The sequence below is a fragment of the Rhinolophus ferrumequinum genome, chromosome 11, assembly GCF_004115265.2.
Source record: "Rhinolophus ferrumequinum isolate MPI-CBG mRhiFer1 chromosome 11, mRhiFer1_v1.p, whole genome shotgun sequence".
In the NCBI taxonomy this organism is placed as follows: domain Eukaryota; kingdom Metazoa; phylum Chordata; class Mammalia; order Chiroptera; family Rhinolophidae; genus Rhinolophus; species Rhinolophus ferrumequinum.
Window position 1 is genome coordinate 65,203,568 of NC_046294.1, and position 72,089 is coordinate 65,275,656.

Sequence of the window (72,089 nt, forward strand, 5' to 3'; positions counted from 1 at the left end):
TAAGCGATTCTTTGCATCAATTCAAATGAGTCTTTACAGTGATGGGGCAGGGACGGAGGTACAAATCTGAATGGGGGGGCAATTGGTGAAAAGGGTACTCTATAATGTTATGAGATTTTTTTCCTTACTCCACTGGTATGTACCATTAAAAAGTCTCAGAAACAATGGTTTAGACTGTGTGTGTGACTGAAAGAAACCAGGATATGGGAAGACAATTTAGTTCATGTACTCTTATCTTCAGGTTGCTGGGCAGATACACCTCTCTGAACATTCAATTGCCTTGGAATTCTAGTACCTTCTGTATGAGGGTTTATGGAGATTGTTCATATGAAACAGAGAGGAACAGGAGCTACCTCTCACTCAATGGAAACAGAAATGTTTCCAAATGGTTTCCAAATGGCCACCAGAAATGTCATAAAGTCAAATTCGATAACATCCGTCCTCTTCATTAACCCTACGTCTGTTTCACAATCCGTAAGTCAGGTTAAAAGGCGTTGTAGATGCAATGCTAGCTGAATGCGCACGGCTGGACTAGGACTTGTGAGAAGTACAGATAGTACTTGATAGAAGTACAGATGCTTCTCGACTTACAATGAGGTCACAACCCAAGAAACCTATCTTATAAGTTGAAAATACCATAAGTCCCAGAAAAATGAAAAAAATAAAAAAATAAAAGAAAATACCATAAGTCGAAAACGCGTTTAATACTACGCTGCAGAGCACCGGTTATTTACACTTGTGGTGGCGTGTCTGACTGGGAGCTGTGGCTTGCCACCACTGCCCAACCCTGTGACAGAGCACCACACTGCACATCACTATCCAGGGGAAAGAGCGAAATTCGAAGTTTCTACTGAATGTGTATCACTTTCAAACCATCGCAAAGTCGAAAACTTCTAAGCCGAACCGTCTTAAGTTGGGGACCATCTGTATTTACCTCATGGTGTTACTTTTGAATGGATTAATATACATGAAGTTTTTCAACAAGGCCTGGTACATTACAAGCACATATAAATGCTTTCTATTATTAATATTTGCAATGGGCATTGAGTATATAACCGTGTGTGCATACTTCAGGATTCTTTGGGTAGTAAGCAACAGAAATCCAGCTCAAACTAGCTTAATAAAATAGCAGGACTTATTGGATTACATAGCTTGCCGGTGGACAGGAGAGGTTACATAACCAAAGGAGGAAGTATCAGAGCTAAGGTCTCACCCAGAAGGGTGAGTCCAGTAGGGGACTCAAGTCTCCTCACTCTGTGCAGCACTGCTTGTCTCTGACTGTCCTTGTGTCTTGGCATCATTCTTTTTTCTGAAGACAGATTTACTTGGTATCAGAGAAGAGGTCTACTGTAGATCAAAAGCCACATTCTTTCATCGCAGAATCCAAGAAAAATGGTTACCCTACCCCCTCCAATTCAGAGAATTTTATGAAGGACTCTGATAGTTGACCTTGAATCACGTGCTCACCGTTGGACTAATGCATGGCTTTGAAGGGACATCATATTCTGTCTGGGTCACATGTCCACCCCACTGAATGGGAGAAATCATCATAAGTGAAAGCCCACCAGGACCATGTGGAGTAGGAAGAGGTCCCCAAAGGAAGGGGACCCCCCTTACCAGAGAGGTGTAAGGAAAGCACATTAGAGAGATTAAAACAATAGCTACCAGAGCTGGCTACAAATAAAACACTGTTCCTGCTTCTAGTAGGAGAAAAACAGGTACAGATAAATTAATCATAATTATCGAGCATCTATACCACGTCAGGTGCTGCAAAGTTGGTGGTACAGGAAGGAGTAAGATACTCTCATTCTCAGCTGCTGGTCTTACAGAAGTATTTTGCTTTCCCCAGAATGTTCCTGAATGCCCTTTGCCCACTCCAATATTTGAAATGCAGTAGATAAACTAGGGCAAAGATATTATGCCAGACTACAAAGGAATAAAATATAAGCACTCATTTTCAATTTGGAAAGGAGCTTGTCTGGGCAGTATTTTTATTATTTTTTTTTTAATTCCTTCATGGGGAAATTGGCTACAGTGGCTGAATGATTAATTGGCATTGCTTTGTCTGAGTGGAGACCACGCTTTTAATTCTGAAGGATTAAGGGGCTTCTTTGGTCACTTCCTCTATTCTTTACTGATCACAAGAGAAGGCAGAGATGCAAAAGTATTTGTCAAACAGAAATGCCAGACATTTATGCCTGCTGTGCTTCTACTTTCTCATTTTAATAATTATTAACAGCTTCGCACTGGTTTTTTAGGGCTGCTATCACAAATGACCACAAACTGCACATCTTAAAACAGAAATGTATCTTCTCACAGTTGTAGAGGACAGTAGTCCAAGGTCAAGGTGTTGCCAGGACTATTCTTTCTCTGAAGGCTCTAGGGAAGGATCCTTTCTTTCTTCTGCCTAGTTTATGGTGATTGCTGGCAATCCTTGGTGTTCCTGGGCTAGTAGATATATCACTCCAACCTCTGCTTTCTTTTTCCTTGTGTCTGTTTGTTTCTTTTCCTCTTCTTATAAGGACACCAGTCATATTGGATTAGGGATCTCTCTGATGACTTCACCCTAATTTGATGACATCTGCAAAGACCTTGTGTCCAAATAAGGTCACATTTCACAAGTACCAAGGGTAAGGACTTCAACATATCTTTCTGGGGGAGACATAAACTCATGACAAACCTGATCTCATTTACAAAATGTTCAAAGTGACTTACAAAAATAAATGAAACTGGGATTTCCCAAGCCTCTCACCAACTTGAAAGTATGAAGAATGTCATATCCACTCCAGCCTTAATCTGTTAATTATAGTGGCGATCTCTCTCTACCTGTTTATGGGGAACCTCAGTGCCTTTTGAAAATCACACCAAAAAATAACAAACTCAGGAGCTCCTTAGGAGAGATTCTCCCACTGGGAGGAAAGACCAGATTCACACTTTTGTGCCTTTGCTTACATGGGGCCACACCTCACCACCTCTGTGGCTGGTGACACCCTGAGCATACTCTCTGCTAGTAGGCTCACTGCATTTCCATGGCAACGCTGCACTGTGGTTTGTGGCCGTGGAAGGGACTTAGGCCCTTGCTCTCCATCTGGTTGCACTTTGTCACCATACTGCCTCGTTTTACAAAGTTTGTCCTGAGCCAACCCCTGCAGCCTGAGGTCCTAAGCATTTGTGCAGAGGCTCACATCTGGGCTAGGACCACTCCTTCTGTGGGCATCATTTCTGATTGTCTCCTCACGCACCAGAGCACACAGCTCCCCTGCCTTCATTTCCCTGTTCTCCTTCCAAACACACAAAAAAGCAAACACTCTTCCTATTAATTCATGAAACTAGATCCCAGAAGAGCCCAGAACAAATTCATAAAATCCTTAGCAAACAACCAAACTTTGAATCTTGATTTGGCTTCACCCCAAAAACAGGAGCCCAAAAGCATCTGCTTTATACACAAATCCAACTCCACAAAATTGATTTAAAAAATCTGAGAAAGGAAGAAATAAATGTAGAACTGAAATAAAAGGCCAGAAGAAAAAGATTATATATAGAAGCACATTGTAAATCACATTGTAGTGGCCAAAGAATCAGCAATAAGATTCAGAGTCTTCAAACAAAACAAAACCAGTAGTTCAGGAGGAACAAGATTTGCTCTGGTACTGTGGTCTGACATTTCTATTTCAGTTAACTTTATGTTTTCAGTTTGCTGCTTTGTCACATCAAACCCATTTCCCTTTCCTCCTGGGCACAAAGCTAGACTATCAGGTGTCGCCATGTGACTAGGCTCTGGCCACCGAAATATGGCCAGAAGTGATGTGTGTAATTTCTTGGCAGAAGCAGATAAGAAGCAGAGGTACCTTTCTCATAGTCTCTGTCCCCATCTACGAGTTGAATGGGAAAAAGTCTGACCTCCATGAGGAGAGTAGAACCACAGAATGGAAAGAGCCTGGGTTCCTGTAGGTTTATGTGAAAGGCTGCTGGGCCATGCCACCCAGACCAGACTGTGCCACAGAGACAGGTAACCCTGTATTGTGTTAAGCCACTGAGACTGCAGGGTTTAGCTATTACAGCATCTAGTGTCCTTAAGTAAAATAGATGGGATAACCCTGGCCTTCTTTGTGTTGAACTCCTCTTCCACCCACTTTCCCTGAGGCACCAACAAACGTTCCAAAATATCAATTGCAACCTCTCCCAGCACAATAGAAAATATTCTACCAGGGGAGGTCTCGCAGTCACATCGATGAATTCTGAACTTTCTTATGATGTTTGTTTCTCCTGGATCTCTATACCTTCAGGCTAATACGACTTTACTCTTTCCAACCTGATAACTATTCATTCTTCTTAACAGAAGAAACTGAACTGAGGCTGGATTTGGAAAGTTCTGCATTCTCTCTGGCAACACTGCAACATCAGAGAGTCGTTTCCTTTGATGACAAAACACAAAGCGTGTATTCTTTCTCCTGCTGAGTGACAAAGCAAAGCTGCCCACATGGCACACTGTCCAGAACAGCAGGTCTTCACAGTCTTCTCAGAAGAGCCAGGCAGAATGGAGAGGAGAAAGAGCTGACCCCAGCCCGTCGTCTTTCACAGAGCAAGGTAAGCATTAGCCTGACATGACGTTCCCAGGCATGCTGATATGGCTGATGGAGTCCCTGTGTCATACCATTAGTACTCTGAATGACTCAGGCATTATTGTTTTCTGGTAGGTCATTTTGACATAAAATTCTCATGATGAATGGCTTTGCGAAACTCACTGGGCAAAATGTTCATTTCCTGAGCTGAGACTGCAATTAGCAGCCAATCAGTGAAGCCAATCACTTAGCACTTCCACATTACAACTTTAAGAGTATGAAGTCTCTTGGTCACTGGTCACTTGCTAAGACACAGAAGAAGCACTGGTCTGGAAGTCACATGACCTATTACTGATGCAACAATAGCCACCACTTATGGGGCACTTGTGTGTTTCAGATCATTCTGGGCACCTTTTCTGTGTCATCTCAAACATCTCCTTTCAAATAGGCTATAATTTGCATATCTACAAATTTTGTAGATATCGTCATTTCGCAGATAATTTCATAAACATTCCCATTTTACAAATAAAGAGAATAAGGTTCTGTCTACAGTATGCTCCACTGTATGCTAGTCCCTCCTGGAGATAGGACTCTGATTTTGAGGAGTTTAAAGTCTCTTTAAGAAAGTGAGACTTTCTAGAAGTAATTTGAGAATCATAAAAGGTAGCATACAAAGCTAGGTGAGTCTATTTGCTTCTCCAAGCTTGATGGAGCCTGAAGGTCATGGCTAGAGTGAGTGGGGGTGAGAGTCATGGCCAACCTGAAAGGTAAGGCTAGGATTACAGGGTAAAATCAGCTCAGTTACCAGATATTGGGATGGATAAACCCCAACAGCTGAATGGGAGTATGGCCAGCATTGAGGTGAGGGTGGAGAGACACAGTGGACATCAGCTGGGAGAGAGGAGATGGGTACTCAGGCGGAAGCTCAGGATCGCCTGTTCGTATTCTGTTGGGCAACTGGCCCAGGGACGCCCTCAGGTCAGTGACTCTTAACCTTGCCTGCACCTAAAAGATGCTGGGGGGAGCTTTTAAAAAATACTGATGTCTGGTCACTATCCCTCAAGATTCTGATTTAGTGGGTTTGATTTAATGGGGTTGGGTCTGGGTGTTGGGATTTTTCAGAGCTGCCTTGATGATTCCAATATGAAGTCAAGACTGAGAACCTCTGCCTTAGAGGTGCCACCACTCACCTGCCTGATCATTTATCTGTGTCTTTAATGGGCTTCCACATTCACTGGTTGTTAGTTCTATTCTGATACTTATAGGGGCTTTCCTGAGAAGGAAAGTATTAAAGAACCCTGGAGTTAGAAAGGGCAGGCTCCCTGGAACTGGTCGGACTCCTGTTAGACCTTGAAGGACTGATGTTTCTCTCGGGACAGGAGGGGCTGTATAGTAATAGAACCAAGGAGTTGGGCTGCCCACAGGCTCTCTGCCAGGTGAAATCCTGCCTTCACCTAAGGGAGTAGAGATGAAGCCGCGAAGAAGCTGATGAAACATTTCACAGTTTGGCTGGGTTTTGCCTTGCAAGCACGTGGTCCTTTAGGGTCTTGCCTTCTGATCAACCTCACAATTTCCATCTGCAGATTTAAAAAACCTTTATGGAGCCCCTTCTGTGTTGCAGGCACTGTGCTGGGGGCTTTGTCATGTTATCTCACATGATGTATAGGGCTTTTGCTTTTTTCTTTTTTACAATGCCTTATCCTTACCTCTTCAGTTTTTAGAGATTCCATATAAACATCTTAATCAGCTGGATTGTGGAAGATGGATTAGCTTTACTGTTTGGGGCTTCCAAGAATAGCTAATAATAATAAAATAATAATAATAATTAATAACAATAATTAATGATATATTAATTATATTATTAATTATTGTTATCATCATCATCTTCATCATCATTTATTGAGCACTTACTATATCCCAGGCATGGGGCAAACATTTTAGATTTTTGCCATCCCAATTCATTCCCATAACAACCCTAGAGCTGTATCATTCCCCTTTTAAAGATAAGGAAATAGATGTTTCGAGACTTTAAGTAAATGTCTAAAGGTCCTTTAAAAGTCTTTGCAGGACTAATGTTCAGATCTGTTTGGGTCCAATCTGACTGTTCTGATACCCTAGGACTGTGGTTCTCCTCCACCTTAGGGGCATATCAGAATATTTATGGCACTTTTTAAAAATAAACTTTTTATTTGGAATAATTTTTGATTTTCAGAAAAGATACAAAGACAGTAGAGTGTTCAAGTCAGATTATGTTGAGTGTTAAAATATAGATATGAAAAATCTGATATAAAGAAATAAATGGTTCCTTCAATCCATGTTTGTTGAGAGGGGTATTAAAGATGGCTTCACCGACATTTGTGCTACGTTCTAAAGGATGAGTAGTGTTCCAGCGACAAAGTAGAAGACAGGAAACGTGTTCAGGCACCAGCAACCTCATAAACAAAAGCACAGCTGCCTGCGAGCTCATTAGCATGTTTGGGCAAGAATGAACTCCAAGGTGGGTCCAAGGTATGAATTCATGGTAGAAAGTGGTGGAAAAGGTAGATTGGGGTCAGAAAAAGAACCCTGAAATATTTTTTGAATAACCTGATCAGATGTGTCCATTAGGATGAATAGTTTGGGCTACAGACGGAATGGATTAGAGATTGGCTGGATTGTGGTTCTTCAAACCCCACATGTCCAATACTGAATGAATTCTCCATCCTTCTTCAGCATTTCTCCAGGTAGTTAAGGCTTACCTGTCGTAGCCACTCAATCTCCAGGTCTATTGATTTTACCCCCTTCTCTCCACTGCCCCGCCATCACCGTAATTGAGGCTCTCATTTCTTTTCTGAGTATTGCGTTAGCCTCCCACGTATTCCCTTGCTCACAGTGTACTCTTTTAATTCACCTTCTTCATTATTGGTAATATTTCCAGCATGCAGAACTGATTTATGCAACTCCTGCGCTCAAAATTCTTCAGTAGCTGTCTTTACCCATAAAATAAAACTTGAAACTCTTCGGCATTGCTTCTAGGACATTTCATGATAGGATGGATTCCCTACACCCCACTTCTTGCCACCTATTTTAGCATTTCATGCTTTAGCAACATGGAACCACTTGTGGGTCCCCCAAACACCAAGTCTTCTTAGGCCCCTGTGTCTTGGCAGGTGCCATCTCCTCTGCTTTGGGCACCATGTATCCACTTGCAAACTCTTGCTCATCCTTCAAGGCTCAGCCTAAAGGGCACCTCTTCAGTGAAGCCTTCCCTGATCCCTCAAGGTAGCCTCAGGTGTGCCTGTATCTTGGACTTCTGCTGCATTTTGTACCTACCTACATCATTAAGGTAATCTTCTTGTTTGTTTATTTTCCCACATGTTGGTCTTCTTCCCTTATCATGTGCCTATCATGATGCCTGGCACAACTTAGATGCTTGAGAAACAGATATAAGGCAAAGGATGGGACAAAAGGAAAATGGAATGAAATAGGGCAGGGATGGAGGGAGGGAGGGAAGAATGGAAGGAAGGACCAGAAGGAAAGGAGGGAGGGAAGGTAAGAGGAAGAAGATGGAGATAAGCCTGAAGGTGGTGAGAGTAGAGAATGCTGGTTTGGCCGGCTGACCTCCATTTTCTCCATGCAAAAGAAAAAGTCTGAAGGGCCCTGCTGGGCTCCATTCCACCCGAGACTGGATTTCAGAAGTAGAAGTGATAATAGATACAGAATTTGAAGTGCAGTTCTGTAAAACAAATAAAGAGAAAGCACATAGGCAGAAAAGAATGTATAATTTCTGGATTTTAAATCATGACACGAATATCAGTGGCGGTGGATCATCTATGTGAAAATAAAAAAGAAACTGCTTCATGAAGAAAATGAGGCTTTTAAAGCAATCTGTTGCTTGAGAAAGCAGTAACATCTCTATGTTTTGAATAGCAAGTTTAATGAGCCAAGTTTTTTCTTGGAGCACCAATGTAAGAGACTGAAAGTATAATTGAATTTCCAAGCAGATTTTGGAGAGAAAAAAAAAATCTTAAAGGCAGGCCTGAGTGAAATGCTGGCAGACCAAGATTTAGATGGAACACCCTAGAAAGATGAAGATGGTTATGGTTCCTTCTGTGCCACCCCAGGATAATTCTACAGAAGCAGAATGTTCTCTTGTATATTCTGTCAGAATTTTTCAAGTTTCTGTAGCGTTAACATTTATATAGGTAAATGAGGAGCAGAACCCAGGGGCCCTTTTCCCCACAATACCACACATGACGTGGAGTCTTGAAAAGGCCCATGGGAAGATTCTTCTGTTGAACTGCCTTCTCTACTTTGGGATCCCTTCAGGCAGCCTGTTCTCCCCATGTCTCCATTTCTTTGATTTCTCTGGAAACAAGTACTCTGGAGCTGTGGTTCCTGCCTTACATTTTAAAATATCCCCAAGAATTTATCCTGCCCAGAATGGCTATTCAGTCTCTGAGACATGGGAAATCCAAATTGGCACTAAGGCTACTAGTGCTGGTGGGTTCTCAGGCCCTGTGAGAGCTTCTTCCTAATCTTTTCAGACCAAGGCCCAGCCCTGCCCCAACCCACCCAGGTTGTCCCCTCTAAAGAAGGAAGGCAGGTTTCTGGCTGACTTAAATAGTCATCCTTTCATCTCCAGGTGTCTCAAAATGGCCAGCAATCGTCCTCCCTGGCAGGGTGGTTGTTTTCCCCTCAGCTTTGGCCAGGTTCTCTCTGTCCTGTAGGTTTCCCTGCAGCACATCAGATAGATGTTCACGTTGGCTTTACGTGTAAATGAAGCCTTCATCCCTTGCTGTTTTCCCTCCCATACCGCCGATGGATGAATAGGACAGATTTACCCAGGAGATCTCTCCTCACCTCTTTGAAGGCAACTGAAAACTGAATCGCCAAAGGGAAAAATGGCCAGACTCTATTAAAACGGAACTCTGACCCGCAACCTGTAGCAACCAGCCTAGGAAGCCAAACCACAGTCTGCATCAGCCAGTCCGTGAAATCAAACCACAACCTCTGTAGTAACAGGTCCCAAATGGTCAGAACTTATCAATAACTTACAGCTGCCCTACGTTTGTCCTCACTTCCAACTTAGGATCAACCAGAGAAAGTTAAGCATGTTCCCCTACCCAATCACATAGGGTGCTCTGCTTCTAGTTACCCCACCTACAGCTTCCCCGCGCCAACAGCAACCGATTGAGGGCTCCATTGTTCCTACAAACAGGCAAAAAGAATATACGGTGATAGAAATAAGAAAGTGGTTGGTGGGACTCTGTGGGTGTGTGAAGGTGGTAGTGATGAGGTAAATTAACTGGAAAGGGTTATCAGGACAGTGTCTAGATGGTGCATCCAGTTGTCAAAACTTGTTGACTTAATTCTTTAAGATCCATGCACTTTACTGTAATAAAATTATACCTTGTATCAGGAAGCCGCTAGGACCCTGTACCATGCCCTCCAGGGGAGAGTGGGCGGGACCTAGGGACTCACTGGTAACAGACATGGCAGACGTGATGGGTTGTCACTTCTGAGATTAGGTGTCAAAAAGACTGTGGTTTTTGAGATATTCTCTTGTCCTCTTGCTATCGCTTGCTCATTCTGGGTGAGAACCGTTGCTGTGATGTGAGCTTACTCTATGGGGAGCCCATATGGCAAGGAACTGATGCTTCTGACCCAGAGCCAGTAAGGACCCAAGGCCTGGCAACAGCCAATGAACTTGAAAGATGATCCTCCCCCATTCAAGTCCTGAGGTGAGACTACAGCCCCTGCTAATATATTGATCGCAGCCTTGTGAGAGATCCTGAACCACCCAGCTAAGCCGTGTCTAGATTCCTGGTCCACACAAACCATGAGATCACAAATACCTACTGTTTCATACTGCTAACTTTTGAGGTAATTTTTTATGCAGCAATAGATAATGAACACACAGATGGAATTGGTTCAGATCCATTTTTTTAAACACGAGTTAAAAAGAAAGTGAAGCACAGTATCCCTAGTACATGCTTCTGTTCTTCTCGTAGTCAGAGGATCTGCTCTGCCCATTGTGATTTACTCAGTTGCCCACTCCAACTCTTTCCCTGGAACGCCTTCTTCCAGAATAGCAGTTTTGCAATACAAAAGTAAGTGGGATATACAGACATATTCACAGAAGACCGTCTCCAAGGCGCCGGTTGAGAGACTCACCACATTCTGTTACAGGGAATTCAAACATCCTGACACCCCGAAAGGCTCACGGAGGGAGGGAAGTTGGAAGAGGGGCTGTCTCTTCCCTCAGATGGATGGCCTTTATCCTAGAATCTTCCCTCACGTCTTGCCCTCCCTTAGCAGGTGAGGGCGGGGAGAGCTGCAGCCTGCATGGCCAGGGTCATCTTTGCAGGAGGGATAGTGAAGAGAGTGTGCACTTTGGAAGCACATGGATTCACCTGTATGAGCTTGGGTGAGACTGAGTGCATTGAAGGAGTTCAGGAGATGCTACCCCACAATGTGCCACTTTGGTATATGAATTATTTTAAGCTGAAGGCACTTGAAAAACAGCAAATGCCGAGAGACTTTCTCTGAACTCCCCTCATCTGCCCAAAGACAGATCCTCTAAAAGGAACTCAATTGTCATAAATTCCTCCCCTGGGGTTTCATCACCCAGAGAAGACTGACTCTTATCAGAGGAGAGAAGACTAGAAGTCAACACCACACAGGCATACTTTGTCACAAACTATAATCTGTCTCATCTATTCTTCTAAGAGCCCATTCATCTTCCCTAAAACTATTTACTTTCTCCTAAGTTTGCCTACACCTGCCTCCCCTATTAAAATGGCATATAAGCTCTCAAATCTCACCCCTTTTGAAGGTATTCACTTTTGTATGTGTGATGCCCCTGTACATGGAATATTAAAAATGAATAAATGTGTATGCCTGTTCTCTGGTTACTATGCCTTTGTCAGTTTATCTCATAGACATATTAGGAGAGTAGAGGGGATGTCTTTCTTCCCCAACAGCAACATGACTGCTTTTGAGCCTTGGGAACCTCATCTATGAAATTAAGATAACTCCTACCTTGAAGAACTATTATAAGAATTAGAGATATGCACCAACCTGGACGAATCACAAATGCCTTATGCTAAGGGAAAGCAGCCAGATTCAAAAGGCTACATTATTGTAATGATGAGCAGGGAAAAGAAAAGGGAGGGACACACTAGAGAGGGGCTAATTAATTTATTTAACAATATCTAATCAATTTATTTAGCAATCTGCAATAGCAAAAGACAAAGGAATGTGCTAATGATGGACTAATAATGGAATGGGTTAATGATAGAAATTAAAGGTGGCGAAGACTAAACTATATACATGGATAACAATGTCATTTCAAAGGAATGCACATACATACAGGTTTAAGAGATCCCAACATATGTTTACTATTGATCAAAAATCACTTGGCTAAATACACCAATAACATTAATCAGGACTATCTAAAAGCAGTAATAAACTCTATAGGATAGCAATTATTATAGTAAATGCCAAAAGCTCACCAAATCGTAGGAAAAACAACAGTGGGAGGATCAGGAATCAACACCTTGCCAGGTCTGCAGCTGGGAAAGCTGAGGCATCTCCCACTGCTGCTTGCTAGTTCCCAAGAATGTTACTGCTGTTGCAGTTGTTGTTGTTGCTGGAAGTTAAGGCGTCTCCTGATATTGTAAGCTGTAAGCTGCATACAAGTTTTCAAGATGCAAACAAATCCTCAAGAATGCTAACTGTGGGGAACAACACTGGAGAGGCCGGGAACCAGCCAGACCTCACCAGGTCAGTGGCTGGAAGACAGGACAGCCCCTGGTGTTGTCAGCTGCACGTTGCTAGAAGTTTCCAAAATGTTAGAATGATGAAAAATCACCAATGACAAAAGACGAAATCTTTTTTCATTGCCAACTGAGATCTGTCTTATATATTTTCTCAGATGTACCTTAGAGCCAAGCTTCTTGTTCCTGCCTCCCCCCTAGGGAATGGCCAGTTCCGGGAGGGTCCAGCAGCTACTGTGACAAAAATATTGCTTATCTGGCTGAAGGGCCAGTTCATTCCAAACAACAACAACACTTACTGTTCTCGCCTGGGACCATCGGCCCAAGGCCTTCCAAAGCCCAGTAACGTGCCTGTCATGTCACTCTCATATAACTTAGTTACTTCTCCACCTCATCTGCTGATGTGGGCAAAACAGACAGAATGCAACATCCTCCTATATCTCCTGCTGGGAACGAGACCAGGGAGAAATTTTCTCAACCCCAAGCTAACGAATACCTCATGTGCAGTCTCTCATGTGAGGGAATAAAAACAAACTTCAATCTGACCATCCACCTCTCATGGGGGAGACTAACATCGCCCCACGTGAGGGAAGTAGACAAACAGACAAAAAAAGCTAACATCAGCCAAATGAAGGCAAATTTTCTTAACATCTTCCCTACAATTCGGCCTCAAAATGAGCATTCATTGGTAACAGGTCATCATTGCCACTTGTAGTATATACTCAAGTAGCATTCCAGTACAACTGATAAAACTGCCAACAACATGAATAATTTATAGTTCAAGGTTAAAGCTTCAGTATCTAACAAAGCCCGGGAACAACCTAATAATTGTCTTTCAAAGTGCTATAGGCCTTGGCGGCCTCTAGCAACTTTTTGCTCCAAAAACCATAATAAACAGTTAAGAAACACCATCTATGCCTAGCCAAGAATTTTTTTACGTTTCTTTTTCCCGCTCGCCATTACAATTATATATGACGTTTGCAAAGGACAAAACTAAAAGGACAGAAAACAGGTCAGTGAATGCCAGAGGCCCTGGCAGGAGGGTGGACAACAAGGGGCACGAGAGAATTGGGGGGTGGGTATGGAACTGTTATACATCTTAATTACGTGATGACTGCAAGACAGTCAGTGTCAAAATTCACCAAACTGTAGATACAAATGATGAACTTGACTGCGTGTAAGTTATACCTCAATAAACTTGGTTTGAAAAATACTGGCAGAAGTAAAAGGCACGACACAAAAATGCTCTCATTCTAGCCTACCTAATAGTCTCACAGGCTTAGGTCGCACCTCTGAGCTTGCTGAGGTTAGTCCAGGTGCCATATAAGTAAAGTCTGCCTGTCACACACTTCCCTCCCAGCCTCTAAAATTGCCTGCCGACTTCTCCCTATCTTGGGGGATTTGGCAGTTTCGGGTACCCAGACAAGAAGGCAGGGCAGTGTATGACCTAGAACAGTATTAAGGCCACGCAGAACCAGCCTGACCATCTACTCTGATTGAAACAGAGATAGCATCCTGTCCTGTTTTTCAGGATCCCATCAGGTAAAAAGGGAACAATGAGAGTCAGCCATTTTCATCGGTAATAGCGTTTATGGAAATTAATATATATGTGTATAAATATATATGTATTTACTCCAAATATAATGTTGACACAACCATAAAGCACTGGCTACAAATCAGATGTATATGTTATATGTAACCTGTTGTAACCTGCTGAGAAAGTGATGAATTTCCCCTCCCTTATACCAGGGAAATAAAAAGCTGGAATTGTGAGTTTTTAATCAAACCAGCAAATGAGAAATAAACAGAATATGCCAATGGTGCTTGTTAATCTCCTCAAAGTTTCCACAGGGATGGTCCCAGCCAGAGGCCTTCATTTCTATGGAAACCAAGAAAGGCAGTTTGGATAAAAGGAAATGAAACCAGGGCAAGGAAAAGATTGAATGCATTCTGAGCAAGACTGAATTCCAAGTTTGGTCAGCCAAGGCAGTTTGAAGCTTTGGAGGCGAAGCCTTGAGTTTCCCAGCACTGACAAAGGCCTTTTGCAGCCTGCGGGGGAGGGGGGATCCCAAGGTCATGAACCTTTTTAAGCCTCAGTTCTGCCAAGGAAATCCAGCAGAGGCTTGTGTGTGTGTATGCGTGTGTGTGTGTGGGGGGGGGGGGGGGTGGCCAAAAGCGCTGGCGAGAGAAAAGAAAAAAGGAAGTAGTTCTTAAGACCCCATAATTTGGATGGCATCCCTCTTCTGAATCAAATAAAATTCAAATTATTAATGCCCGATGGAAATGTTCCTGATGCATGATCTGCTCAGATCACTCATGTCCGTAGTCTCTCTCACCAGGAGAAAATACTCTTTGGAATAAGTACAGGGTGTTAGAGAATCCAGATAAGCAATAGAAACAATCCATACGTTCATTTCTAATAATCGAGTTCTTCCTTGCCATCCCTTGACCTGAGATTCCTGAAGCAGGCTCATGCATAATTTATAAACCAAAGAAAGCCCTGCACTTGCCTCCACTGTAACACGGGTCACAGTACAGCAACAGGCTGCTTGCTTGTCTCCACCACCAGATTCCTCACTACAAGTCAGGGTGCATGTAATTCACGACTGTATTAACAGAACCAGCTCAGTGCCCAGCCCTTATAACAACTACTGCAACAGGAGCAGCTAACCTTTTGGTAATAACAAGTAATACACGTTGCCCTTGGAATGTGCCAGGTATGCTTTAAATTCTTTACATGCATCTACTTCTAAATTCTCTCTGTTGACTAATATAAAATAATACCGAATGTCAACTATAATTTGAAAAATAGTGGGGAAAAAATTCTCTATGTTGATATTATACCCATTTTATAGATGAGAAAACTGAAGCACAGAGAGTTCAAGATGCTTTCCCAAGGTCAGTGCTAGTCATGGTACGGCTGGCTGTCTGCTCCAGACCTGCTGTTCTTGCTGCTGTAACAATATGCTCAGGAAAGTTCTGTTGAATGAATGGCTCGCCGAGGACCCATCCTTGTCTTCTTCTCTCTGACTCTTTCCCCACCTATGGTTTTTACTATCTTCTGAGTTTCAGCTCCTACATCTCTGCAAGTGATTCCTAGAACTGTATCTACAGCCCTGATTGCTCTCCTAAGTGCCAATTTCCACTTGAGAGAAAGCTATCCCTGCCTTCCATGTGTTTATGGTTTAGTCAAGAGACACACAGATAAGCAAGATGAAATCATTCATCCTACGCTACCACCTTACCTTCTCTCCTTCTTTTTCTTTATATACACACATACACACACACACAACACACCAGAAGTCCATATCCTCCTGTTTTCTCCTCTGCAGGATATAACTGACCAGACCAGGATGTCTTGCTTCCCTCTCTCCTTGTCTATAGACCTAAAGGCCCTCTAAAATTCCTGAATTAAAAATGAAATCAGATTTGCAGAACAATTCCATAAGGGAGACAGATGAGCAAAGCCATGGCTTTAATTTCCTCTGCCACGTGGGATGCTGTCTTAATTCAAAATTGTTAATGTCTTATGGTTTTTAAAAAATGACAGCAAGTCAATCACAGGACCCACAGGCTAAAGTGGCAGACATTTCCAAATAAGATTCACATTATTAATGCCTGACAGAAATGATCCTGATGCCTGAACCATCTCATGTCACTCTTCTCCGTCGTCTCTCTCACCGAAAGAAAATACTCGTTGGAAAAAGTACAGGGTGTTAGAGAAACCATAGAAGCAATAGAAACATTCCATACATTCATCCTGACAATCGACTTCTTCCCCAACGTCCCTTGACGTGTAGATTTCTGAGGTAGGCTCATCCATAACTTGTAAATCGTAAGCCCAAACTACCAAAACTCAGATTAATTTGTTGGTGACTGGCCTCTACCTTTTTCTGAAAGGAGAAGAAAAAGGCTTCTATTCCATGTGGCAAATATTAATTGCAAGTCCACACCACATGCCGTAAACAGTGCCAGGCGTGGGGGCACAAAAAGGAAAGATGTTTTCCCGTGTGCATATAGTTTAGTCAAGGAGACACACACAAACAAATAATGGTAAAGCAGAGAGAAAAGCCATACACGTTAACAGTAAGAAACAAAGCAAAGAAACAATTCTGATTTGGGGAATGCATGGAGTCAGGCGAGGATTAGGATCTTTGAAGGGTTAGGGTCTCTTAAACTGGGACCTCAGAAATGAGTACCCATCTCCTGTGATCCAACCAATCCCCTGTGATCATCCAATTGAAAATGTTTACCCATTTGAAGGGTTGGGAATTACATCATATGGCTGTTTTAATTTTTATTTATCTGATTATTAACTAGGGGGGAATCAACATCTTTTCATCTGATTTTATAGCCATTTGGTTTTCCTCTGTGGATTGCCCAATTATTTTTCCATTGATTTTTAATATATTTTTTAAATGATTGATTTGAAAGAGTTTGCTAGTAACTATACTGCAAAAATTTCTAAGTCAGTCTTTCAATTCCCTTTTGTTTATAGCACTCTATGCCATAGAGAAGTTTCAACTGTGATATAGTCAGATATAGCAATCCTTTCCTTGATGGCAGATACCTTCTGTGTCTAATAAAAAACTCGATCTCTAATCTGAAGGTATAAAGATAGTCATTTACATGATTTTTTTAAAGCTTTAAAGTTTTGATTTTCACATTATTTATCTAGTGTTTATTTCGTGTATGGTGTGAGATAGGAATTAATGTTGTTTTTAGTCATATAGTCTTATTTACTAAACAATCCATCCTTTTCTCACCTACTGTTATACCATCTCCATCATATGCCAGGGTCCCACCAAAGTGTAGGTCTACCTCTGGGCTATTTTCTTCCATTAGTTTGTTTATTTCTACATCATTGTTCCTTTCTTAAACATTGTTTTAAGTGTTATAGCCATCAAACTGACAAGATATAAAAATACTAACTGTGGCAATTGTATAGAACATTGGAAATTCTCATACAGTGCTAGTACGGATATAAATTAATACAATCACTTTGGAGAACAATTTGACATTAGTATGTATGAGATTTTTCCTTTTTATAGCTGAGAAGTATTCCATGGTATAAATATACCACCATTTGTTAATGGATTTATCTTTGGATGTTCATTTGGTTTGTTTCCAGCTCTTTGCTATTATGAATAAAACTGCTCTGAGAATAACTTTGTTGGCATAACTTTTTATTTCTGTGGGTAACTAGAGGTAGAATCAGTCAGTCCATGGTAAGTATATGTTTATTATAAGAAACTCCCAAACTGTTTTCCAAAGTGATGGCACTATTTTAAATCCCAAAAAGTAATTATGAGACTTCCAGTTTCTCTACATGCTTGACAAAACTTGATATTGTGACTCTTTAATTTTAGCCAGTCTAGTGTGACGTGGTAACTCATTACGGTTTTAATTTGCATTTATTTGATGACTGCTATTGTGTATATTTTCACGTGCTTCTTAGACATTCATATATTTATTTTGGTGCAGTATCTATTCAAATATTTTGCCAATATCTTACTGGGTTGCTTATCTTCTTACTCTTGAGTTGTAAGAATTATATATATAATCGGGATTCAAGTCCGTTTTTAGATACATGCATTATGGATATTTTTTCTCAGGATATTTGTTTTCTTTTCTCAACAGTATCTTTCAGAAAGCAGAAGTTTTTATTTTGACAAAGTCCAGTTTATCAACTTTTTCTTTTATGATCTGCCTATCAAGAAATTTTTGCTTACCACAAGGCTGTAAATATTTTCTCCTGTTTACTTCTGGCGTATGAAATGAGCTTTTACATTTAGGTCCATGATTCATTTCCAGGTAATTTTTATGTATGTTACGAGATGAGGTTCAGAACTCATTTTTTTCCGTAAGTATAATCAGTTGACCATATGTGTGAGGGCTCATTGGACTCCATTCTGTTCTGTCATCTATATTTGTGATCTTGTACCACAACTACAGTGTCTTGATTATTGTCATTTTAGAGCAAGACTTGAAGTTAGTGTAAGTCCTCTCTTCCAACTTTTTTTCCCCAATGATTTTTGTTATTCTAGGTCCTCTGCACTTCCAAATAAATGTTTGCAACAGCTTATCAAGATCTATAAAAAGTCCTTGAGGATTTCTCTTGGGGTTGCATGGATTCTATAGACCTATAAATCAATTTGAGGGCAATCCATGAACATGCTACATCTCTTTGGTTAGGTCTTTTTCAGTTTCTCTCAGCAATCTTCGAAATGAAATGTGTCCCCCAAAAGCTGAGTAGAATGAATGAAAATAGGTACATATACAGATATACCAGTGTAAGTTTCACTAAGGATAAATACTCATAAAAGCTGCCATAAAGAAAAATACAGTATACATAAAGTAGGTCAACTACAACGGAGCAAACATTAAATCAACTGCAGACATTGCATCATCAATATTGGAAGCTAGAATATATTCTAGCAATATCTCTCCAAGGTACTGAGAAAATGTAACCTGTGACCCTACATCCAGTGGCACGGCTGTCCCAAGGGATGGTTGCAGAGAGGCAGAGTATTTGTGTCCTTCCATATAGACAGAAGGTATAATGTCTGACCACACAGAGGATAGGCCAGCTGCACACCCAGTCAAAGTGCAAACTCGCTTCCTTCACGTCTACCTGAAGGCACACAGCTGCAGCTGCTCCACCCGGGTCAGGTGAGTATTCCATTCAAGAAGCTCTATTTGGGGTTTTTTGGATTGAACCCTCTTCCCTGCTCTGGGTTCTTTCCTGCCAGCCCACTGGAGCAAGAATTGACTATGACTCTAGCATGTTCCAGAACGTTTATTCTGAGACAAGGTGAACCCAAGGTCAATCTCCCAAAGTTAGTCTCCCAGGCGTACCTGCCCTCCAGCAGATCCATACCTGAGCCCCCTTGAAGCCAGTTCCTGCTCCAGTCAGTCACCATGGGGACGAAATTCATTTCAGAACTGCAGGGACTTGAAGAGTTAATCTCCCACAATCTTTCTGGAAAATAATAATAATAATAACTTGGTAAATTACTTGGAAATTGGAAAATGAAGCTAAAAACAAAGATTTTTTAAAAAATGAATGGAAGGGTCTACAAAAAAATAGAATTATTCCAAGGTTATAATGAAAAGACATATTAGATGACAGTTGTACAGGAAGTTTATAAGACAATTGTCCCAAATTAGAATTTGAAGCCAAAGACCTCCAAGATGACTATCTCGAAGAAAAGAATGTATTTCAATCAACAAATCATATTTAAAACCTGGAAGTATCTAGTAATTTAATAAGAAAGTCGCTTGTTTCCCTCAACAAGAAAAAATGAAAGAATTAGAAATTCCAGGAAAAGCAAACAAACAACTGTGAGAAAATCCCAGTACAAAGATGACACAAACCAAAATGACATGACTTTGAGCAATGGGGAAACGCATGAGGAGAACTCGTTTGATCTGTGTGCTTGAACTACACAGGGTTAGTTACACATGATTTCATGAGTATTTGGTTCTGCAGTAAGTAAAAAATACGTAACTATAATATAATATTAGTGGTGACATTTTATTTTTTAGAATCAATCTGTAGATAAAACAAGAAGTAAAATTAGAAATGGTTAAAAGTACTTCCCTTTAGGAGTTTAGATTGGTTGATGGGGCAATAGAGTTTGAGACTAGTTTTTCATTTACCTTAATTTGTACTGCTTTGAACTTCTCCAAGTATAAGGGTTATTTTTAATAACAATTAAAAAAACAAACCCAATGTTGCTGTTTTCAACCAGCAGGATCAGGCTGGCTTATGCTAAGCCTAAATGACATGAAATGGAGATTCTATTTAGAACTCAGAGCCACGAAGAATCTGGTCACCGAGGCAGAAAAACCACTGGAGGACCACACCTGGCCTCAGTTGTGCTCTGTTGTGTGTCTGTTCTGCTGCCTGCTCCCTGGCAAGCTCTGCTCTCATCCTTAGAGCTGACACACTCAAGTAATGCTTTCTATTTCCACCCTGTGTCTGTCCTAGACACAGGTCGGTGTCCCAGCTCCTGGGTACTGAAGAAACACGGAGAGAAAATGCATTGTACGCAACTGTCTGAATTGGAACTATAGTGAGTCCGGAAAAAGGAACCACTTCCACTGGCCCAAGTTTTCAGAACTCCCCTTCTAGACCCTTCTTGGTGGTAACAGCTGTCAAGTCCTATGAATTCTAGGATTGCGATCAGTCCTGTGCCCTGCAAAACTCGGACACGAGGAACCATGGACCATTGATGGCCTTCTCTCTGCAGGGCAGGAAGAAATCTGTTTCCTTCCACCCTCAGCTTCGTGGGAGTTGGTGTAATGGCCATTAGATTCAGAAACAGTCACCTAGGCTGCAATTCCAAACTTACCATTTTCTAGCTGCACAGTCTGGGAAAGTTTCTCAATCTCTCTGAGCCTCAATTTTAAAAACTGACAACTTGAGAATATTAACTACCTCCTTGAGTGGTTATGAGAATTAAATGAAATAATGTGCATAATGTGCCTAATTCACAATCTGGCACATTGTACAGACACTCACTCATCTTTGTTCTCTATTGCCTAGACATAGCTAGGGTTGAATGAAAGTATTCTTGCCTTCTGAAGGGGAAGCAGGATATGGCACCCTAAAACATGCCACTTCAGCATATGGATTGTTGTGAATTAAAGTGACTTGAAAAACAGCTGGTGCAAGAAGGACACTCTGACCCTCATAAGAAAGGAGGAAGTAAATCTCCCATGTGAAAGTCACCCTCCCCGGACCAGGCGGAAGACAGACATCCTTATTACTAGAGATAGGGAACTTAGGGCCCAGAATGCTATATAAAGAAACCTTGTTATTTCCTCACTAACTTACTACCCCAAGCCTGTACTTCTTTGTCTTGCGATTCTTCACAAATTTATTGTTTCTTTGTCTAAAAGGTATAAAAACTGCATGCTTGGGTCACTTTTTTGAATCTGATATTTTTAATGGGGCTCCTGTATATATGAAATTAAATTAGTTTTTCTCCTGTGAGTCTATCTTATGTCAATTTAATTATTAGACCAGCTGAAGAACCTAGAAGGGAAGAAGAAGGGAAAAGTTTTCCTTCCCTACACTTCATCTCCCAGTAGAAAGTTTTCTGGGACTGGAGGATCTGGTGTCTCCTGCAGCCCACAGACGGGCCCACAGCCTCTTGTCACTCACTACCTGTGCTTGGTGAGGTATGGTTTTCAGGCAGATTCTCCCTTCATTCTGTTTCCATGGCAAGCATGCTGCAAGCAGTGGCAGTCTCTGGCTCCCATCGCACCCACCTGAGTTGCTCGGCTCCTGGGTCCCTGACTTTGTGCAGGGGATGTCGCTGTACATCCAATGCCCACTAAGTTGGGGTTAAGGTTCAGTCTCAGTCCAGCACCTGGACTAGCTCCCCAACCTTGCTTTATGCACCAACCCTGCAGAGCTTGTACATCAAAATCTCAATTCCAGCTGTACCCTCTCTACTCTTTCCCTTTAGCAACTAGAGAAACTCCCTTATGTGACAGCAAATAAGTCTGCAGGGCCATTCTAGCCACTTGTTGAAGCGCACCATCCCAGATTCAGAAAGGTCTGGGCTCCAGATATAGCAAAGGCCCTAGGAAGCCTGCTTTTTCCTCTTTTCTTCTCTGCTGTTGTTTTTCTATTCTTTAGAGTTCTTCCTTCCACTAAATAAAATATTAAGCTGTCAAAACTGTCAGAATTGGGAATGTAATAAAAATTTTTTTTACAACAATCAGGGGAGTACTCAGTGAAGAAGAGGCTGGTAAATTTTGGTGAGAGAGTGTATGGTGTTTTGCATACCGACCTACAGTACATTCCCCAGCTTGGCCAGTGGCCGCAGTGATGGCAGCTCGTTTTAGATGGTACAGCTTGCTAGTGACAGAGGGAGAAATTCAGACCTCGTTACCAAAGAATTTTGGTTGTACCTTTTGACCCGTCTGGTGGCTTCCTGAGGGATTGGCTCTGAGGCTTGCCTTTGTTTTACACCCCCTTAGAATTCTCTCAGGGGTGGAACGGCCTACAGGGCAGCATGTGTCACAAAAGTATTTAAAGACATTCTATTACTAACTTCCACCTGGGACAAGGGATGGAGAATAGGACAAACAGCAGACAAACCAAAAGTCCTCGGAAGGAGGAGACTGAGGAGGAAGATACATAAAGAAATAAAGACTTCGGTGGGCTCCCGGGTAGAACAGGGTATCTGGAGGGCCATGCGCATGCCCGAGTCTGAATGCATGCTCAGGAAAGACCTAAGGTGATCCTACGTTTGCACCTCTGGCTGATCTTTGAGCTCCATGAAACAGGAGGTGAGGGTTAAAACAGAGCTGTATGTTGTCTGACTAAGCATTGAAGCGCTCCAGTTCAGAAACAATTTGCAAAGACTGAAAATACTGCCATATATATATATATTTGGCTCCAGACATTTAAGGAAATATCTCTCGTGTCACTGGCTGACCACTGAGATGATGAAAGAGCGACATGCATGATCACACATGACAAGAAATACAGTCTTTACAAAATCATTTTAAAAAGTCACTAAACAAATGGATGACAGCAGCCCACAGGTAACATCAAATCATGGGGTAAAAGGACACTAGACAGTGACTTAAAACCATATAAAGAAATAAAGAATACCAAAAAAAAAAAAAGATAGAAAAGAAAAAGAATACCAGTAAAGATAACTACATAGGTAAATATGAAAAACAGTATTATTATATTTTTGGTTTGTAAGTCCTTGTTGTTTTCCTATATGATTTAAAATACAAGTGCATAAAACAATAATTGTAAATGTATGTGTACAGGCACATAATATATAAAGATATAATTTGTGACAAGAACAACATAAAGATGGGTGTGGTACTTATAGGACCACAGGTTTTGTATGCTATTAAAATTACGTTTGTATCAATTCAAACTAGGTTCTTTGAAATTTAGAATATTAATTGTAATCCCCAGGGTAACCACGAAGAAAATTGCTTAAAAATATACAATAAAGAAATGAGAAGATAATCAAAATGGTGCACAAGAAAAAAAAAAGGCTCATTCTGTCTCATTCTGCCAAAAGATGCAAGAATTGCCTTTCGTTAGAAACTGACATGTAGCCTACGGGCAAAATGAGGTTCCTCTAAACAGAAATTCAACCCACATAACACTTTTAGCAAAAATTTAATATAAATAAATGTGAAGCATTATCTAAGGAATATAATGACCCAGGAGCTTCATATGGTCTGAGCACCTTTTCTACCATTGCTGCTGTAAAACTGACACCTTGTGCCAGGTAGCAGGCCAGTACTTTCCTACGTATGATCAGCAAAACTCTCACACTGTGATGTTGATGGATTTAACATACACAAGGGCTCCTGTGGTCAAATATGTTTAGAAATGCTGGGTTCAATGGAATTCAAGAAATGTCTTTACCGCAGGACTCCTCAGAGTCTATAGCACATTGAGCATTGTACGCTGAGTCCTCAGGAGGTGGGGATAACATGCACATTTCCCAAACTTTTTGGTCATGGAAAGAATCTGTCATTTTGAAGAGTGAAGCGTTAGAGAAAATTCTCTAGAGAATGCTGCTGAAAAAAGTTAAGCATAATAAGGAGGTTTTCTATACCCCACTTTCTTCATGACCATAGTTGTGGTGATAGCATTTGGGTTGCTGTGTGTAACCTAAGTAACATACTTGGCTCAATACTTTCCAGATTTTATTGTAAGATTTAGGTGTCGAGGAAAACGCAATAGAGCTTCCCTGCACCCCTGTTTGATGTAAAACAGGGGAACACAAACATCAAAGCTAAATAGACCTAGACCCAAATCCTTGTTCACACTACTCAGCACTGATTATGGACTTCAGTTAAGTTCTACAAAATAACCTTCATAGCACCATCTAGATGAGTGTCTGACTGAATAACAGGGGATGATAACCTAGACCAGTTATCATATAAAAACTGACCATCACAGTCCACTCTTGTCAACTTGGCATCCATACACATCTTAAACCATTCTTAATCTCCAAGTAAAGAACAAAGTCATACTTCCACATGATACCGGTATCACGATCCTGTATACAACCGAAAATAGGCTAATTCGTTCCCCAGAAGAAGATACAAAATCTGGGGTAATATTCACTTTTCTTCTTTGATATCCTGCAACTTACATACAGTGATATAAAATTAACTATCACTATTACATCTCATGGTAGACGACTAGGAGATAAGACCTTAAGCAACATATTTAACTACCCTGAGTTCATCTGTAAAAAGGGCTTATAATACCTATGAGGGTATTTGCTCATTCACTCAGCATTTATTTATATCAATCATTATAAGCTATGTAGAGTACAGTATTGAACTAGACACAATCTTTGCTCTTAACTAGTAGAGAAGGCAGTGAGATGAGGTCTCTCAGGAGTTTGGTCCAGGGCCTGGAACAGAGTAATGCTTGAGAAACTTTAGTTGACTTCACCTTCCTTCTGGAATGAAGAAGGCACAGCTTTCTGAATAACCACAGTCATTGCCTGTATCTCCTTATTCTACCCAAAGGGACTATTCATCCTGCATTAGAAAGAGCCCAGAAAACTTTTCCAGATCTAAAGAAACTACCATTCAGGGAACTTGGAATAAATAGAGCACTACCACATTTCTGTGGATGGGTGCCATGATTTGTGTTTAATGACAATAGATTAAAATGACTCAATGGTTCCTCTTAAGCCCCAGTATCCATGGCTACCAGAAAATCTGCTGGCTTGGATCAAAACAGAATCATCAACTCAAGTGTGAGGAGACACTTAGCGAGTTAAACTCTTGTTTTATAAACTGGACTCACTGAACCATTAGTATTTCCCAGAGAATTAAGTCTTCAGTAAACATAAAACATTCAAGAGCTTCACATAACGAATGTTATATCATAGTGGCTTATAACAGAGGTCACTGAAGAATCACAAAATTCACACTTTTCTAGAAATGGCAACTGCTTCATCATTACATTACCAAAAGTAATTTACCCACAGACTCTTGGAAAATTGATTTCCCCCCTCTATTCATTTGTAGGCATAAGGAGTCAAATATTCACCACCTTAAAACTATTTACTTTCCATTGCTTTCTCTCTATAATAAAACGTTATGAACCTTCAAAACCCTTCTGTGTGTTTTCTCAGACATTTTCAATGTAAGACAAAAACATAAAGACTGAAACAAGCCTAGAAAGGTGGATATTTTTTACTTTAGTCTAGGAAATATAAACAGATCCAATTTCATTCTTTAAACTTGAAATCGTGTACGTGTCTAAGAGAAAAACAATTCAGCCACCACATGTGCCACGCATCATGATTAATAGGATGTGGAGTCAGAAAGATGAGCAAAACAAGACCCTTCAAGCATAGTTCATCTAGCAACTAGTGAGAGGTGAATGAAGGACAGAAAACCAATTTTCTTTTTTTTTTTTAAAGTGGAAATCTACAAGCCTGCACATCACATGTGCAAAACACTTATACCTGTGACCATACACAAAAGCTGTGAGGTTTCCCAGAATTTTTCCTGGTATGCTTCTTAGTAAAAATGAATCATAGGAGAGACTTTTTCGTATCAAAAAAAAAAGATCACTGTTCACTTAAAGCCTACTGAGAGTCTGCCACGTTCTAGGTGCTGAATCTGTGCAACTGACAGTCTCTACTTGTCCACAAGCTTCATTCAACCCAGTAGGAAACACTTAGGGCAGCAGGCAACTCCCAGATAGTGTCGCTTCATGATAGAGGTAATCCAAGGGCTACGAGAGCACCAGGAAGGACACCTAACCGAGACTTGAGCCTTCTTGAATGTGACTGCTCCAAACTGAGACTTGGCAAATAAAGCATCTGCTAAAGGAAGGTACTACGAGTGCTGAGGATCGGGCAGAGGCCCCAGTTGAAAGAGAAAAGCATGTTGAAAGGTTTGGAGCAAGAGTGATCACAGAATGTTGAAAGTGTTAAAGACAGTTCAGGTTCCCTGGAGTTTGGGACCCTTTCTCTCACTAGGAAGGAGAGGATTATGGTTACAATTCTCAGGTGGGGCGAGCCTATAAGCAGGCATTCCTAAAATAACAGGTGGTAAGTGCCATGACAGCAGCAAGCGTAAGACCCCAAGAGAGTATTTCACCAATCCTTGTGGGACAAGGCAAGCAAGCTTCCCTGAGGATGAAGCCATCCATTCTGTGAACTGAAGGATAAAGGAGGAGTAACCAGCCACAGAGGATGAGCTAGGAGAGAATAGCCCGCAGAGGAGCCAAGTAAGAGAGCCAGGCAATTACAGACGTCAGGGGTAAGGAGTGTCTGCAGTGTATCGGAGAGAAAGGACAACAGATTGGGATGGAAAAGTAAATAGGGACCAGATGATACAGGGTCCATGTGCATTGGTAAGGATTTGGGATTTATCTTAAGTCTAGAAAGCTCTTAAACATAGAAGTATCATAACCATCTTTACCTTTTAAAAGATCATTCTGAAAGAAAAAAAAACCCTGCAGACAAATGTTGAACTCTGGTTGATGATACGCATGCTTGAATTAATTAGGAGGAAATAGGCTGATGTCTGTGATTTACTTTAAAATGCATGAAAAATGAGAAGCTTGATGGATGACTAGAGGGCTGATGGTTGGCTAGAGGTGTGACAAAGAAAACATAGTGAAATGGTAATGGTAAAATCTAAGTGGGGGTGTCTGGAGGTTCGTTGTAAAATTCTCTCCACTTTCCTTATGTTTGAAATATTTCATAGTAAAATACTGGGAAATTAGATCCTTCTGGCTGCTGCTTGGACAAAACTTTGGGAAAGGGCAAAGGATCCAGGTAGGAGGTTGTTGCAGGAACTGAGGCAAGAGATGATCAGGCCCAGACAGCAGGGGGAGAAACAGGGATAAAAGAATTGGAATTCACGAGGTGTTTAAAAAGTTAAATCAACTGCTGTGGCGATGGGATGGATAAAGGGGGAAGAAGAGGTGGGAATGAACAAGACCCTGTTTCCCTTGACCTTGCTACAAACCAATTCTGAGTAGAGACAAGGATGGTCCGTAGAGTTGGGGGTGAGAAGAATGACTCATAAGACCCACTAAGGACTCTGTGTCACCAATGTCTCCTCCAGCTGGACTTTGACTTCAGATTCTCACCAGATTTCTGGCACTAGTTCTCTGCTTTTTCAGTCTGTTCTCGAACTCAGTGGGCTTTGGCATCCTGGGCAACCATGTGTGCAGGGGGCGAGGGAGAGGGTCACTACTGCCCAGCATGGGCTGTGGTCCCACACCAGAGGGGCTGGGCTGCTCCTTCCGCCGCTCTACCCACCTCCCCTTCCTCCAGAACTTTCTGAATGCTGCTGTCGCTCTGCTCTCAGCAAGTTAAGTGTTGTTTTGTTTGCTTGTTTTTTAAGAAGAAAACTGTTCGGGATGAGCAACTTCAAATAGCCCCATCCACAGCCAGCCTTGATTTATCAGCTTTCAGTCAGAAAACAGATTTCTCGGCAAGACCCAATCACAATAAGGCACAAATGAGTTTTCCTCAAAGGCCGCACACTGCCGCCCTGGGGAGACCTCAGCCATCATATTCCCTTCCTCCCACCCTCCCTGCCACCTGCGCTGGCTGTAATTTTAGCTCATTTCCTACAGCTTTGTCCTAGACATTAGCAAGTCCCTCACCCTCTCCCCTGCATGTGAAAGACATTTACCAGAGGACCTGTTTTCCTTTTCAGTAATTACTTCTGGACTTCATTTCTGTATTCTTGTCCTGGACACTTCCACAACCGTCTGAAACTTAATGTTAAACCCTAATGTTTTGTCGTGCTGGGGACCCTGCTCGCTGCGCCATTTGTCGTGCAAGGCAGCCTGCGGGGCTTCTAGTCCCGCTCCCCACATAAGGACGCAGGATGTGGTGAGGCCAAAAAGGAACACCCACGGAGCCATAGGTAGGGGAGTCACACCACTATGGTCTCACTGGCGGCTCGAGCCACACGACCGGCAACTTGCTGTCCGCTTTTCTGCCTGCCAACCGACCGACCAGCAATCACAGCCATGGCAGTTATATCAGTGACTAATGGCTCACTGGTTACAGCTGATGGACAATTAGCCACAGCTGACGGCATCTACTACCCGAGCCAGCACCTTTCACATGAGGCTGAGAGCCTGGAAACTGCTCTCTGGGACTCTGTCCCCATACTCTCTTACCTTGTCAAGGCTTAGAGCTTCCTCAGTACAGTTGTTCCTTGAACAGCATGGGTTTGCACTGCCTGGGTCCACTTCTCCGATTTTTTTCAATAAACACAGTAACCCTTCCCATCTGGGGTTCTGCATCCATGGATTCAACCAACCAGAGATCGCAAACAGGATTTTTGAATTCCCAACTGCAGATTTCCAAACACAGATGGAAAACCGTTTTCCATCCGCAGTGGGTTGAATCTGAGAATGTGACGGGCTGATCGTAGGTAAGCTTTGGAGGAGTCAAAAGTTATATGTAGATTCTGGACTGGGTAAGGAGGGTGGTGTTTTGGACTGGGTAAGGAGCTCCCTTAATTATCCCCTGCAATGTTATCCAAGGGTCAGCTGTATTTGTGAGGACTTGAGCAGGACATGCACACCTGCTTCTCTCCTGCCGAATGGATGCTCACGGGAAGAGAACCACTTGGTATCGGATCCTAAAATGGAGACTCCTAACTCTGTTTAGGGCAGGAACATGGGAGGCTGGGCTGGTAACCATCACTGTTCCCAAATAAAGCCAACATATGTTTCCCAACATGCAATCTGATTATGGCATTTGGCTTTTAATTAATTAATTTATTTATTTATTTATATTTATTTTTTAAGACTTCACTTGAGACCCAGACAGCACCTTCCTTTTCCATCCTGGAGGTCTCCCCTTCACCTGCATCAGATCTGGAGTCGTGTTTACCTGAGTTCAGATTCTAGCTCTGCACTCCCCAGCTGAGCCTGCTTTCCCACAGTTAAAATAGGGAAGGCATTCACTCTAAGGGTCATTGCAAGGAGTGAGCCGGATCATACACAGTAAAGTCATCATAGGTTCTTGGAAACAGTGACTTTAAGAAAAACAACTTATAATAAAAATCAATTTTACCTCAGGCTAATTGATATAAACAAGACTTACGTTCCTACAGTATCTCATCAACATTATAATGAAACAACGTTGAATGAAACGTTATTCGATAACCGGCTGTATTTCAGAGACAACGGGCCCTGCACGCTAAGGGAGGCCGTTACACAGGTTGCTGAGGGAATTTTTTGGTTTTTGTTTGTTTTGTCTTTGGTTGTACATTTAAATTCTTGGGTCCCCAAGGCCCCACTTTATCTCTGCATCTCTGTGCTGCTAGGTCTGCTCTCCAGCAGGAAACTTAGCTCCTGGGGGCTGAGACAGGTCACTGGGATGAAGCCAGGTGGTTCATCCCAGGTAATATGCTGATGAAGGGGCAGCAGAACTGAGGAACAGGGCACAGAGAGAGAAAGGCCTCGGAGGATAAAAGGATAGGAATGAAACCATTAAGACTTAACTCTGCTGGGCGCGATGCCAAGTCATCTTCATGAACTTTCTCTTTCATTTCCCCCCCCAACAATCCCATTATAATAGGATAGCCCCCTTTACAGATAAGAAAACTGACAGAGAGTTTAAGTCATTTTCTCAAGGGCTTCTAGCTGACAAGTAGCAGAGCTGAGACTGGAACTCAAGAGCTGACTAAAGGGCCCAGGATCTCACCCATTATGGGGTCTCTTTCTCAGAAAAAGCGAAACCCTTTCTCAGAAACCCTCCAGCTCCAGCCACAGGAGGTCCCTATACTTGGGTAAGATGGACGCCATTTAACTGGAGCCACCTGGAGTTCTGCATTTGCACCTGGACCTAGTAGGCCCTGGAGTGGGTAATAAACGGGCAGGAGTGTGGACATCTCTGCAGCCTCACAATCTCTGGAGGTGGGAGGGAGAGACTCCTGTTTTGAAAGTAAGTATGAAGAAAACACTAGAAGGGGCAGCATCCTTCCTGTTTTACCTGATATACTTGGTTCTTTAAAGGATACTCTCTGTGTCTGTGTTTGAAACTGGTGCTGGGAAGAGAGGGCAGCCTTAGATTTGGGCTCTGAAGGTGCTGGGGTCTCCACCCTCAGATGTCTGAGTCTCTAAACTTGGGCTAAGCCAGAGGTTTTCAGTTTCACTGTGATGGGTCCACAGCCGGTTCCTGCAAGGCCGGAGGGACTGGGAGAGCCATGGGCTCCTGGGTGGGAAAAGGCTGAGGGAGCCCTGTTTCCTAAAGTGTTGGGCCCTTGAGACGAGGTGTTCTGTCATTCCCACCCCCCCTTTGGTCTCCCTTTCCACTACCTCCTGTTACCAGAACTACCCAGAACAGAGTTAGAAACATAGTGCTCGACAAACATCAAAAGAAAAGCCAGCCTCCTCGTTCCTGTAACAAAAATCACCTTTGGCTGTGGAAGGCTCTCACATCTGACTCTTGCCCGGGCATGCTCCTGGCTCCGAGATGGCAGCGGGGCTGATGGTGCTTGGCTGTGTAGCCTCGTGCTCAGGCTGGGTCTCAGAGGGGTTGACACTATGAGAGGCACAACCTCTCACAGAAGGAACAGCGGAGGGAAGCAGCTGCCTGAGGACCCCTCAGAGGGGCTAGAGTTAGGGTTGGCATTTGAGGAGCTAAGGATTGCATTTGTCACACTATGCAGTCCCACCATGCCCTTTGCCCCGTGTAGAATCTGGTTATTGAGCCTTTGTTCAGTTACGCACCCAGGATCAAAGCTCTGAGTGTCACTGAATTAGAAGGGCTGCCTCTGAGCAGAGAAGGGCCAGGAAAAGTTCCCCCAGGGAAGGTTGGTACCATTCTACCCCAACCCTCACCTTAGCACTGGTTTCTTCTCCTCCCTGGGCTTTACTTGCTGTGTCTGTACAGTCGTTGGAGGTGGGTGTCAGACCTCTAAGGTCTATTCCACCTGCCCTGACATTTGGTGATGCTGCCTCAGACAGAGCATCATGGTCACTGGGGGGAGGCTTGAAGCCCACAATCACTCCTTGGGATAGCGGAGGGAGTGGAGTAGGGTGTCCTCTCTGTCACATGAGCAGGTGGGTCTCCTCTCTGCAGTCGGCCATGGAATGGTGGTGGCAGCTCCTGTTAGGGCTCGGGACAGTCACGCCCATCTGGGCTGGGGACGAGCTGCTCAGTGTCTGCATGAGGGCCAAGCACCACAAGCGAGAGCCCAGCCCGGAAGACCAGCTCTACGAGGAGGTATAGAGGCCAGACTGGTCCAGGGGTGGGAGGGGGGCTGTTTGGGCCGATCAGGGAAGGGACACAAACGCCAAGGTGGTTTCTGAAGGCTCATCGACCCTGACTCGTTTGGATCCTTAGGTTGGGATTTGGGTAAAGCCCACTGGAGGGACACTATGACCTTTGGAGACCATAATTGCGGAGGGATTCAAAGTTCCCATCTGAGCTGCCCGGCCACTCGGGGAGCAGGGGCAAGTGGTGATCCCAGAGGCTCTTTGTTGGTTCCGCATAGATTCAAACGAACAAGGTCCTCCTTCTCTAGCCTGCCTACCAATAGGCCTTGGGGACACATATGACTTCAGTGACTCCTTCCCAAGCTCCTGAAAGCAAATGACAAGGTTGTGGGAGAAAGAACAGAGCTGGTGTCTACCTGGCATTTACTGAGCCTTTCTCAGCTACCTCTCATCCAAGGCAACCCCAAATACCCTTGGGTCTCCTGGGGTTCCTCTGCTGCCCTTCAGGAGACACTGGAAGTCATGTTTCTAAGGGACTGTAGCAGGGAAGTCAGTGTGCAGTTGCCCTTTGGGTGTGAATATTGACAAATTATCAGCATTCTTTCTATACAGGGTGTGCTGGTCTAAAGACATTGTACTTGCCCAGGTCCTCTTCTAGGGGACATTTTAACCTTTCTGCCGTAGACACTCATCAACCTCTGCCTGTTACCCTATAAGGCCCCATGCCTTTTGCTTCTTCTTCCACCCTCAGTGCATGCCCTGGAAGGACAATGCCTGCTGCACGTTCAACACAAGCTGGGAAGCTCACCTGGATGTATCCCTGCTCTACAGCTTCAGCCTGCTTCACTGTGGATTGATGATGCCGGACTGTCAGAAGCACTTCATCCAGGCTGTCTGCTTCTACGAGTGCTCCCCGAACCTGGGACCTTGGATCCAGCAGGTGGTAAGATTGAGCTGGGAGGCAGGAGGCCCGTCTGTGCAATAATGCCCTGTTACTAAGAGCCTGAGCTCCAGGATACGAGCAGGAACAGGCAATGCTCTCCTATGGACAAGTACGGAGTCAGAAGCCGCTGTTGGGGAAGGGAATGGAGAGGAGGCTGCTTCTGGAGAATGGTCCGGGGCATGGAGGGGTGACTGGTCAGATGAGAACAGTAGCATGAGAGACTATTTGAATCCCATCTTCTGTAGAAGCTGTGTAGCCTGGGACAAACTAGCCTCATTGTTCTTATTGGTAAAACAATCCTTAGAGACTTCATAATAGAATATGTTCATGTGATACCTGGTACAAGTCCCATTGTAGCTCCTGACAGTCTTCAAATTTCTGCTCTCCGTTTCTTATCTCTGGTTATGCGTGCACCCAGGTGGGCCTGAGGGGGCAGGAAGAGCGAATTTTGGATGCACCACTATGCCGGGAGGACTGTGAGCAGTGGTGGGCAGACTGCCACACATCCTACACTTGCCAATCTAACTGGCATGGCAGCTGGGACTGGAGTCGGGGTGAGCGGTACTTGACAGAGCCTGGGGAGAAGTGGGGCCTGGGAGGCCCCCCAGTGCCAGCCCCCTAAGCTCCCCCCAGGCAAATGATGGGGACGTGAGGGTGGGAGTAGCAGGAGTAAGTTACCCATGCCTTAATCTTTCACAGGGAAGAGCCGCTGTCCCGCAAGAGCCCCCTGTCACCCTTTCCCCCATTACTTCCCTACCCCGGCTGACCTGTGTGAGAAGATCTGGAGCAACTCGTTCAAGGCGAGCCCTGAGCGTAGGGACAGCGGGCGGTGTCTGCAGAAGTGGTTTGAGCCTGCTCAGGGCAACCCCAACGTGGCCGTGGCCCGCCTCTTTGCTCGCTCTGCCCCGTCCCGGGGACTCTCCTGTATTCTCATGGCCTTCTCTCTCTCCCTGCCATTCCTTTCCTGAGAGCCCCTTCTTCTCCCACACACACGCCTGCAGTCCCCCAGCTGTGAGCCAGGCAGGGCCATGGCAGCCTCCTTCCTCAGTCCCTTCCTTAAAAGGAGCAGCCAGACTGAGGGGTAGGGTGACATTGAGGCTGCAGGACCTGGTGTCTGAGCCTTGCACATTTGGTTCTCGAACTCCTCTGCTGTTCTGCTCTGCCTTTCCCTGCCTGGGAGGCAGGGAGTTGCCAAGGTCGTCCACCCCGTCCTGCCTTCAGGCCCTTCTCATCCAGCACATGCCCACCTCTTCCCTGGCAGAGCTGATGCTGACAGCCCTGGCCTCCTGTTCCATGATGGTGCCTCCACTAACACAGCAGTGGACCTTTCCTCCGTGTGACCCACTCTGTCCTAGCTCTGAGGTCAGGGAGTCAGGCTGCACAAAGAGGGAGCTGGTCTGTCTGCTGCACTGAAGTCGCAAAGTTGGTTGTTACTCTCCTAATAATGATGAACTTTTTAACACATACCAGCCCCTCTTGTTACATCCTTACAACACCTCTCTGGTAGAAGTACTTTCAACATCCTCCTGTTTTTTGGGGGCTGTACAAAAGACCCAAAACCGGTGTAAAGATGGGGCCACCCAGACCTTTGGCTCTCTACGTTGGATACCAAGATTGAAGCAGCTACCTGAACTGCTTTCAGCTTTCCCTGTTACAGATAGGGCACTCGAGTTCTAAAACCAACAAAGAACATCCTTCCAAGTGAGGTGCTCAGAGTTTGGAGTACAGGACAGAAGAATGCAGCAGTGACGACAAAGCCCTTCACTACAAGTCTGTGAGAACAAGGGGAGGGGATTCTGAGAAGGCCTCGCAAAGTGGGTGAGGTGTGAGCCCTGCTGAAGAGGGGTCATTTTATTGGGAACAGAAAGAAAATGCTACTCTAAACCAGCTGAGTTCCCCAAGGCATGAACTATAGGAAGCAGGACCTTTCATTGCTCTTAACTTAACAAATTGTGGCTTCAAAAATACATACAGGTAAAATTTCTTAAGAATTGAGGACTGTTATGAAATATCGGAGGGTATGTGCTTGGTAATAAAGCTGAGAGTTGAATGAGTTTCTTTTAGTATTCTTAGGTATAAATAGTTAAAAATAGTCAAAGTAGGGTTAAAATGGACACACACAAAACATCTCTGGGAGCCCTACTAAATGTTACTAGTTATTGATCACGTACTCTGTGCCCGGGACTCTGCCACGCTCCTAACATATGTTAGTTCATTTGAGCCTCACAAAAGCCTTGAGAGGTCCTCTTGTACCCCCATTTTTAAAACTAGGACAGGAGCATATGTAGGTTTGAAACCAGGTAAGTCTGACCCATGGTCCCAGCACATACAGCTTACACGGAACAGTCTGGGAAGTCATTGTTTGGGGCCGGAGCGATGCAGGGAGTGGAGGGAGAGGAGGCTGACTCCTGGCTTATGGTCAGAGAAGGCAGACCGAGCTCTCTCCCTGTGTGTGGTTGGGAGGGGTGATGTATTTTAAGTAGTGCCGTGAAACGGTCAGGTTTGCAGTTCAATTATTTTAATCAGAGTGGTCCATGCATGTGGCTAAAACACAGGGGTCAAAAGATGTCTAACAGAGCAACAGAGGCCTCGCCAGCCAACCCCTGGGCCCCAGGGTCCCTCCCCAGTGGCACCCAGGTCTGCATTTAGCTATGAAATAGTTGCACAATGTGGTTTATCTTTTCTGCCACACATTCAGATGATTTTTTTTCCTCTCTCTGTTCTGTTAGAATTTCTCAACTTAATCTTCCAATCTTTTTCATTTTGGCAATCTACTTTTAATTTTCAGGAGAATTTTTATTTTTTTTCCCCTTGTTGTCCTTCACAGCCTGCTGTTTTCAGTTTTATGCATGTAATATCTTCACACATCTCATTGAAGATCTCATCAGACTTTTTTTTCAAGCTTGTTTCTAGTCTCTGAATGACCTGTTTCTTCCAAGGTCAACCTGTTCTGTTTATCTTTCCGCTGCTGTTTTTTTCTGTCTCTGGTGACTCTGGCTGAGTGTGCACATTTACCAGCGAGGACTGGCTTGACTTTTCTAGCCCGCGGCTATAGGGGTTTTCCAGGGTTGTACATGTGGGTCTTCTCTCCCCTGACTAGCAAAGCGGGTAAAGAGCTCTGGGTACATGTGGAGGGCTTGTGGACTACAAGATTTTGGAGTGTGGAAATAAATGAAGACCCCAACCAAATGAGAACAAGCAAAGTCTATTTATTCAGAGATTCCCTAACAAGGGAGGCAGCCACCATTACTTGTGTTTTGGCAGAGACTCAAAGGCAGGCAGAGTAAGGGGGAAGCTTCTTGTTTTTTTTTGTTTTTTTTTTTTTAGGCTGTTGGTACAGGGAAGCTGTAGGTGGGCTAGCTAGAAGTGGAGCACCCTATGTGAGGCACATATTTGGCTTTCTCTGGTTGGTCCTCAGTTGGAAACAGGGATTAAAATTTAGGGAAGCTGTCAGTTATTAATCAAGTCCTGGATGTTTGGGGTTAATTGTGAGAGCGTTATTGTTTGGCTTCCTGAGCTGATCTAACTTCCTATAAGTCTGACTTACAGAGAGTAGGTGGCTTTCTGGACTGATTACTACAGATCATGGGTTAGAACTCTATTTTATGTACATCTGACCATTGTCCATTTGTATATACAGTCTCTCAAGACTGAGTTGGCTACTGCTATATTGAAGTGTAGACCCCTCAGAGGCTAGAAAAGAATGGTTCTCTCTGGGGTGCCAACATCACGTATTTTACCACATGTGAAACTTCAGCACTATCCAGAATTTTAATTTTTTATCAAGGACCTCTTCCAAACTCCCCCAACCCAGGGTAAAACTGGGGTTGCCTGAGCTCTAAATTTGGGCAGAGGACACAGAGGACAAGCATGCGTAGACTTTCTCTGGTCTAACTTCCCATAAGTCTGACTTGTAAATAGTAGGTGGCTTTCTGGCTTGATTACTACAGATAATGGGTTAGAACTCTATTTTATGTACATCTGACCATTGTCCATTTGTATACACAGTCTCTCAAGACTGAGCTGCCTGCCAACTCTGAGCCCAGAACCGCTCAGAGGTTCTGTACAGCAGGTCAGCTCCTTTTTCCACTGCAGCTGCCTCCTCCACTTTTTCTGGCCGCCTCTGTTCCCTTTGGTGTGCTTTTATATGCTTTCCATCTTCTAAATATTTTTTGAAATCTCTTGTTCACTAGTGGTTTCCTTCCACATTCTTTTAGTAAAGGAAGACTTAGAAATAAACATTTTAGTGGAATCTCAGTTATGATATCTTCTGTAACCAGCAGCTACAGATTCAAAAAACAAAAAACCAAAAAACTCATTGTTTAAAGAGTAAATTAAAAGGGGACCAAACTGAAGACAGAAAGGCTGAGGACAATGTATAGGACGAATTTGCAGGAGGGGAATGAAATGGAAATCCAGGTGACAGAAACCTAATTGTGAGTAATGCCCTGGGAGGAATTGAGTCAGGCTACAGGAAAGACAGCGGACTAGCAAGGAGGCAGATTCAGGAACTATTAGGAAGATAGAACCCATAGAAATGTGGACCATACTTCTGTATACAATGCCACAAATACAGTAAGTCCTCATCATTGATGGGTTTTGGAAACTGGAACTTTAAGCAAAATGATGTTTAATGAAACCAATTTCACCCTAGGCTAATTGTTACCGTTTTTCCCCAAAAATAAGACGTAGCCGGACAATCAGTTCTAATGCATCTTTTGGAGAAAAATTAATATAAGGCCCACTATTATGTTATATTATAGACCCAGTCTTATATTACAGTAAAATAAGACTGGGTCTTATATTAATTTTTCTCCAAAAGACGCATTAGAGCTGATGGTCCAACTAGGTCTTATTTGGTATACATGTAAATAAGAGGTAAGTCCCTACGCCACACTTCTGGTCATAAAGACCAAAAACACTTATGATATTAAATACTGAAAAAAATGTGAGCTCTGCATACATTGAAGAAAGATCTATATAAAACCAAGTAAGATCATTATTTTCCAACCCCTTATTCCAGTTCGGGTTGTGGATAAGCCTGTGCTGAGCCTGGCTCAGCAATCCAGGGCGAAAGGTGGAACCAAATCGGCACAGGACTTCCTTCCATCACAGGTCCGCTCACACTCACACTCACTCACACTGGGACAATGTAGACACACAGGTTCACCTCACAGGCACATCTTTGGGATGTGGGAGGACACCAGAGTCCTCGGAGAAAACCCACACGGACATGTGGAGACCGTGCAAACTCCATACAGTCGCCCTGGCAGGAATTGCTTCTTTTTTTCTCATCGACATGATAACGAAACGTTGAACAAAACAACATTATTTGAAGACCTGCTGCAGGTATAAGATAAAGCGTAGGGGAGAGTCCTATCACGAAGGAAACAACAACCTTGGATAGTGTAGGGAAGATGTTGAGAAAATTTGCCTTCATTGGCTGATGTGAGCTTTTGTCTATTAGTTTTTGTTCCTTTGTTTCCCCACGTGAGAAACTGCATGTGGGGTTCCCTCCTGTGAGAGGCTTCACGTGAGGTATTGGTTAGCTTAGGGTTAAGAAAATTTCTCCCTCATCTCGTTCCCAGCCTGAGAGATATAGGAGGATGTTGCGTTCTGTCTGTTTCGCCCACATCAGCAGATGAGGTGGAGAAGTAACTAAGTTATATCAGAATGACGTGACAGGCACGTTGCCGGGCTTTAGAAGGCCTTGGGCTGATGGTCCCAGGTGAGAACAGCAGGTGTTGTTTGTCTGAATCAACTGGCCCTTCAGCTGGATAAGCAATATTCTTATCACAGTAACTGCTGGACCCTCCCGGAACTGGCCATTCTGGGGGGTGGGGGGGAGGCGGGGTGGGGGGAGGCAGGAACAAGAAGCTTGGCTCTAAGGTACGTCTGAGAAAATATATAAAACAGAGCTCAGTTGGCAGTGAAAAATTTCATCTTTTGTTATGGTGATTCTTCATCATTCTAACATTTTGGAAACTTCTAGCACTATGCAGCTTACAATACCAGGAGATGCCCTGACTTCCAGCCAGGAACCTGGTGAGGTCTGGCTGTTTCCCCGAGCTCTCCAGTGTTGTTTCCCACGGTTAGAGTTCTTAAGAACTTGTTAGCATTTTGGAAATTTGTATGCAGCTTGCAGCTTATAGCATCAGGGAACGCCCTAACTTCTGGCAACAACAACAGCAGCAACTGCAGCAGCATTCTGGGGAACTAGCAAGCAGCAGTGGGAGATGCCTGAGTTTCTCTCAGCTGCAGGCCTGGCAAGGTTTTGATTCTTGACTGTTCCAGTATTGTTTTTCCTACAGTTTGGTGAGCTTCTTTGGCATATTTTAGTCTTAACCACATTTACTTTCTATCATTAGCATATTCTATTAATTGCCTTTGTGTTTTGCTATTGCATATTGTTAAATAAATTGATTCGATATTAAATTGATTAGATATTGCTAAATAAATTCATTAGTCCCACTCTAGCCTGTCCTCCTCTTTCTTTCCCCGCTCGCCATTGCAGATAGCTCAACTCTGATGCTCCCATTTGTAAGAGATACTTCCCTCAGCCAGAGGATACTAGATCATCGGTGAGACGAGAGATGGCAGAGAACATTTCTTCTACTGAATGCAATCCAGTCACTTTTCCACTATTGGAACATCAAACCCTATTCAAGTCCTTCCTCAGAGAATGCTGGAAGTCCTGGTAGCAGGTGAAATACAAAAAAAAAAAAGAAAAAGAAAAAAAGAAAAAATATCACTCTCTTGTATGTATCCCCTGCTTTATGACCCCTTTCTGAGTCACGTTCCTCAGTAAGACCCCTTACCTGAGGACAGAAGCCACTGCAGCCTGACATTCATGCAGAGGATCCTGTTCCCAGACCACCTCTGCTGCCTGAAAAAGGAGTGCTGAGTGCTGAGTACTCTTCGCAGTCATTCTTCACCACGTCCCTGCCTACTCCTTTCCCCATTCCATTCCCACTGACCCCCTCTGCAAAAAAGACTGCTTCCTTAGGTACTTCCCACTGTCCTATTGCTTTTATTGTGGGGGGACCCAGTTTGGGAGATTATTCCGGTGTCCAGGGCTGGTGTCTTTCACACTGAATCATATTCCCCAGCTCCAGCCCTTGGGAGAGTATCCAGTCTCTTCTTGTATCTCATGGGGGCAATATTCCTGCCAACAAAATCAATCACCCATTTTTTGTTTTCCATCCTTCTCTCTGTTATGCTCACATCCATCCTCAGATTTATCCTTCTGCAAAATCAGAAACCACTTTCAGTAGTGCTTTTTTTTTTTATTTTATTTTTTTAGTAGTGCTTTTACCACAAATGAACCAAATAGAAAAATCTGGACGAAGAGAGAGGACCTCCCAGGGAGGTGATGAGAGGCTTGGAGATGCTGGTGGGATGTCAGCATAGAGATGTGCGTCAAATAACTGACTTGGGGTATGTGAAAGAGGTCAGGGCTAAAGACAAGAATTTTGGAATCACTTTCCTGGAAGTGTTATATGGAACTATGGAACTAATGAGTTCTCTAAGAAAAATGTAAAGAGAAAAATGGAAAGCTAGTGGAGAATCTCTAACTTACCTACAGTTAGGAAGTGACAGGGAAAATGGAGTTAGTGAAGAGACAGAGAAGCAGAAGCTAGGGTAGAAGAGAAAAGAAAAGAACTGTATCTCAGAAGGACAATGTCAAATTCTGAGTTGCCATCCATATATTAATTAATTCACAAGTAACTATGGAGTTCTTACTCTGTGCTAGACATCATGCTGGTCCTGGGGACTGAAGAACTGAATGAACAATGAACAATGACTAGAGTGTACATAAAAAAATGGAATCCACTCCATAACCTGTTACAACCAGCCCAGGGATCCAACCTACTAGCTCCGGTAACCAGACCAAGAAGTCAAACTATTATCTGTAACAACCAGTCCAGGAAGGTAAATAACTCCTCTAACAATCACCACCAAATGCCCAGGACTTAATTAATTACTGACAGCTTCTCTGTTGTTGGCCCCTGTTTCCAACTTAGGCCCAACTGGAGAAAGCCAAATATGCATCTCTAGCCAATCTCACACAATATCTCATTTCTAGTTAGCCCACCTACCATGTCCTCATGCTAACAGCCGCAGATCAGGGCATACCTGAAGCGTTCTCTTTTTTCCATTCTTCTGTTTGCCTTTGAGTCTGCCAAAATTTAAGTGATGGTAGCTGATTCTCTTGCAAGTTCTGAATAAATAGCCTTTGCTTGTTCTCATTGGATTAGTCTCATTTATTTCCACAGATATAATAATGAGTGCAGCAAACATGGTCCCTGTCCTCAGGGAGCTTATATAGTAATAAGGGATACAGTAAAAATATGAGTAAACGATAAAACTTAGCTACGAATGAGACAATTGTTAGGAGGAAAACATACAAGGGACTCAGAGAGGATTTGAGGAGGTGGCTAATGTAGATGAGACACATACTTGAAAGAAGTTGTCAGCTTGAGGGACCATTTTAAGAATTGGGGGACATGTTTATGCATAAGTGGAAAATGCCAGTAGAGGTCAAATTAAAAGAGGGCAGAAAAGCTGAAGGGATAAGTTCAAGGCCGGTGGGTGATCTAGGGTATGAACACAAAGATTGACCTTGGCAATGAGGTAGGGTACTTTTTCCGTTGAGACAGGAGGAAAAGAGAGAAAATGTGAAAAGTTATTTCAAAATTAAAATGCTTCAAATAGAAACCATTAACTCAATTACATTAGGACTTGGCCATCTGCTGGGAGTTTGGGAGCTCAAACCACTGGGCTAGTGGGCGCATTCTGGCCCAAGTGTCGGACCTGGGCAGCTGCTCCTCACGCCTGGCTTTCCAAATGCACAGCCCAGGCAGCTTGCCAGTCCTATGCCACATGGTTAGTGTAAACTTTCCGGGGGTCAAAATCCACCCAAGGGTGAGATGCAAAGAACTGAGACAGGATTATTTTCAGGGTCAGGACATTTTATGAATAGAGAGGCTAAGAGTTGGCACCAGTGATGAAAAAGCAAACATTTTAAATTCATCTTGGCCTTTTCTGAGCTCTGCATCTGTCTACAGAGACAAGCCCTGGCTCCCAATCTCGGAACAGCCCCTGACTGTGAAGCTGCTAGCATCAGGCCCTCTGACTCCAGCTTCACAGAGGAAACACTTAGAACTTGCCAGTCTCTGATTACTTTGATTCAAAGGTAAGAGTTGGAAGGAAGGAGTTTTGGAAGGTAGGGTGGATAGTGGTGCCTTAGCATATAGCTCCAGGAAGGCAGATCACAGACGGGAACAGAGATGGGGCCCATTTCTCACCAATGGCTAAGTTTAGATTTATCCTCTGCAGACATAAGTCAAATGTGGTTTTTTTCCTTTTGCCTCCAGGAGCATCGAAATAGCCAGAGCAAGCACTATATGTTGCTATGTTTTCATTATTAAGTAAGAGGTATAACATCACCCAGTTCTTAACCCATTTTCTAGTCTTGGTTCCTCTGGGGAGGCTCACAGGTGAAGTAAAAAGATTTATCTTGCACATGACAGTAATTTTTAAAAAAATAATTGGAAAATTGATGATGTGTGAAAGTAATGAGCAAGATGGAAAAGATGGCTGACTATTTTCATAATTTTGGTGAGAAGAGCTTTCTTAAGTCAGTAGTTATAAAGTAAAAGATTAACAGATTTACTATTATTTTTAAAAAGCAAGCAAGAAAGGAAAGGGAGAGGGATTTTTTAAAACACTGTAAACAAAGTTAAAAGACAAATGGAAAATAAGAGGAAATATTTACAATATGTCTATGTAGTTGTTAATATTCTTAATACACACGATTTAAAAAAAATCAATATTAAAAATATGACTGCCCACTTGAAGTATTAACAAAGGATGTGTATAGATAATTCACATTTAGAACAAAATCTAAACTCCTCATTATGGCCTTATAGTTTCAATTTATCTGTCACTGCCTATCTCTCTGACCTCAGCTCCTAAGATTTTTCTCTCCTGCTTACTATTCTCTAGCCATATGGGATTTCTTCTAGTCCTCAAATGACTAAGCTCATTCCTGCCTTAGAACATTAGCATTTGCTGTTTCCTATTCTTGTGATGTTTTTGTCCCTTATCTTTTCATGCTTAGCTCTTTCTCATAATTTGGGTGTTATTTCAAATAGTACATCTTCAGAGACCTTCCGCAATTACCCACTGTGGAAAAGTCCTAATCCCAAGTCATATTCCATGAGATCCTTTTGTCTTATTTTTTTATGACTTATATTACCATCTGAAATTGCCTGTGTGTGTGTGTGTGTGTGTGTGTATGTGCACGCACACACATGCACATGCACACCCATGCTCTATTTCCTCCCACTCCCATTAGAAAGCAAGTTCATGAGGGGCAAGCCTCATTTATTGCTTTATCCGCAGCACACAGGACATGTCCTGGTGCATAGCAGGAGCTCAAATGACTAAATGAATGAATAAAGAAAATTGAGAAAATATGATCTATAAATATGAACAAAGGTTTGATTCCATGAGCAGTCAAAGAAATGGAAATCAAAACAATGAGAACTTTTTTAACCAATTAGATTGTCAATGATTAAAAAGAAGATGATATTGTCTTTTGGTGATGTAAATTGGTCAACACTTTGTGGAAGGTAAATTGGTAAAATGTATCAAAATTTAAAATTTTCAAATCTTTTGAGCTCACAATTCTATTTCTGTGAAAAGTCCTAAGAAAATGTCACTTTTACTTCAGAGCAAAATGATAAACTCAGATCCTTTGTTAAAGAGAAAAATTTTAAAGGAGCCAGAGGAAAAAGAGATTCAGTATATTCAGAGGAACAAAATCATGGATGACAGCATATTTCTCATAGGAAACAATGCAAGTGAGATGGTAGTGGAACATCTTTTAAATATTGAAAGAAAACTCAACCTTTAATTGTATACCCGGACAAAGTATCTGTGTGGGGCTGAATTGTGGCCTCCCAACCATAATTTATATGTTGAAGTTCTAACTTTCAACAGTTCAGAATATGAATGTATTTGCAGATATGGCTTTTAAGAGGTAATTAAGGTAAAATGAGGTCATATGGTGGGCCCTAATCCAATATGATTGGTGTCCTTACAATAAGAAGAGATTAGGACACAGGCGTAGTCCAAGGAATGACCATGTTAGGACATAGAGAGAAGGCGGCCATCTACAAGCCAACAGGAGAGGACTCGGAGAAACCAACCTTCCAACACCTTGATCTGGGACTTCTAGCCTCCATAGCTGAGGGAAAATGAATTTCTGTTGTTTAAGATACTCAGTCTGTGGTATTTTGCTATGGCAGCCCTAGAAAACTAAAACAATATCTTTAAAAAATGAACACAAAATAAAGACTTTTAGATATGCAAAGTCTGAAAGAATTCATCACTAGCAGACCAGCACAATAAGAAATGCTAAACAGGCAGAAGGAAAATGATAGGTTGAAATGTGGATCTATACAAAAGAATACGAAATATTGGAAATATTAACTACATGAGTACATATGCAAGAGCTTTAAAAATTATTTAAATGTCCTTAAAAGATAATTGACTGTTTAAACAAAATAATAACAGTACAGTGTGGGGTTTATAATATATGTAAAAGTAATATGTATGACAACAATAGTATAAAGGCTGGGAGGAGAAATGGAAGTATATTATTGTAAAGTTCTTACACCATATGTGAAGTGGTATAATATGACTTGCAGGTAGATTGTTATAAGTTAAATTTGTTGTTATAAGTTAAATATATATATATATATATATATATATATATATATATATATAATGTAAACACTAAAACAGCCACTAAAATAGCACAAAAATAGTTATAGCTAATTACATAGGAGATAAAAATGGAATAATTAAAAACATAATAATCCAAAAGAAGGCATAAAAAGTGGGAAAAAGGAACAAAGTGCAGATGGAACAAATAGAAAACACTTAGAAAGATGATAGATTTAGATCTCACTATATCATTAATCAAACTAAATATAAATGATCATACACACCAATCAAAAGACAAGAGATTGTCAGCTTTGATTAAAAAAAAAACCGACCCAACTATGTCCTAGCTATAAGAAATGTACTTTAAATGTAAGTGCACAAATGGGTTAAAAGGAGAAGAAAGAGATATGCCATGTAACACTAAGCAAAAGAAATCTGGATTGGCTATATTAATATCAGACAAAGTAGATTTCAGAACAAAGAATATTACCAGAGACAAAGAGGTTCATTTCATGATGATAAAGTGTAATTCATCAGGAGGACATAACAATCCTAAATACTTATGTACCAAAAATAACAGGGCTTTAAATACATTAAGCAAAAACTGATAGAACTGCAAGGAGAAGCAGACAATTCATAATCTTAGACAGAGATGTCAATACCCTGCCTCAATAATTGGTACAACATGAAAACAGAAAATCAGTAAGGACATAAAAGACTTAACACAATCAACCAACTTGACCTAATTGGTATTTCTAGAACACTTCACTTCAGGAACAGAAAAATATATTCTTTTCAAGTGGACACAAACTATTTATTAATATAGACCATATTCTGGGCCACAAGTCAAATCTCAATGTACTTAAAAGGATTCAAGTCATACCAGGTTTATTCTTAGACCACAATAGAATTAAATTGAAAACCAATAGCAAAAAAGATCTCTGGAAAATTCCCAAATATGTACTTTTAAGTAAGGGACCAAAGAAAAAATCAAAAGGGAAATTAGACATTATTTTAAACTGAATGAAAATAAAAACACAATATATCAAAAGTTCATGAGATGCTACTAAAGCAGAATCTGGGGAATATTCATAACACCAAATGTTTATATTAGCAAAGTCTCAAATCAGTGACTTCAGCTTCCACTTTAAATAGTTGTTCTTTTTTAAAGATCAAATGAACCCAAAGTAAGCAGAAGAAAGGAAGTAATAAAGATCAGAGAAAAGATCAATGAAATAGAAAACAGATAGCAAAGAAAATCATAAAATTAAATGCAAGCTCTTTTAAATGATCAATAAAGTTGATAACTCTCTAGCGAGACTGATCAGGAAAACAAATTAAGAAGATACAAATTGCCAGTATCATGAGTGAGAGATGTAACACCACTCTATATTATACAGATATTAAAAAGATAATAAAGAAATTTTATAAACACCCTTAATGCCAATAAATTCAACAACTTAAATGAAATGGAAAAATTCCTTTAAAAACAAAAACTGCCAAAACTCAAGAAGAAATAGATCATCTAAATAGCCCTATATCAAAGAAATAAATCTGCGGTTAAAAAACATTCCCACAAAGAAAACTCTAGATCTAAATGGTTTTCACTGAAGAATTACACCAAACATTTAAAGAACAAATAATACCAACTCTACATAAACTCTTTCAGAAACTTGAGGAAGGAATATTTTCAAGCATATCCATTTTAAATTTAACAATATATCATGCATAATTTTAATCAGTCCCCCTTCATTAACACATAATATGTACCAAAAATCATTACCTGGGGTTAACAGAGCTCTGAAAGAAATAACAAAGAAAAGCTGATTTTGATAAAGGAGAAAGAAGTGGAAATAGATCCTGAGCACAACTAGATTCTGCTACAAAGAAGGAGAGAAGAGAATGCTTGCAAGGGAGAGCCTCTCTCTCTCCAGAGGCTCTCAACAACTCAGTAGCAAGAAACATTTTACGTGTTTCATTGAGCCTGTACTAATATATCCAGAGCACTACTGGAGGAAGGATGGTATCCAATAGTTGTGTTTCACTCTATATTATAGTCTATTACCGTTTACCAAGAATCTCCCATATGCTTGGTTCTGTGCTGGAAATTTCCAAATGCAGTATTTCTTTTTATCCTTACACCCACCCTCTGATTTAGGAAACCCATCAACTACAGTGCACCCCTGCGCAGGCTCTAAGTTTTTTTCACCAGCCAGGAGAGGCAGGAGATGGGATAAGGGAAGGCAAAGAAACCATGAGAAGATTCAGATCAGATGCTCTCATTGATGTAATCCATATGGCAGGCCGCTCCTTTTTCTCTCCCACAAATTACGTCTCTAATCACCTTCCAGGAAGGGAGAAACAGAAAGAGAGGGGAATCCATCTTCCCATATCTCCACCTGGGCCATCATTCTAAGGGCATATCTTCATCACTTTGTGGTGTGTAATGAAGTTGTTTCCTCAGCTTAGTGGATGAGCTCTGGCGATCACTCCATTCCTGTTTTCCTACAGTTACTTTGTTGGGTTCTGATGAGTTAAGCCAACGTGTACTGGCAAAAGCCACATGCGGTTTGAGAGGAATGATGAAAAAAACCAATTGTCTTGCCTGTGATCCAGCTCTGGTTCTTTGAGTGATGAATGAAAGCCTTATTGACTGGATCTTCAAGACATGCCATTTCCTAACTCCTTTCCTTCTCTTTTCTTCTCATAGTCCTCTCTCTTTTGAGTCTCAAATACCCCTGTCTGAGCTCCCTACCCCTTCAGGATAACCAATACCTAATACCTTGTGGGACATTACAATCCCACAGTTGCAGGCTTTTGACGACTGTAATTGGCTTTATCTGGTTTAGCAGAATTGTCAGATGAACTTGAATATTATGACCTTCTGGCTCTGCTAGGCACTAAGGGAATGGGGAGAGGGAGCTTTGAAATAGTTAAATGCTGAGAGGATAGAATAGTGCAGGAAGGATGAGTTTTCCACTCTGAACTGTAGCTGGTTTGGGTTTTGGTTTTTTTTTTGTTTTGTTTTTTGGCACCTCCAAAAGTATCTGAAATGGAACATATTTTACCACCATAAGGAGTCATTTTCTTTTTCAGACTTTCCTATCCCCAATACGGAAAATTAGACAAATACAAATTCCTTCTTTTGGCCTGTTTCTTGGAAAACGGTAACCCATGCTATAGATAGATGCCATTCCTTTCAACTCTGGTTACAATCCAGAGCTTTTTCTCACTGTCTGGCCGTGCGGGCTTCATTACTTCATTCTCAACCCATGTTTCTCCTTTGAGCACTGGAGTGGGGAAGAAAGGGGAGTTTTATTTCATTCCACCAACACTCTCCATCCAGTTTTGGATAAATTAACGGCTCCAGTCAACAAGCAATTAATCACAAGGTAACCCACAGTGAATTCTGACATATAGAATGGAGACGAGGGAGAACCCAACTGGTTATTAGCCACCTGGGTTATTGCTCCTACTGTTTCTGCAGCACAATACATGTAAGTGGAGCAAGAAGGTGCTATAGAAATGAACAAAGACCACCCAAGTGAAAACAGAGACTACTTAGAGCTTGCTATAACAAGGGTATCAGCCACCAGCAATTGCCATTTGGCAGAATCAAAGGCAAGCAGGGAATAGGAAAGCTTTGTAATAATAATAATAATAATAATAATAATAATAATAGCATGGGGATAGTTTCAGGTATGCTCTGATTGGAGTTTGTTGGTATGGGGAAGCTGGAAGCCAGATAACTGAAATGGAACACCTTAGGCAATTGATTTGGGGGAGCATACCGTGTTTCCCCGAAAATAAGACCTAGCCGGACAATCAATATAAATATTGATTAATATAAGACCGAGTATCATATCATATCATATCATATCATATCATATCATATCATATCATATTATATAAAGCCCAGTCTTATAGTAAAATAAGACCTGGTCATATATTAATTTTTGCTCCAAAAGATGCATTAGAGCTGATTGTCCAACTAGGTCTTATTTTCGGGGAAACACGGTATTTGGCTTTTTATGCTTAGTCCTAAATTGAAAGTAGGGGTAAAAAAATAAGGAAGATGGAAGTCACTGACCAAGTCCTGACCTTTCTGGGACAATTGCTGCAGGGGTTCTAGTTTAGCGTGCTCGACTGTTTGCTGCAGAGTTCTGTTGTGATATGTAGTCTGGCCGTTGTCTGTGTGTGTATTCAGTCTCTCCGTGCTTAACCACCATGCTTGGTCTGCCCTTCCTGCAGCTACTCTAGCCCTTTTCATTATCATAGAATCTTCTGCATCATTCTACCAAGTCCACCCCTTCCCTGTTCCTGTCACAAATACAGCTCCCATCCCATAGTAAACCCAATGGGAGACTTCTGCTATTACGCTGCTTGAGGGTTTCTTATCTCCTTTCCACAGTATTCTAGAACTCCTTGGGATTCAGAAAACTCCTTTGCTTCTCCAACCATCCTAACATCTTGGCACCTACCACACTAATTTACAATTAACCTATGCAACCCGAAACAATATCCTATCGGAAGAGCCATCAAACACTGCCGATAAGAAGAAATAGCGATGTAACAAATGAAGGTAATTACATAAAAAACCATTCAGAGCTGTTTGGCCTTGGGCAAAACGTGACCCACCCTACCTACAAAGTCACTTGTTAGAATACAGAGCATAGTGGAGAGTAAGCCTATTCTAAATCATTTGTCTGTTTTGTTTTCTTTTTAGGGCAGTATAAACCTACTGTGTGGGGAAATAAGTTTCTGTAAAGATTAACTCTCACCCTCCACAACACCAATCCACATCAGTGAATGCACTATTGTCCCCGTCTTGTGATGAGATTACCAAGTCTGGGAGCTGGTTGAAGGTTACATTTCTTAAGCGGCAGTGCCTGGATGCAAACCATTCTAACTTCAAAAAGGACACAATGAGCCCGAGCACCCTGAACTCTTCTCCCTTCAGTGCTGTGCATTCCTGGGACGCATGACTATATTTAACAGTCATTTGTGCACCTCACTCAGTGCTTTAGACATTGCCAATTTTCAGTAAGTATTTAGAATTCTAGACCTGTGGAAACCTTGCAAATAGTAGAAAATTCACCTAACAGGGACTCAGAGAAATAGGAGCTTGTTTTGCTCACACGACAGTGTTTTGCTCAGATGGAGGCAGGTGGCTGGCAGAGTGAGAAGTGATTCAGAAGCCAGAGTTGGAAGTGCCTCCTCAGTCCTATAGAAAATTGGTGATTCGCTTGGAATATCCATCTACTGAACTCCTAGTCAATCTTCCAAACCCAACCGTGCTATAATTAAGAATTTGTCTCACTAGAACATTATTTTGTGCACCTGAAACTAATAAAAAAGTTAAAAAGAAAAAAAAAAGAATTGGTCTCATCTTTGTCCAGGATTCCCGGCATGGAGCTCCTAAAGGCCTTGGAATTTCCTGAGTGCTAGTAATGTCTTTGTTATGCTAATACGGTGACTCAGGGTGGGCCCTCAGATGAGGCCAATCACCAGAAAGTCCAAATACATAATTAGAAGGTTGGAGCTCTGGGCCAGCCTGACCTCCTCCAGGGATTTCAACCACATGCCTGTATAATGAAACCTCTATAAAAACTCCAGACACTGAGGCTCAGTACGGCCTTATGGTTGGTGAACACATCAGTATGCCAGAAGGGTGATATACCTTGACTCCATACCTCATCCTATGTGTATCCATTATAATAAAACTGTAATCATAAGTACAGTGCCTTCCTGAGTTCTGTGAGCTCAGAGAATTTTCCCCCCTGAGAGAGTTGTGGGAACCCCTGAATTTGTAGCCAGTGAAAAGTGCAGGTGGCCTGCGGGCCCTAGAACTTGTGGCTGACATCTGAAGTGAGAATAGTCTTACAGAGGATGTGTGCCCGAAACCTGTGGGGTCTCCACTAACTTTGGGTAGTTAGTGCTGGAACTGAATCACAGTACTATCCAGTTGGTGTTAGATAAGTTGGGGTGGAAATGGAAAACTACTCAGATTCACTTCCTCTTGGATGCCTTTCCCTCTACAAATAGAATAAATCCTCTTTCTTCTGTGCTACCTTAAAATATTTATCAGACTATATAGTGATATATTTATATACTTTTTAATCTCCTCTAACTAGATTATTAGCTCCTAGAAGAAAAAGATTCTGTCTTATCAATTTTACATGTGTTCCCACAGTGCTTGGCAAAAATAGGTGCTTAGTCCATATTTAATGAACTAAAGGATAAAAGGGTGTGGGGACAGAGCCCCAAAAAGCAGTTTCCAGGCTCTCGGCCTCACATAGAAAGGTGCTGGCTCAGGTAGTAAATGGCCATTGACTGTGATCAAATGGCCAGCAGCTGTGGCTAGTTGGCCGTCAGCTGTAACCAGTGAGCCATTAGCCATGAATATAACTGCCGTGGCTAGGCTAGCAGAAAAGGAAAAAGGGGGAGCTAGCAAGAAGATGGTGGCTGAGTCTGCAAGCGGCGCAGTGAGGGTTGAGAATTGTGTTGCTCCTGGTTCCTGTGTCTCCAACCCAGCCGCCAGCGAGAGTATAGTGGTGTGACTCCCCTACCTATGGCTCCGTGGGTGTTCCTTTTTGGCCTAGCCATATCCTGCGTTCTTGTGTGGGGAGCGGGACCGGATACCCCACCTGACACCCCGCACGACACATGGCGTAGTCGGCAGGATCCCCTGCACTACAAAGGATGAATGTGTAACCCCTTTATTCAGTGCTCCCATCTCTCTGCCCTTGGTTTCCACCTCATTCCTTCATTCTGCTTCACCCTTTCTTGCACAGACCAGGATAATTGCTCCATTCATGTGCCACTCTACCACAGCTGTTCTTTGCTTTCTGCTGAAGAATACAGGCTGCCTGCTGCACAGGAGTTTAATATATTTTCTAATTTTTTTTTAATTAAATTTATTGGGGAGACATTGGTTAGTAAAGTTATATAGGTTTCAAGTGTACATTTCCATAATACATCATTTATATATTGCATTGTGTGCTCACCACCTAGAGTCAGTTCTCCTTCCATCACCGTACATTGATCCCCTTTACCGTCTTCTACCACTAGCCTCCCTCTTTACCCTCTGGTAACCACTAAACTGTTGTGCGCACAGGAGTTTAATTTGTCTGCATCTCTGAGTCCTGTACCCTAATGAGAAATGACTGCTAGGGCATGACTAGCTGGAAAGCAGAATGAGTTCACAGGTTCTGATCATCTCTCAGGAACTGTTCCCTGCTCAATTTTTCCTGATGCTCCCTGCCCCACCCCTAAAGTGGAATGACACTGTTTATAATGAAATCAGGTACCATAAGAAGTAAAAGCCACCACTGAACCATCTGAGGCACAATAAGAAATAATTAAATAATTAGTTCCTAATCATGCAGAGACCGTGTCACTCCATCTTTGTTGTTCTTCTGCTCACTTGCTGTTTTAGATTTGGCACATGTCCCTCCATGAGGTTCAGAGTCTCCTCAACCCATGTCACCATGGGTTGATATGAAAGCAGAGCACGAAACTAGATATTCCTCAGTCACGTCCAAATCCTGTCTGGATGTTTCTACCTTCAGTCCCTTCAAGGTTTGGGGAGAGAAGAATGTGTTGGAAGTATATTCATTCTGTCTCTCTCTCTCTCCCTTCCATCTTCCCAGCACCATAGGTGTTTTTTTCTTCCTTGTTCTAGGTGGAAGGAGCTCCCTTTGATGTCATATTTTTCCTTCTTCCTGGCCCTGTGGACATCTTCTAGGTGGTGTTTATATCCCTTTCTCTGAGGCAATAAGTCTCATGGCCTAATCTTAATGTCTTAAGCACTATTGGGGATGGGGTGGGCATCTTTAAAATGAGAAACACAGTAGCATTTGTAAACTATTATCTGTGTTACACAGACAATTAACTAACATTATTCCTAATTACTCTGTACTAAGTACTTGAGAGAAGTGTAACTAAAAGGTAAGACATAACTTCTTCCCGCAGGCAGCAAACAAGTCAATGGGCGAGACAGCTAAGCAAAGAAACAATTATAATACAAAGAGCTTCATGAAGGAAGATCGGGGTTCTGAGCTTTCACAGAAGAGGGGCTCCAAACCCAGATTTGGGGTTCAGGATATGCAGGATATGAGCCTGAGCCTATACTTGAAAGACAGATAGGAGTTAAAGAAGAACCCTTGGTAAATAAGGGTAAAAGGACTCCCCCCACACACAACCCAGGCAGGAAGATCTGCCTATGCAAAGGTCCAGAACATTCAAGGAACTTCAAGTCAGTAGTTAAGCTTAGGAGGAGCTGAGACAGGAACAGAGGGAGAGATGAGGCCACATGGGTAGGTAGGCTTTTGTAGGCAATGGGGCCATTAGCAAGTTTTAATCAGGAGATGACAGGCTCAGCTTTCAGTCACTTTAACCCAGGGCATGAAGAATTAATTGGAGGAGGCAAGACTGGCCACGTTGGAGACCATTAGGTTGCCACAGGTGAGCCCAAAAGTCACCAAGCAAAATTTAGGAAGGCACTCACTGTCGGGGTTGTGCAAGCGCCTCCTTAACCTTTGTGACCCAAGCGCCTCACTTGCATCACCCCAGGGCAAGCTCTGGTTGAGGCTTTGAGCTCACGGACTGGTTACTGATCTCTCACATGTTAGCTGACGTATTTGCTTTTGCAAAAAGAACCCTCGAGCTGGAGGTGTAATTACTAAAACTGAAACCCTGTGAAATTCTAATGTATCCAACACACAACAGCACACATCAACATCTATGAGTGTGACAAAAAGAGCTCTATTCCTTTCTCCTGTGGTCAGCCGGGGGGGGGGAGGTTTGACTGTTCAGAATGAGGGTCATACAACAGAGGAGAGAAAGATGGTTTTCCTTCTGATGTGGGAACAGATTTATCAAAAAAGGGACGGTGGCTCCTCAGTGTGGGGGCAGGTTTTAAGAGCCAAGAGGATGCTAAGGAAGGAGATGTCCATTCAAGGCAACGGCCTTCAAACACATTTCCTCAGATGCCCCCTAAACAAACCAATCCCAAACCAAAACAAAAGCCTCAAGAACCTGCCACAAACAAACAAAAAGCCTCAAGAATGGGAACAAACGAGGGTAAGGAATGGCAAAAACCAAGCCTCGGCAGGGTAGTTGTAAAAATTAAGTGAGAGAGTAAATGGAAGTCGTGGTAGCACAGCCCCAGCCACAGTCTTTGCTCCATCCACCATCCACCATCCACGCTAATTCATTTCGTCCTTCCTATGTGGGGAGTCTTATAAATGATAACGAGAACTACTGCCATTTGCTGAACAATTACAAAAGTGCGAGCACATTACATGTATTATATAATCATCGCAACCACCCCATTTTACAGATAATATCATTGAGGCTCAGAAAAGATCATTTAGTTGCCCAAGAGCACACATGGCTGACACGGACTTAACTCCAGGTGGCCCAGACCTAACAGAGCCATCACATTGACCACTACGCCCTCCTGCCCTCCCAGCTGCAAAGTCACCGGACCAGACAAATACCTGGCAAAAGAATCTTCACTGAGCCCTACTTCCCAGACAAGCACCTTCAAGAAGAGAAATTTCTCAACCTTCCTGAGGAAACAATTCCAGGTCTTAAAGCCTCACACTGAGACTGCTCTTCTGTCAAAATCTAATTACTTCTTGCTATAATTTCAACTCATTGCTTCCTCTTTAACTTAGTCATAAAGACAGAATAATTTGGAATTAAAGTGTTATTTCAAAATACTTATGTCACCACCCTTCATCAAAAGCAGCTCCGCCTTTTTCTGGACTCCTCAGCAGCAGTGATTCATTTCTTACTTTCAAGATCATGCTCCAGCTAGTAAAAGTAAAATTGGTGGGGGGAATAGCAAAATAAAATTATTCACTGCCAAAGGACTGAGGCTTGAAAATCATTTTTCCTTGAATAGAATTCATAAAAAAAAAAAAAAAAAAAGTAGTTCTAGCATGCTTTCCAAGCTATCGGTTCCCTCCTCCTTTTATGTTGTTTTTTTTTTTTAAACTGCTGTAGATTTTTTCTCACGCTGAAGTTTGAAGGCAACCTTACATCTTACACATTCTCAGATATATCTATTTGTAGCACCATATGGTTTAAATGACAAATATTCACCAGACAACATATAATGCTGAACTTTCATTATTTTACCTTCAAAAAAAGAAAAAACAAGCTGTTCAGGTCTCACTGACACAAGACAGCAGATCCTTGACATTTTCAAGGGATGTTCTCCAGACTTGGACAAATCCCTCAGAATGACTTATGTGAAACTGGTTATATTGGCACCTAATTGCCCTCCAAATTACATTGTAGTCAAAGGTCACGTGTTTCCTATGTACAACCTCACAGTCTAAGTTAATTAAGTTTTCATTTTTCACTCAAGTTTTTTATTATTCATTAGAATTTTGTTAATTTTTTTTATTTTTCAGTTACAGTTGACATACAATATTATATTAGTTTCAGGTGTGCAACATAGTGATTAGACATTTATATAACTTACGAAGTGATCACCCCAATAAAACTAGTACCCATCAAACATCATACATAGTTACTACAATATTATTGACTATATTCCCTATGCTGTACTTTACATCCCCCTGACTATTTTGTAACTACCAATTTGTGCTTCTTAATCCCTTCATCTTTTTCACCCATCTCCTCAACTCCCCTCCCATATGGCAACCATCTACATGTTCTCAGTATCAATGAGTTTATTTCTGTTTTATTTTGTATTTTAGATTCCACATATAAGCAAAATCATATGGTATTTAGCTTTCTCTGTGTGACTTCTTTCCCTTGGCATAATACCCTCTAGGTCCATTGTCACAAATGGCAAGATTTCATTCTTTCTTATGACTGAATATACATATTATAAATATGTATGTACCGCCTCTTCTTTACCCATTTGTTTAATGATGGACACTTAGGTTGCGTCCGTATCTTGGCCATTGTAAATAATGCCGCATTGAACATATGGATTCATATGTCTTTTTTTTTTCTTTGCCCCAATCCCCCCCTCCCCCCCTACCGCCCTGGTTTTTAAGCCGCTGTTTCTCAGTGTAGTTGTAGGGTGCAGCTCACTGACCCATGCTGGTATGATGAACCTTGCACACCCCCCTCCCCCGCTGGCAGTCAGTTGTCCATGGTTGGTTGGCCGCTCATGGCAGCTCTTGTTGGCCACCGGCCACTCATGGTAGCACATGTCAGCACACAGCAGCCCATGGCAGTACACAGCAGCCCACAGCAGCTCACAGCAGTCCGTGGCAGCACACAGCAGCTCACACCGACATCTGGCTGTTCACAGCAGCCCAGTTCCGGGGAGAGCTGCTGTTCACAGTCTTAGTTGTAAAGGGCACAGCTCACTGGCCCATGTGGGAATCAAACCGGCGGCCTTCGGCATTAGGAGCACGGTGCTCCAACTGCCTGAGCTACTGGACTGCCCCCATATGTCTTTTCAACATAGTGTTTTGGGTTTCTTTGGATGAATACCCAGAAATGGAATTACTTACTAGTTCCTTCTTTGTATCTTATTATGGACTTTGTTTTAAAATTAATTTTATCTGGTATTAGTATTGCTATCCTAGATTTTTTGTTTGTTTCCATTTTCATGAAATATCTTTTTCCATCCCTGTATTTACTCTCTGTGTGTCTTTCGATCTGAAGTGAGCCTCTTGTAGGCAGTATATGTAAGGGTCTTGTTTTCTTATCCATTCAGCCACCTTATCTTTTGATTGGAGCATTTAATCTACTTACATTGAAAGTAATTGTTGATAGACATTTAGTTATTGCCATTTTACTATTCATATTTTTTATCTTTTTTCTTCTACTTAAATAAGTCCCTTAAACATTTCTTATAATACTGATTTGGTAGTGATGAACTCCTTTAGGTTTTTCTTGCCTGGGAAACTCTTTATCTGTCATTTCATTCTAAATGATAGCTTTGCTGGGTAGAGTAATCTTGGTTGTAGGTCTTCACTTTTCATCACTTTGAATATTTCATGCAAATCCCTTCTGGCCTGCAAGTTTCTGTTGAGAAATCAATTGACAGTCTTATGGGAGCTCCCTTGTAGGTAACTGATTGTTTTTCTCTTACTGTTTTTATGATTCTTTATTTGTCTTTCACCTCTGGCATTTTAATTATGATGAGTTTTGGTGTGGGCTTCTTTGCTTCTCCAGTCATTAAATCCGCATTCCAGACAGGAATAAGAAGTAAGGGAGAAGGGACAGCACCAGCAGAGTAACTTACACTTTTAGCCAGAATTGTAACATGGTCACCCTTATCTACAAAGGAAGAGGGCATTAGGAATGGGTATTATATTATCCCTACTTACATGTCTGTCACTGCATTGGTTAAAAGTAGCTGCCTTTAAAGTGTGAGGCAATGGATAAGGATAGTTGATCCAGAGACTTTTGTGTTTATTTTGATATTTTCCATGTTCAATATTCTTTAAAACATTAAATATATTGAAAAACTTTGAAAGATAAAAAAAAATCATGTCTCAGGTTTATAAATTACTACATGTCAGGGACCTTTGGGGTCCTTAGTGAATTGCTAAAGCCACAAATTTAAATTGGTGACTACCAAGAATCTGCTTGATGTGGGGTTTCTTGGTATAGGAAGGGAGGCTCCAAATTCATTTAGCATCCCAAAACTCTCATAGCTAGATATGTAAGCCGTTCTTTATGTCTACTCCCTCTTTAAGCTATCTACTTCAGGCTTCAAAGATGGTTGCTAGATAATTCTTGGCAAGCCCTACAGCTGACACAACAATGGTCAAAATCAGGACCACTGTAACTAGAAAGACTTGGGTATCTAGTTAACATTTCTTGCCAATTGAGTAAACTTGGACAAGTCATTTCAGCCTCACTTTTCTGAGTCTCAGTTTCCTTATTTATAAAATAGAGATACACTTCATAGTATAGTATTTGCAATGAGAATTCACTACTGTATTTCTGGCACTTAGAATGCCTGTATCAATAAATACTTGTTGAATATTTTCTGAATGTTTTCATTTATCCATAAAATTGCAATTTCCCTTGGAGTTCTCATAATGTCTGAAATGTACACATCATTTTTGGTTTATGGGAACTCTTAATCTACTAATTTTAAGTTAACTAAATTGCACACCATCTCTCACGTAATTAATGCAAAATGGAAGCTAGATTTAAAAAAATACTTTTAAGAAATGCTTATGCAAAGTGAATTATTGTGTTTTTGTTCAAAATGCATGACTGGGCTCATGCAGGATGCTCAATGACTGCCACAAACACATAGAAACATTTAAAACTAAGAAATGGAAAAACCCAAATTCCATAAAAACAAGGAGTAAACTAACAGCTAAACTGGTGAGTAGCAGTTGATATCTGTACTGCCCATAGGGATATCAGGATTGAATATACATTTTTGATGCTGAGGTTATATTGCCGTTGTGAATATGAAGCCCGCATTCATGGGGGGAGGGTTGGGGCTGGAACTTCTTGACTAAAGCTGGAAGCCTATAAGTAGCTGTGCTATCAGATTGAATGGTGGAAGTAGAACTAGAATACTGACTGGTCAGGAGAAGTGATGTGGAAGCTTACCACTCATCCTGGACCATGAGTGGAAAATAGATTTATCCACAAGAAATTAGGAATCTAAGCCAGCTCTAGACTTGGATGTCGGGTGAAATTCACACTACTTGTAGGTTATGGAAAGCCTAAGCTGAGAAACAACCTTAAAAACTCACTCAGAGTGGTAATGGCAGATTAATCTTTCTGTAGTGACAACTAAAAATCTGGAAAAATATCTTACAACAATGATAAAGGTACTAGAAAAGGACAAAAAGCATGAGAAACTGTATGAATCCACTCTTAAAATATAACAACTACAATTGGTGTGATTTGAGACCCTGAGGCTTTTTGCCTGCAGACATTCCCCAATACGCATGAAGCTCAGGGTGGCCAGAAGCCAGAGGCTTACTCCTTGAGATAGCACAGGACAAAATTCAGGACATGTGAAGCGACTGGAAAGTTACTGGAGAAATTGTGAGAAGAAAAAGCTGCAGAAAGGGTGAGCCACAAAATGTTAATAAAAACTGAGCAAAATCCCTGGCCGACCATTAAACTACACATGTTGGGAAGGCCCCAGAGAGCCCAGCTGATAAGCAGCAGGTGGAAGCTGAGAGGATGGAGAAGAAAATTCAGATGCAGCCCACCACAGGTGATATCAAGGTTAACTACCTCTTAGACCAAAATAAGAAAAACAAAACCCTTCAGAGAAACATAAAATGCAGTCTCTTCAACATACCATCATACTATCCAGTATGCAATCAATAAAAAAATCTTTAGACATACAAAGAAACAGAAAAATGTGATCCATACTTAAGAGAAAAATCGGGCAGAAGAAACCAATTCTGAGATGACCTAGATGTTGCAATTGGCGAAAAAGGTGTTGCAATTGGCAGACAAGGAACAAATATTTTACAGGAAAATATACTCATAATGAATGAACAGATTGATCATCTCAGCAAAGAAACAGAAATTATAAAAAACAGTCAAATAAGAGAAGGCCTATTTGAAATGCTTTCTGTAATGGTGGCATAAAAAGTTCAGGCAATTGCTCTTGAAGATAAAAATTATAAAAGTGGGACAAAATTACTTAAAACAATTTCTGCTCCACAAAAGATCATGTCAAGATGATAAGCAGACAAGCCACAGACTGGGAGAAAATATTTGAAAAAGACATATCTAATAAAGGACAGTTTAAAAAATTTCTTAAAACTCAACAATAAGAAAACAAACAACCCAATTAAAAAATGGGGCAATGACTTCAACGTTCACCTCACCAAAGAAGATATCCAGATAGCAAATAAACCTATGCAAAGATGCTCCACTCTTTTATCATCAGGGAAATACAAATTTAAACAACGAGTTACCACTACATACCTATTAGAATAGCCAAGATCTGCAACTGATTAAAAATTTAAAAACTGAAGAATACAACATCAAAAAATCCACGCTCACCACTTCTATAAACTATTGTACAGGAAAATCTAGTTGCTCAATAAAACAAGGGAAAGATAGATGTCATATATATTAGAATGAAGTAAAAGTGTCTTTATTTGCAGATGACATGATCGTGTACATAGATAATCCTAAAGAATCTACCAAAAAAATTCTACTAGAATGAATTAGTGAGTCAGCATGGTTGCAGGATAAGAGTTCAATATAAAAAAATCATTTTCTATATCTTCGACCTACAAGAAGGAATAAGAAGTCCAAGATTGATGCCCTAACAAATGCTTTCAGGGTCTGACAGAGAAAGCTAGGTGAGAAAAAGTGCTTCAGCAAAACTTTGTATAATAAGGAAGAGAAAAGATTCCAGCTTCCCCCAGAAGAAAATCAAGCTTCTGGCTGACAAAATTGTTTTGAGTGTATAAGACTAAGAATGCACACAGCATTTTTGAGGCGCAAAGCTAGACAGCTCCTCCTTTGAAGTGACAATGTCTGGGTTGACTATCTAAACTTTCTCAAGGATAGAAGTCTCTGATTCCCAGGATCTAGGCAGGTTACATAAGAAGACATTAAAGTTGGACACTTCTGGTTTCAGTTTCACTGAGTGACCAATTCTTTGGCTATCAGATGAATGCCAAAGTGAACAGGAGACAGACCTCAAACCATATCTTCTTTCCTCGAATCCCTCAGCGAAATCAGGAATACAGGAAGGGCTTGGATTTGGAGAGGACGGTTTATGGAAAAAAATTCTTCGGAGAGAGTTGTTGCCTGTTAGTTCCTTCCACTCCCTTCAGATTAGAAGTGTAAGGTTCTATTTTCTTCATCTCAAGCCTAACTAAAGAGCTTCACTGGAGCCTGATATGTATCCCCTGGAGCCTGGGGACACTGGACAGGTGTATAATTTGGATCTGCAGGAGCTGAAGGGGACACAATTAGTAAATATAATGTGGTATCTTGGATGGGATTCTGTTAACATCAAGCACTTTGTCTCCATGAAACAGCAGATAGCTTGTTCTCAGCAAGAGAAGCTACAAAATCTCAGAAAGCCCTGAACCCCAGGACTTCCTCATATTAAATGTACAAGGTGTGATCAAACAATACAGTGAATGTTTTGATAAAAAAAAAAATTTAGGGCTGGCCCGGTGGCTCAGGCAGTTAGAGCTCCATGCTCCTAACCCCGAAGGCTGTCGGTTCGATTCCCACATGGATCCAGTGGGCTCTCAACCACAAGGTTGCCAGTTCAATTCCTCGAGTCCCACAAGGGATGGCGAGCTCCGCCCCCTGCAACTAAAATTGAACACAGCACTTTGAGCTGAGCTGTCGCTGAGCTCCCAGATGGCTCAGTTGGTTGGAGTGCGTCCTCTCAACCACAAGATTGCCAGTTCGATTCCTCGACTCCCACAAGGGATGGTGGGCTGCGCCCCCTGCAACTAGAAGCGGCAACTGGACCTGGAGCTGAGCTGCGCCCTCCACAACTAAGACTGAAAGGACAACAACTTAAAGCTGAATGGCACCCTCCACAACTAAGATTGAAAGGACAACAACCTGACTTGGAAAAAAGGCCTGGAAGTACACACTGTTCCCCAACAAAGTCCTGTTCCCCTTCCCCAATAAAATCTAAAAAAAAATACACTGTTAAAAAAAAATTTATTACAGTAAAAGACACATTGTCATTAATCCCCCTCAAAATACTCCTCCTTACTTTGAATAAACTTATCCCCTCATTCTTGTCACTTTCTGAAGCAGTTCTGGAAGTCTTCTTTCATGAGTGTCTTTAGTTGCACTGTCATGGCTGCCTCAATGTCCTGAATTGATTCAAAACGCTTACCTTTCATGGTCATTTTGACTTTGAAAAAGAGCCAGAAGTCACACGGTGCCAGATCCAGTGAATAAAGTGGATGAGGATACACCATAATGTTTTCATTTGACAGAAACTGCCATATACCAGAAACAATGTGTGACATGGAGCCTTTCCGTTGTGATCAGAAAATACAGTGAATGCTGTTGCCAAGTGCCATCCAACAGAAAGTCAGGGATCTTCAATACAGAAAGCGGCGTGTGGAACCTTAGTAACAGTGTATGACAAGTTTCAACTTGTTCGGTGCAGTCAGTTGTGAACTACGGTTGAGAGAGGGTGTGTTTTAAAGTGTGCCGTAAATCATGGATAACAAACAATGCATTAACATGAAATGGGCAAATGGTTCCATCCTCCATCGTGACAATGCTCCATGTCACACATCGCTTCTGGTATGGCAATTTCTGTCAAATAAAAACATTAGGGTGTGTCCTCATCCACCGTATTCACCGGATCTGGCACCGTGCGACTTCTGGCTCTTCCCCAAAGTCAAAATGAAAGGTTAACATTTTGCATCGATTCAGGACATTGACACAGTCACGACAGCGCAACTAAAGACACTCACGAAAGATGATTTCCAGAACTGCTTCAGAAAGTGGCAAGAATGGTGGGATAAGTGTGTTCGAAGTGAAGGGGAGAGAGATTAGTGGCAATGTGTCTTTTACTATAATTTTTTTTGAAAAGTAAACATCCACTGTATTTTTTTATCACACCTCGTAACTGTTTCGTTTTTGAAAGTGCATCCAGCATTGCATGTGTCTTGTTTGTTCCTCCCCTAACTACTCTTTGAAATGAGAGAGAATGGCAGGTGGGAGTGTGTATGGAGGGGCAATAGTGGTGGGGGTGGGGGATGGGACAGGTATACTGAGATGCCAAAGCAACATGCTGGCAACCTGATCCCACAGCACTAGATGCATCTTCTATCAACTTGACACGCTGTGGCAAACATATTTCCCCAGTGGATGCTCAAGTCCCCTCGTCTTCCCAGATCCCCCCTTGGCCCTGATACTCTGGCATGGCTTCCATTACCCTAGAGCCTGGAGCTTGCACAGCTGCTCATAGGCTCGGGAGGCACACCACCACCAGCTTGGAGCCAGGAGAGTTTAGCTGAGTTCTGCTGTGCTATTTGAGGACCCTGAGGTCCAGGCTGCCTGAGAGGCTGTTTTGTTTGCCTTGGCAACCCGCCACGGCCAGTGAAGCAAGGCACCAGCAATCTGGGAGTCACTTAGGGCTTGTTTGGAAGTTGCTTCTCACCAGAACTAAGCTCACAAGGCAGCACGAGATCCTGCCTATAATAGAACGGAGGAATTGCCACGGAGCTGCAAGAGGACTTGAGGCCCACCTCGTCAGGCAGTTCCCAAAGCAGGTAACTCAAGCACTGGTTTTTAGGGCAGTTACCAGGTCTTACCCAAAAGAGTATCTCATAATCAAGGAAATCTGTAAAACATTAGAGTCAAAACATATTTTTTTCTACATGCCTTTTTAGAACCTAATTGCCAAGAAGTTAGCCTTTTTCCAATTTTGCTGTGTGATCGTTAGCGGAGCCTCAGTTTCCTCATCTGCAGTGTAGAAATAATAATGCCCACCTCGGAGAATTGCTGTGAGGGTGAATGAGATCATGGGTGCAGACGCGTTCAGCATGTATCTCCTATAGCAGCTGTCCGCAAATTTTAGTTTCCTTCTACTTCACTTTTTCTTTTAAAATTTCTCCTAGGCTCAGTAAATCACTCGTAAGTACAACCTTGTGTGAAATTATTTGAAACTGATTTCCTGGGCTCTGGATGGCATCAGGGTAATTTGTATGCAATGAAGTCTCCTCCCCAGCTCACCTGGTAGGACAGGGGGACGCCGGGCCCCATGGGGCAGAAATCCTGGTAAACACAGGAACGTGGCACCCACCACACACTGCGTGCGAGTGGGAGACCTGCTCTCGAGGCTTGAGTGGCAGCTTTACCTCCTCCTGAATCATCATGGAACAGATGGAATCCTGGGATAAAATACACAGCACAGATTCATAACCGCAAGAGAGGGGACTTGGCAGCCGGCTCAGCAGAAGAAGCACTAGACCAAGAGTCAGAGGTTTTCAAATAGCTATCTACCCTCTCACTGTTTGCACTTCCTCGGCTGTAAAATGCAGGTGTGTGGGCAGGTGATCTCCACGGTCTCTTCGTCTAATCCATGTCGATCCCCATTTTAAAGGTTACCAACTGTGGCCTAATCACAAGTCCAAGAAGCACAGTCCATGCACCCAAATTAATTTATTGAGACTGGAGCAATTTACAATAAAGAACTTGTTACAGCACATTGGAAAAACTCAAGTTTCACATTCACAAATATAAATCACTGTTTACTCTGAGGCAACATGGACGGGGGACAGACAAGGTACTAGGGGGAGACACAGACCTAATGGGCCATCAGTGAGTCCTCCCCAGAAAAAGACCTTTTCTGTGACTCAGCAGTATTTCTAGATGCCCCCACAGAGGGGCAAAGTGAAGCTTTCCCTGTGATTCTAGACAAAGACAAACTTTCTGTAGCCCTGCTGCCTTTCTCTTTCTGGTTCATAGAATTTCTATGACAGCCTTAAGATGAAACCATTAGCTGCTTCTCAACACCATGGAGACAATAGGCACAGACACGGGAGACACTTGGCCAGAAAAATCCATCTGGAGATCCCTATGGGCTCAGAAGTTTCGCTCTGGCCCATCAACGTCAGTTTTTTACCCACTCTTCAGAAGGTAATTTTTCAAACTTTACACTCTGAAAATTTTCAAAGATCCTCACAAAGAGAATCGTATAATAAAGCCCCATGGGTCACTATAGGGAAGCAAATGACCTACGTTTGTTTCAATGAACAGCCAAGAGATCTAAGTGATCCTTGGACAAACCCCTTCTCCCCGAACCTCAGTTTTCCACTCAGCTCCATATCCATGCTTTGCTTTCAGGATCTATCTGGTGCTAGAAAGAAACCTAAAACCAGTGTGAGAGTGGCAATTGTTTACGGCTGGTGAATTATGCTCTATTCTGCCTGATGTGTCTTTCTTCTGGATGACACAGTGGGTCTCTCAGGACCAGATGGAAGGTGATGAAAACACTCAGTCTCTGGAATGAGATTTCTCTGGCAAGTTGAGTCCTTAAGGACTACCATGATGCCACAGGCTTCTGTAAGTGACACGTGAGCCACCAGGGTGATGCTGACAGTGAAGCGGCTTTCTTATTCAGACAACACAGAGAAAGAATGGCCTGCCTACACAGCTTGAGAGGGTGAGGTGTCTAAACACAACGATTTCCAGCATGTTGGAAAACCTGCTCCCTCATCTCCTGTGAAAGCAAGGCAACGTTTTACTGCCTCTTGTTCTGTGTGATTGCAGGAGAGACGGAATTATGCCAGTTAGATGAGTTTTGTTCCTGGATTATGACAAAGGCAGCCATCTCCGGAGAGGTACTTCAGCCAGGCCCTTCCCACCGCTGACTACAAGATGAAGGCAGTGTATCAGTTCTGTGACAGTCTTCTCCCTGGGTTCCTCTCTCACCTCTTCTTCCAGCTCTTCTAATGGACACTATTCCTGGGAGAGGGGCTCAGAAGTGCTCTGCTATACCCCTGTTTCTTGCTTATCTCTACAAGGAAAAGTATAATTCGGGATGAAATGAAAAGCACACGTACATACATGCATACACACACACACACACACACACACACATTGCAAATAAATGCACAGCATGTCAACAGAACTTATTACAAGTTGGTAGGAGAAGGAGGTGATTTTTATTTTCTTCTTTGTGCTTTTCTGAATTCTCCAAAGTTTTAACAATAATTTTTCTTTACAGAACCAAAGTGGTCCTTTCTTGTCATATACCAGGCCAAGCCACCACGGAATTGTGATTCATCCTGGTCCAATGACTTCAGAAAGTGAAGCATAAAAACATCCGTGTCCGCTCCAGCTCGTTAACCTTCTACTCAAGCAGAACTCTGTGCAGCTGGGTCAGCCACACCCACCGTAAGACTCAGGTGTGCTTTATGGATGCTCGGCGGTAGGGAGGCTGGTAAGGCAGCTGCCTGACAGTTTGAGGCAGTTTGCTGACTCAGCCTCCATCTGGGCTGAAACTGTGCTATTCTCTGGCTCAGGGAACCAGGGTGATATGCCTCACAGCATTTCTCAGACAGGAATTCATAAACATGTGTCTAGTTGGTAGGTGCCTTTTAGTTTTCACATCAAATGTGGTGAGGAGGTGGGTTGTTTCCTAGGAACTCAAGAGTCTTATGGCTTCTGCAGGAACTGATTTCCGGCATGGTGAAGGTCATGTATGAGAGGACAGGCTCTGTCCTCAGGCCCTCTCCCAATCTCAGCTGGAGACAGAGCCCTGTCCCCTGCCTCTTCCACCCTCCTCTAACTCATCGCCACAATGGGCTCCACAGACGAAAGGTCTGTCTTCCCAGACTGGAGCTGGGAGGAAGACAGGAGATGGTTGGCTAGCGGAGCCCTCCGGCCATGGCCCTTCTCTGTCCAAGCCACCCTGAAGGAGGGGACAGGGGAGGGTGGCCGTTCCTCTGGAGGCTTGGGTGGCCTTTGGAACACCCTCAGTAACGCCTTCAGCTCAACCCTGAAGTTCTCATTAAGCCAGCAGTAGATAAAGGGGTTGTAGCAAGTGCTGCTCATGGCAAACCAGTGGAAGGCAAAGTAGAGGGCATTGTTGGTGCGGATGACCTTGTTGGACAGGAGGAGGACGTAGCAGTTGAGGGGGAACCAGCAGAGGGCAAAGAGGACCACCACCAGCATCAGCATCTTGATCGTCGTCTTCTTCTTGTGCCGCAGGGTCAGGTACTGCTCCGTGGTCACATCGCCAATCATGTTGCACAGCCACAGCTTCTTGGCCACACGGGCGTAGGCCACAGACATGACGAGGAGGGGCAGGATATAAAGTAGGATGAAGGTGGCCAAGTCCAGGTACTTCCAGAAGAGGTCCGCGGGCTCAGGGAAGTCTGGCAGGCACAGTGAGCGGACAATGTCCTCACTGGGGACAAGGGGAGAGAGAAACAGAGACAGAAACACAGAGACAGAGAGAAGGAGGGTATGCGAGTAGTCTGGAAAGGCCTCCTCCAACAAGCACTGGCCTCTCCCTCCGCTGGGTTCCTGGTACCTTGTCCTGGTACCAGCACTTCTGATGCTGCAGCCTGATTATCTGATTACATTGCTGCCTCTCCCACTAGCCTGGGAGCTCTATAAAGATAAGGAATTCACCTGGATCTCTGTGTCCTCTTAACCTTGTATTATTCCTAGCCCATAACAGAGACCCAACAAGTATCTGTTCAATGAATAAATGCAACACCGGTGTTCCTTGTCTTAGAAACTGGGAGCACCATATATTCAGGAAAACCTGGAATTCCCACCGTAATACCGTGTTTCCCCGAAAATAAGACCTAATGGGAAAATAAGCCCTAGCATGATTTTTCAGCATGGCATCCCCTGAACATAAGCCCTATGTGTCTTTTGGAGCAAAAATTAATATAAGACCCGGTCTTCTTTTTGGGAAAACACGGTATCTGCTCCCATTGCAGAGAGGAACCAAGGAACGGGGCAAACACTTGATGGGTCTTGAGAATGTGAGTGGCAACGCCTGAACTAACATGACTTCAGCCATTCATATAACAGGTATTTATTTTCTATGCAACATACTCAGTCCTCTTGAAGCTTTTTAGGGATATCTGTGTGTGTTGGAAAACCCAGAGTTGGTGTGTTAACTTAAGAACGTGCAGATTACAACCTGCTGAGAGAGGAGGTGCAAGCCACCCGCCGTTGGCCAGAGGGACTGTCTAAGCTCCCACTGTTGGAAAGTGAAAACCCCCAGGGCCAGTTCCATACATTCACATAAAGGAAGTAGAGCCACGAGATTCATTCCTTACAAATCCCAGAAAAGAGGTACAATGAACCGGGAAAGGCAGTCCAACATCCCGGGTCAGGAGCGAGCCGGGGACAGAGCCGGTAGCAAGCACATATTACTTATAAGGTGGTTGAGGCGGCGGTTACTAATTTTTCATGGGCTCAACTCTGAGGGATCATTTTAAAAGGTGCCCCCAGGAAAAGCAAGGTAGGAACTTGTCGCGGGAATCCTAAACTCGGGTTCTTATTTCAATGTCCAGACTCAGTGTGAGCAGGGATGTTAGATTGTAAAACGCCTAGGCAGGAACCCAAAACGGCAGTTTTCTCATCATACCGTGTGGCTTGTCGCGCTTGTTACATGTGCTGGCGGTCATCACTAGTGTAAGAATGAGAGAGCTCTCTGCTTATGTTAGCAGGAAAAAAAAAATAGCCCTCCATATGCGAAGGCAGATGGGAGTCTAAGAGCTGGGGGTTTTGGGTATGTGATTCATTCCAGTATCTTAGAATTTGGGAGGAAACCTTTACAAATTAGTTGAAATTGGCTTCCAGAGCTGCTTCTCTTGACTCTGTTTACGTCACAGGAGTGTGTATAAGTGTTTGTTTCAGATGGGGCAGCACATGGCTACTGCGGGACACACCAGCAGTGCACCCCCAGATCCCCTCTGATCCTTTTTCCAGTCTGGAGTGCCAGGCCCCCAGCTTCTGCCTGCCCTGAAAGAAATAGCTGGCACCTGTACACACGACTATGCTGGGGCTGCTGAAGACACTTCCTACAGATCCACTAAGAGCCGCAAGTGGCTGGGAGTCTCCCCGGAGGAGACTGGAATATGAAAGCCTAGCTCCAAGTACCTCAAGGCTGGCACACTGTTATCAATTTGCTCCAGAGCCCCCCCTAAGGAGCAGGCTGCAGCTTTCCCCCAAATCGCACCCTCTCTTCGTCCTGCCTTCCCAGTCCCCTACCCATTACTCCTGGGAACACTTCCTTTAAAAATCACGGGCCTACGTACCTTCCTTTATCTCAGGGTCTGTCTCTAAGGAACTTCACCTAAAACAACTATGAACTGATGAAAATCATGCCAAACTCGTTTATTAATTCATTCAGAAAATAGGAATGGAGGGCTTGTTACGTGAGGACAGTAAGTTAGGCGCTAGGGACACCAAGGTAGCAAAATCAGAAATGGGGCCAGCTCTCTCCAGCCTTACAGTCTGGTGGGGGAGCCCACCTTTACTAACTACTAGCACCCATATGAGTACTTACATTTAAAAGCAAAAAAGCTGAGTGCTTTGAAAGAAATTGTCATTCTGTGAGGGTATATGACAAAGAAACCTGAACGGAAGGTGGGCAGCGGGGTAGAGCATCCTGCCTCAGACACACGGATCCATACATGTTTCGTCTGCAGGTTGTGTGAGAGAATTTAAACACCATTTTCAACACGGCCTGGGTGATTTCAAGTCTCAGTCTCTGAGCGCATATTCCCCCAGTGACAGAAGCTAATCAATACTGCCTGGATCTTGCTGACACACTGGACAGAGAATAAGGAGGAAGCTAACGTTGTTGAAAAGAAAGAGGAGAAAAAGGAGAAGAAATGCAGAGGACAGGCACTTGCCTGCAAGCAGCAGGATGAGAGAGGCAGAGAACGGCTCCGAGGCAGGTGCTGCTAACGCTGAGATTCAGGGGGCTCTCATTCCCCTCTGCCAAGGTCCTCTGAGTCCCCAGGCTGCTCCCTCCCGGTTAATCTCACCTGTACTTGAAAGTAAATAATTTCTGGCAGATAGCGTGTGGGAGCGAGAAGAAGGTAGCCATGCCCCAGATGACCGCGATGTAGATGACACCTTTTGTGGTGGAGATCCGGGGTTTCAACGGATGCATGACGACCTGGAACACAACCACACTGTGTATTACTGGCTGAATGGGGCAGTTGTGAAGCAGATGAGAAATCCAGCTGACACAGCTCACTCATCCCAATAGGACAGGTAAGTCCTATTTATAAAGCCAAGTGCCCTTTAATTCATCACGGAGCCCCTGAGCAGCACCAACCCCAAGACCACCCGCAGGGGTAGACAAAGGGTGTCATCTGAACCCAGAGACTCCAGGCAGTTCAAATGCCTCCTGCAGGTCATACGTGGCAGGACAAGGGTACAGCGAGAGGGAGCGGGGAGAGAGCGGGTGTGTTTCAGGACACCCACAGCCCCACAGCAGGGCTGGCAGAGGAACAAGCCATGGCCAGCGTAGGGTCTGATCCCGGCTCCCACGATGCTGGACCCCTAGGTTACAAAGGGCTCCGAGAGGGTCTGAGGGAGACAGACAGACGTGGAGAGGAGACTCACCACTTATCACGGGAAGCTGTGTTCACATTTGTTTGGGGGTTCACAACACAGTTTATGAAAGCCATTGCTAAAATTGCAGTGGGGCCTGGCTTTCCCATACCTATAATAAAGCCAGTGTTCTAGGCTTTGGGCTGAAAAGTGTCTTGGAATTAATTGCTACTGTAAGCAATTCCTCAAAATGTTTAAATAAAGACTTAGGACTTGAACTCATTTTAAGATCAGAATCATTATTTCTTGAAGAAGGCAGATTGGGATTAGCGAGTCGAGCGTCGGGGGAGAGGTCAGAGCTGCCACCTCCTCAGGACACATCCCCTGACACTGGCCCTTCTGGCTGTGGACTCCCAGGTTTTTCTCCTCATTTTTCAGGTCTTACAGGAGGAAATGACTGCGTTTTAGAAGCTGCCCAGCACGTTCTCTACTCTGGACTTGGCCATCTTTGTCCCTCCAGCTCCTACATTGTTCAGGTTGTTGAAGGGAGTGAAAGCCTGAGTCACCGGCCCCAGACGCCTTAATGTCTTCTGGCTTCGGGTGGGCAAGATTTCCACCCTGTCCTCAGATCTACCTTTGGCCCACGGGTCAACTCACAGTTAGCTGTGTTAAGTGGGGGTGAGCAGAGGCCCACAAGGGTAATCCAGAGTCCCTCTTGCTGAATTAAGGGAAAAAGTTAAGAAGAGGCAGGAAATATCTGTGTGCAATGTTTTCACACTTTGTGCCAAAGCATCTGCAATATAAATTCCAAAATGATGGCATTTCAGGGATAAGGAGATCTCAAAGTTTGCCAAGTCCAATTCCCTATCAGATGCGTGAATCTCCCCTAAAACACTCCTTTCAGACCTTGCTTAAATATGGCTGGTGACATAAGACTTATTACCTACCTCTCCAGGCAGCTTTGTGCATCTTCCGACACTTCTATGAGAAAATTCTTCCTCATATTGAGCTGCAACTTTGAATCTGCATCTTTGAAGCCTCCTGTCCCGTGACCCTTGCTGCACCTCTTGGAGCTACTCAATAAATTCTATCTTTGTCCCAGTGTCTCTTATGATATTGGCCTTGAGTCTTCTCAGAGCAGGGTGGACTAGTGATCAGAGCACGGGCTTGGAGCCAGACAAACCTCTGTCCTAATCCTAGCTCAAACATTCACCAGGCATGCGATCTTGAGAAAGCTCTGTAGGCACTTTATTAGCTTCCATTCCTTGATTCCACACATACCCAAGTATTCAACACGGATTCACTGAGTTAGTAGCACCACGAGATGCCTGCCGTGGAGACGGCCTCCTCCAGGATGGGCACCCTCCGGTCCTCTTCCGTTCCCTTCACCGCATCTACCCATGTGCGTCCGATGGGGCAGGACACTGAACAGAGCCTTCCAGCCCCACCCCGATGCCTGCTCCTGCCATCTGGACTCCCTGACTTGTTTTCCTCCTCAACAGCTTGGGCCAGAGAAGACCCATTCCCCCAGACAGGAGTCTTGTCTCTGACTTGTAATTATTTGCCACTCTCTTTTCATCTGTGATTTCTCCCAGGTCTGCTTGTCTATCCCTAAAATAAGCTCATTCGCTTCTGAGACACAAAACGCTCGCTAGCAGTGAGTCTTCATTGGGACAACGCGCTGGAATAATTTTTTTGTAGCTTCTCCTACAAAGGGCTGAATATGCCTGATTTGTACGGATCAATAGGAAGACGAATACGCTCATTGAAAAATGGGCTAAAACACTGTGTTGAGGGCCCCCACAGCCCCTCTGGAAAACAAAGCCAGAGAAGGAAGGACAGGGTGCTGGGTGCAGGTACCCTCACCTGGTGGCGGTCCACAGCAATGGCCGTCAGTGTCAGCGCTGAAACGTGCAGGGAGCAGTACTGGGCAAAGCGGCTGACGTGGCACATGCCTTTCCCGAACACCCATGTGCTATTCACAAAGCGAACCTGAAAACGAGCCCACAGTCAAGAGATGAACCGGCCTTGACCCTGACACCCCACCTCCATCCCAACCTCCGCAGTCTCTGAGGAACGTCCCCCAGAAGGCCTCTTCTGGCTCCTTCCTTCTTCCACTCTTCAGTGCTGTACTGTGGATCACACATGACTTTCTCTAGCATGACTCATTCTCAATCATTCAGTCCAACAAACCCTGGCCGTGCTACTGGAGCCAGGCTCTGTGAGGTGCCAGGAGAGCGTGGGGAGGACACGGGCTTTGGAGTTGGACTTCCCACCTCTAGTGGTTTCTAGCTGTGTGACCTGGGGCAAGGTATGTAACCTTTCTGAAACTGTTTCCTCGTTGCATAAAAAGGCTTAAAAATCTCTACCGTGTAGGCTGACTGTAAGGATTAAGTGTTTTAAGTATAAAGGGTGGGACACAATGTCTGGCAGATTGCCAGAAAGATAGTATTAGAAATAAATAGTAGCTACTTTTATGCTAATAATAAAATTAATTCTTGGCCCCTATTAGCTCAGAATAATTGGGGACATACATCTGAAAAGTTGCAACATAGCATGTGGGTTGTGTTCACGAGAGTTGGGTAAGCGAGCCTTGCAATATGTAGTTTGGGAAGGAGACCCAGGGGCCTGGAGAGGTGTGGGCAGAGGCAGGGGTGGGAGACGCAGGGAGGGAGAGAAAACGAGCTCCCAGGACAGTGTGGAGCTTTAGGAGGGGGCCTAGGTCTCACCCCACATCATCCAGGGCTATCTGCTCACTCAATCAGTGCTTGAGCAGCTCCTGTGAGTAATGTCCCACACCTGAAAGGGTTTAGGCTCTGACTCTGATCAAGAAGCTTCCAGTCGGGACAGAGGAGGACTTGGGTATCTTGAATACAAGG

General features: G+C 43.0%; 2 protein-coding genes across 2 annotated transcripts in view; one reads left to right on the plus strand and one right to left on the minus strand.

Annotated features, from left to right (window-relative positions):
* Window positions 1-4,519: 4,519 nt before the first annotated feature.
* IZUMO1R (IZUMO1 receptor, JUNO) lies at window positions 4,520-34,010 on the plus strand. The gene is made up of 5 exons (XM_033120556.1): window positions 4,520-4,587; window positions 31,417-31,560; window positions 32,305-32,514; window positions 32,933-33,050; window positions 33,196-34,010. The coding sequence occupies exons 2-5, from the start codon at window positions 31,423-31,425 to the stop codon at window positions 33,462-33,464; spliced, it is 735 nt and encodes a 244-aa protein (XP_032976447.1). The 5' UTR covers window positions 4,520-4,587; window positions 31,417-31,422; the 3' UTR covers window positions 33,465-34,010.
* A 30,812-nt stretch (window positions 34,011-64,822) lies between these two features.
* Window positions 64,823-72,089, minus strand: part of GPR83 (G protein-coupled receptor 83) — an 11,330-nt gene continuing 4,063 nt past the window's right edge. Inside the window, exons 2-4 of the mRNA XM_033120691.1 lie at window positions 71,077-71,202; window positions 68,697-68,830; window positions 64,823-66,088 (exon numbers count right to left, since the gene is read on the minus strand). Of these exons, the coding sequence (XP_032976582.1) occupies window positions 65,464-66,088; window positions 68,697-68,830; window positions 71,077-71,202 (885 nt within the window). The 3' untranslated portion in view covers window positions 64,823-65,463. The remainder of the gene's footprint in view (window positions 66,089-68,696; window positions 68,831-71,076; window positions 71,203-72,089) is intronic.

Coding starts and splice junctions, on each gene's coding strand:
- IZUMO1R (XM_033120556.1), top strand. CDS start 31,423: ATGGAATGGTGGTGGCAGCTCCTGTTAGGGCTCGGGACAGTCACGCCC. Junction 31,561..32,304: donor AAGACCAGCTCTACGAGGAG/GTATAGAGGCCA, acceptor TTCCACCCTCAG/TGCATGCCCTGGAAGGACAA. Junction 33,051..33,195: donor CAGCTGGGACTGGAGTCGGG/GTGAGCGGTACT, acceptor AATCTTTCACAG/GGAAGAGCCGCTGTCCCGCA.